Source organism: Carya illinoinensis, chromosome 3, assembly GCF_018687715.1.
Source record: "Carya illinoinensis cultivar Pawnee chromosome 3, C.illinoinensisPawnee_v1, whole genome shotgun sequence".
In the NCBI taxonomy this organism is placed as follows: Eukaryota; Viridiplantae; Streptophyta; class Magnoliopsida; order Fagales; family Juglandaceae; genus Carya; species Carya illinoinensis.
Genome location: NC_056754.1, coordinates 36248099 through 36320187, shown reverse-complemented (window position 1 = coordinate 36320187; position 72089 = coordinate 36248099). Strand labels below are relative to the sequence as shown.

The window sequence follows — 72089 nt, the reverse complement described above, 5'->3', positions numbered from 1 at the left end:
AGGATATGTTGGAGATAGACCCATCTATCATACAAAATCACTTAAGCATAGATCCTAGAACTAGGGGGTAAGCCAGAAGCGTAGGAACTTCAGCTTGAAGAAGAATGTTGCCATTATTCCAAACTACTTGCGGCGGGATTTATACGGGAAGTGTGCTACCCAAATTGGTTGTCCAATGTGGTGTTTGTAAAAAATCCTAACGGTAAGTGGAGAATGTGCGTAGACTTCATATACCTAAACAAAGCATGCCCGAAGGACAGCTTCCCACTGCCCCTCATTGACCTCATTGTGGATTCAATGGCCGGACATCACATGTTGAGCTTCATGAATGCTTACTAGGGATTTAATCAAATCCGCATGAATCCCAGCGACGAGAAGAAGATATCTCTCATCACTGATCGAGGGCTGTATTGTTATTCCGTCATGCCGTTTGCTCTAAAAAATGCGGGGGCCACCTACCAATGGCTAGTCAACTGAATGTTCAAAACCCAAATTGAGAGGAATATAGAGGTATATGAGGATGATTTCTTGGTCAAAAGCAAGGACCCAAAGCAACACTTAAACAACCTCTGAGAAGCCTTTGCAGTACTGAGATGGTACAAAATGAAGCTGAACCCTGCCAAATGTGCTTTTAGAGTGAGGTCAGGAATGTTTCTTGGGTTTGTGGTATCTGAGAGAGGAATGGAAGCCAACTTGGAAAAAGTGAACATTGTTTTAGACATGCCCCCTCCCTGTAGCATTAACGACGTATAGAAGCTCACCGATCGACTGGCGGCTGTTAACTGCTTCGTATCACGGTCGAAGGACAAGTGTTTACCTTTCTTTAGAATGCTATGGAAGGCTCAAGACTAGAATGAAGAGTGTGATGTTGCATTCACTGTGCTCAAGAAGTATCGAACCAACCCTTCACTACTCAGTCAGCCCCAATGTCGGGAAACGCTGATTTTGTATCTATCCGTCTCCCTGGAAGCAGTCTCTTCAGCCTTAGTGCGAGATGACGGCGGGGTACAAAGACCAATCTACTATGTCAGTCGGGCATACAGAGGAGCAGAAGTCAGATACCCCCGTATTGAGTAGCTCGCCTTTGCACTAATAATAACTACCCGTAAGCTTCGACCATATTTCTAGGCGCACCCAATTAAGGTCCTCACAGAAGCCCCCCCTAACAAAGCCCTTGCAACACCCAGATGCCTCAGGTCGCCACACTAACTGGGCCTTGGAACTGAGCAAGCTCGACATCAAATACACCCCACATACCTCCTTAAAAGGATAGGTCCTGGTAGATTTCATCGCAGAGTTCACCGGCTTTGCTAGCGAGGAAAGATATGCACTAGAGGGGGAGTGAGGGTGCATATCATTGATGGACAATGGCAAGTTTTCATTGATGGCTCCTCTTACTAGGCTAGAGGGGGAGTGGGGGTGCATATCATCATGGACAATGGCAAAGAACACGACTATGCCATCAAGCTGGTGTTCAAAACTACGAACAATGAGGCAGAATATGAGGCACTCTTCTTCGGCATGACCATAGCAAAGTTCTTGGGCGTTGAGAAAGTGGTGGTCCGAGCAGATTGCTAGGTAGTAGTCAGTCAAGTGCGAGGGGAGTTCGCAGCAAAGGGTGAAAATTTGAAAAACTATCTGGCATTAGTACAGGCCGAGTGCGCTCGTTTTCAACACTTTAAGATACAACAAATCCTGAGAGCCGAGAACAATAAGGAAGATAGGTTGGCAAAGACGACATCTGAGAAGGAAGCTGCCCCAATACCAGAATCAGTTGTCCTTAGAACCATCGAAGTACTAGCCGTGGGGATCGAGCTGTTGGAAGTAGGACCGACACTGAAGTGGGTACAGGATATCCTACGGTATTTGAATGACAACGAAGTTTATGACAGTTAGGAGGGAGCGAAGAAGGTTAGATACCAGGCGGCAAGGTACACCGTGGTTGATGGAGTGTTGTACCATAGGGGATACAGTACTCCCCTACTAAGATGCATCTCAAGAGAGTATGCCCAACAAGTATTGGCTGAAATACATGAGGGAATATGTGGTGACCATGCCGGGGGAAGAATACTAGCAGGGAAGGCAATGTGAGTAGGATACTACTGGTTGCATGCCCTAAAAGATGCCAAGGAATATGTGCGAAAGTGTAAGAAGTGCCAAGAGTATGCCAGAATCATTCACCTCCCGCCAGGGGAGTTGACACCTATAGCCTCTCCCTGGCTGTTCGCCCAATGGGGGGTCAACCTGGTGGGCTCCCTTCCCCTAGGGAAATGCAAGCTAAAGTTTGTAGTGATGGCAGTGGACTACTTCACCAAGTGGGTCGAGGCTGAAGTGCTAGTGACAATCACAACTAATAACATTACCCACTTCCTATGGAAGAGCGTCGCTTGCAGGTTTGGTGTGCCCTGTAGCATAGTGTCAGAGAACGGGAGACAATTTGACTCTGACCATTACAAAGATTGGTGTCGAGATCTGGGGATCAAGTTTCGATGCTCCTCCTTGGGCACCCCATGTCAAATGGTCAAGTGGAAGTGACCAACAAAATCTTGCTACAAATACTAAAGAAAAAACTAAACGACCGGAAAGGAGCTTGTGCGGAAGAACTTCCGACCTTCCTATGGGCATATAGGACAACCATGAGGACACCAACAGGGGAAACCCCATTCACTCTCGTGTATGGTCATGAGGCCATGCCACCAGTTGAGGTTGATGTCCTGACTTACCGAGTACATCACTACGAGCAGCACTCCAATGACCGGTGCCTCAAAAAACAACTTGACCTAATAGGAGAGATCCGAGAAGAGGTAGAAGTGACAATGGTGGCATACAGAAAGAGGGTAGAGCGTTGCTTCAACTGAACAGTGTGTCCAAGGTTGTTCAAGATTGGAGATCTTGTATTGAAGCAGACAGGAACCACCACGAGGGATGAAGGCAAGCTCGGACCATAGTGGGAAGGCATGGCACCACACCTCATCCTGAACTTGCCACACATGTGACCATTTGTGTCACAACTGCTGGGAAGTAGATCTCAGTTCCTCCCGATCAGCTCTCACAGCCTTAGGGATTCCCGCCTCTTCGAAAGAGCTCGGAGACCTACAGGAACTTCTCCTCAGCGAACCAGTGAGAGGAATCCGCGGAATCGCACATCCTGCTCAATGAGGCATTTTCAGTCTAGAGCCTTTCTTTCAAGCTCCCTCGATTGATGATCGAACATCTCCTGAAGAGTTTCCTGTAGATCTGACTTACGTCCCAGATCTTGATAGCATAGGATGACATCATCCTAAGACTTTTGTAGCTTGGATTCCAAATAGCATAAGTGCTCGTGCAAGTCTGCAAGAGAGCCTTCCGGCTCCTCCAGAGGCTCCCTCACGCTCATGACTTCACCCAAGGCCACACAGACTGTGGAATGAGGCTCTTCGATCCTGGAGCCCAACCCAGCTTGATCGTCTGTCATCGAGACCGACGACTGGTCGTCACCCTACTACAAAAAATCCATTGAAACCATAAGGGAAATGTTAGGGAGTGCAAGGACAAAGGGACCCATACCTGAAGACAAACTTGAACGGAGGCACCTGAGGAACCCGTCGGTTAGGGCCCGGGTGCTTGTCGCCCAGTGACAGCCACTCCAGACTCTTGGCCCCATGGCGTCCAAAAAGAATAGCCTAGAGAGATGCTAGAGAACAAGGACGCTAAGCATCTCCCCTAGGGCGAAAGAATAAGGGCCAACGATAGATGGGGCTATAGGAGGGACATGCAACGCACACATGAAGGTCCAACAACCATTGGTGAAAGGCACGCCAAGGTTGCGAGGAGGAAGCTAATTCCCTGAGCCCCCATGAAGGACGGAATGACGCCCCTGGACTTAGAAGCATGGGAATTCCCCTCACCTCGACTGGGGGGCTAGAAGGCCGTTGGAAAGAAATCCCCACTAAAGACTGACCAAAAGGGGGAGGATTTGCCATCATCATCAAAATCTGACGCAACTGGCAAGATTCGCCATGACCTTTTTCCTTTTCCATCCATTGGTGGACTAGCGGACCATCTGCGTGTCTAACCACTAGTGGGCTCTAGTCGGATCAAAGACGCTTCTCAGAGCAACCCCACGTGGGTGAGAAGATACTATAGCAAACTGTCACTGCTCAATAGTACATTTGACCAAGCTTCCTCCGAATAAGTAACAATTCATTCCTACACAATCCCAATACGGTGAAGCTCAACATCGCCGATGCCTTCACAAGCTCCTCAAGCACGACTCCTCAGTTTTCTCGAATTGGAAAGTTTTGTCCCATTGACTACCCTGGGGGATACTCCCACCCGACCCCAAAAACAAAGAAAAAGTGCCTGAACCATGAGGTCCTTTTGTCATATTGCTGCTCTAAGCGAATGAGTGGCTAGGTCGGGGGGGGGGGGGGGGGACTGCAAGTGTTTCCCCTCTTCATCAGGACTCAGTGGGTATGGAAGAACTCCCGGCCAATGAGATCAGGCTAGGCATCTCGAGCTTCCTCCAAGGCTCACCACCAAATCATGCAACACTCCACAAGGATTCTCCAAACATTAGGGAGGAGTTGGGCAAGCGCCACCCCAGCCATGTCCAACACATTGCAAATTGGGCAACAAAATGGCAACCAAAGACCGTTGGAAAACATAGAGGGAAATAGTGTGACCTTGTAGGCAAATCCCTCAGGGTCTACAGCCCCTTCATCTAGCTGCGGGACCCTAAAAAATATGTGCTCAGATATGTTGTAGCCCTGCCTCAAAGCACGTAGGTCCGAGGTGGTTACCAAAGAGCGCCACAAGGATCTTGCGTATCTCTGACCCTCAATGGGAACTTTGGAGGGTCCAATCCCTAAGGACAGACTGGAGGGGCTAGGGGATCTTGTGGTCCTAAGGCCCTCCGAGCCCTTCGAGACTGTTCTAATAGATTTTTTAGGAGCCATTCAAGAGAAAAGAAGACGGTGACAAATACTCAGAGCAGGAACAACTTGGGTAAACTATGTTGTCGTAGAGCAATAAACGTCTCATCCGCTTCTCTATAGCTATATATAGGCTCTTGAGGGACGGTTCATATTTCGGGATTGTAGGAGCACTCTTGCAGCATTCACTACTATTAATTATTTTATCATTAGTTTTCACGTATTTTTTTACTATTTTGTACAACTATTCAATAATTTTTCATTACTTTTTCACTTCTATTCACAGAGTATCTGAGATCACCTCACTACCTAAATACAACCTTAATTCTGTACACTTAGTCCCTATTTATAGACCACAAGTACTAGTTGTCACAACTATTTGACTCAATCAAATAGTTGGCTTTCTTGACACTTCCTTAACCAACACTCCCATGGAAACCATCACTAGAGAGATGATGCAAATCTGTGGGGTACACTGTTTGGTGTGATTACACTTCACATCTACATCTCTCACTCGAATAGACAACAACGGTGATGAATATAGTTGTGAATTTTTACCTTGGTACCAACACAAATTTTCTACAACTCAACTGTTATATTCAACTCATGTAGATTGGCGTCAGAGCATGAAAAGACTTTATGTGCGCATGCTTTGGTCATTACCTTATCTGACCACACCTGATGAGTGTGCGAAAGTGCACTCTATATACTCTATTATTGGACTAAAATGCTATTATACCCGTGAGTTATGGAGTTGAACCTTTTGCTTAAGATGTTCTTGATGTTGCATGTGTCAAGGTTAGTGGTACGATGGTTATAGTTTGGAGAACACACACACACTCTGTGGATTGCTATAGGTGGATTGATCTTGATGGGTTATTGGATTCCTTAGATTGTTTTGATATGTGAATCTGGAAAGTGTGACTTGATGGCCTTTATGTGTGATTTTCTTTGATCTCTTTCATTGTTTTGACATGAAAATTGCTAGGGACTAGCAAAGAGTAAGTTGGGGGGTGTGATGAGTGTGCGAAAGTGCACTCTATATACCCTATTATTGGACTAAAATGCTAAAATGTGAATAGAAATCATAAGAATTAATGTGTATTCTTAAATTGAATTTCTATTTACGTTGGGATACTCCTAAGCAGTTTTTTTATGTCTAATTTCAGAGTTTATAAAAGAGCAAGTCAAGCCCAGTCAAATTTAAAGGAGGACATTCATGGGGTTTGAGAGCAATTTGGAAGAAAAGAAAAAGAAAAAAAATCACAAAATGAAACCACAATAAGTCCAAGTCTGAAATTCGCTAGGAGACAGTCTGGACATACTTTAGCCTTTTGACTGTATATTTTTACTCACATATTGGAAAGCTATCTTAAAGGGCTATAGCTTTGTCTCTAATAAGGATTTCCAAATTCGAACTCCTGAAGGTCGTATGTGGTTACCAAGATAAGTCCTAAAATTTAGGCGATTTTTTTATGCGGAAATTAAGAGGACATTAGGATTTCTTTCCTACCCTATATAAGCATATCATTAGCACGAAATGGAGGGGGAGGAAGAGGCATAAGAAGCAGATCTGAAGAGAGGAGAAAATCACTTCTATGGCCACCGCTCGCTTCAGTTTTCTCTTGAGATTTTTGTTATCCATTATATTTATGAGTAACTAAATTCTCAAGTAGGGTTAGGGATGAACTTGCACATTAGATGGTATTTCTAATTTATTGTTAATTCATCTATTTGATTTTTAATTGCTAAAATTCTTTTGTTTTATCATTCTCAATTCATCGTTGATGTTTTCTTCTCCGAATAATCATAGAATTTATTGTGTTTATGGATTCAGACATGCTTTTTCTATTGAATGGATTAGTTCTTTGATTATGTTTGGATTAATTATTTATCTATATTGATTTAGTTTTTTTGCTGCAATATCGCTTCCTGAGTATATTGTCGTCATTAGATTTTATCAATAGGGTAATAATTCACGTTTTTTAAAAGTGGTGAATGTTTTTTCAAAGGGTTACATTTTATTTAAATCTGGTTTATAAATCTATACCTTCCGATTGGGAATTGCGGGAATTGAGTTCCTAATTGCGTTATCCAATGAATTAAGAATAATTAAAATACCAGATTTGTGCAAGGGATTCCTGACGCTCTACTGTTTGTCAAATTTGAGTACTTTTTCTGTTAATCACTTTGCTTCACTTGAATTTACATTTAAAATTAATTTTTGTTCTTTATTACTTATTTAATATTTTTATTTAGTTTCTTTGTTCCTCTTGCTTTTCTTTTAACTTGTCTCCCTGTGGAATCGACATCCCAAAGCTGTGCTACAACTACCGCGTTATTCTTTGGGTGTAATCAAATTTTAGCGCCGTTGCCGGGGAGACGGTAGAAGAATTGTGAGAGAGTTTTTCTTTTCAACAGTTTGTAAAGGCGGTAACTTCGTTCCCTCTTTTAGCTTGCTGCATTTTTTTTTTCTATTTCTTTTTGTAGTTTTTTTTTTAGTGTTGCATTTTTCTCTACCTTGCATGCACAGGTATAGAGACGCCTTTGGTTGGTTTGCTTGTAGACCTGTGTTAGAGTCTGAGTTTAACTTTTCTGATCATTTGTTTGAAAATTTTTCTAATTCTGAGAAAATGAGTGAACATGAAGATCAACCCACTAGGACCCTTCAGGATTACCTCCACCCTACACCCACAGCCACACCATCATGCATCATGTTTCCAGCTAATATTCGCCAATTGGATTTTAAAACAGGGATGATACAGTTACTCCCTACTTTTCATGGCTTGGAAAATGAAAATCCATATGTGTACATTAGGGAGTTTGAGGAAGTAGTTGCGACTTGTCATAGTCAAAATGCAACTGATGACATTGTGAGACTTAAGTTCTTTCCTTTCTCTTTGAAGGATAGAGCTAAGAGTTGGCTATACTCTTTGAGACCACGATCTATTGGGTCATGGAATGAGATGACTCAGGTCTTCTTTAATAAATACTTTCCCCAATATAAGACCAATGCTTTAAAAAGGCAAATCTCCACCTTTTGTACAAAAGGACAGTGAGACTTTGTATCAGTCTTGGGAGAGATTTAAGGAGCTATTGAGTATGTGTCCTCACCATGGGTATGAGAATTGGCACTTAGTGAGCTATTTTTATAAGGGACTTACACCTAGAGAGCGTCAATTTGTGGAGATGATGTGTAATGGTGAGTTCTTACAGAAAGATCCTGATGAGACCATAGAATACCTCAATAAGCTTGCTGAAAAAGCTCACACTTGGACTGGACCTAGTGCTACTGAGAGCACAAATAGGTCACGACCTGCAGGAAACCTAAATGGTGGTGGAATTTACCATCTCAGGGAAGAAGATAACCTAAAGGCTAAGGTTGAGATGCTCACTAGGGAGCTAAAGGTGTTGAAGAATAAAGACTTAAAGCCAACACACGTGGCTAATTATGCAGAATCTTTTGGACGATGTTTTGTGTGTGGTGGGGTAGATCACCTTGCCCAAGAGTGTCCCACATTTGCTGAGATGAGAGGGATGTATGAGGAACAATGTAATGCCTTAGGTATGTACATGAAGCCTGTTGCACATTTCTCTGATACCTACAATCCTGGGTGGCGTAATCACCCCAATTTTAGCTGGAAGTCTGAAAACCAGCCGCCTGCACAACCCCTTAAATCATATCCTGCACCATATCATGCACCTTCATCTTCTAGGAATTCTTTAGAAGACATTTTGCATGCTTTTATTGAGGCACAGAGTAAAACTAATCAAAAGTTTGAATCTTTGATTATGCAGGTTGTTGAAGAAAACAAAGAGATAAAGAGTCATATATCCAAGATAATAAGCTCCTTGAGTGTGAATGATGGTGGCAAGTTTCCTTCTCAAACTCAATCCGCACCCCAAGGTCAACATATGGCACAAAAAAATTTAAAAGAAATCAATGCCATTATGACAAGAAGTGGTAAGTCCTTACACATCCCAACAACTGATAAGCAAGAGGATGTTGAAGAGGAACAAAGTAATGATAGCATCGAGTTCCCCAAGGCTATCGAGGTAATCAAGAGTCCAGTTAAGGTACCATTTCCTCAAGCTTTAAAATCTGGTATGCGAACTTTGGATCCTAGTAATGAAATCTTGGAGAACCTTAGGCAGGTAAAGATTAACCTTCCTCTTTTGCATGTTATTAAACAAGTTCCCACTTATGCAAAAGTTCTTAAAGATTTGTGTACAGTTAAGAGGAAGCACTATGTTAAGAAGACAACATTTCTGACAGAGCAAGTTAGTGCTCTAATTGAGCAACGAATTCCTCCTAAGTACAAGGATCCTGGTTGTCCAACCATTGCATGTAATATTGGGAATCATGAGTTTGGGCAAGCCTTGCTAGATCTAGGAGCTAGTGTTAATTTGATGCCTTATTCCATTTATTTGCAGCTTGGTTTGGGTGAAATTAAGCCTACTTCTGTCGTGCTTCAGTTGGCTGATCGTTCAGTTAAGAAACCGAGAGGGATAGTTGAGGATGTTTTAATCCAAATTGACAAATTTTATTATCCTGTTGATTTCTTAATTTTGGACACTCAATCAGTTGTTGAGTCTAACTCTAAAGTTCCTCTCATATTAGGTAGACCTTTCCTTGCTACGGCTAATGCACTTATAAATTGTAGGAATGGGTTGATGAAGTTATCTTTTAGAAACATGACCGTGGAGGTCAACATTTTCCACATTGAGAAGCAGCCAACAGATGACGAGTGCCACCAAACGTATATGATTGATGCACTCATTGACAAGGGAGTTCACACAACTCATGATTTTTATCCCCTTGAATATTCCCTTATGAATTCTGAGTTTAATACATCTGTTAGTGATTCATCTGATGTTATTGATATTTGTATTGTTTTTTTATGAAACTCAAGATTATGGCACACAGGTTTGGCAACAGAAATTTGAGGAGTTGCCTAAGAAATGTGGAAAACAGATTCCTGTAAGTATGAAAGCACCAAGAGTTAAATTGAAATCTTTGCCTAAGTCTAAAGTCTATAAGGTTAAAATGAAAACGTTTCATGATAAAAATATTCTTAGGAAGAGGTTTAAACCTAATGACCGAATATGCTTATATGATTTTGGATCTCACAAGCACAAAGGAAAACTTCGGTTTAGGTGGACTGACCCATTTCTAGTGAAAAATATTTTTGTAAATGGGGTGGTAGAACTAGAGGATCCTAAGGATGGTCGGATCTTTAAAGTAAATGGTCAACGCCTTAAAATATTAATTGATAGGTAAGTTCCGAAAGTGGAAGACATTCCACTTGTGGATCCAGTCTATCAACCTTGACCACACCACCAAGGTATGTGTTTCTTTATTTATTTTGTTTTGCTTTGTTTTGTTTTTATTTTTTCTTATTTTCTTTCTTTTCCTTTTTGTTTACTGTTGTTTTCTTTGTTTTTGATTGCAGCATAGTTTCATTTCGTCATTTCAGATTACCATCTTTGGTGTTTAGGGAGCTACCCATGTCACTCATCATGTGTATTCTACCATTTTCAGTTACTCCCCATTCAATTTTGATTCTTAAACATTGAGGACAATGTTTCATTTAAGTTGGGGGGTGGTGGTGCAAATTCAGTATTTAAAATGCTTGTTGGAACTCTGTGGCATATTTTCATGTGTCAATTTTTTTTTAATTTGCATCACACGTGCATCATTTTCACATGTGTACTCATTCTCATTCATAGCCATCTTCGTGAATTCACCAAACCCACCAAATCATTTTTTGCTGAAACATTCACAGAATCCTTAATGCACTTATCCAAGTTTTGTGGTAAGATGGTTGTTTGACACATGTAACTAGAGAACTCTTTTGCTTAAGTATTCATGTGAGTTTGGAGAGGATTGAGAGCATACAAATGCAGTAAATTGTAATAAGCGTTCATTGATCTGTTGAATTGGACACTTCTTTTGAGAATATCATTGCATGGTTTGCGGTACAATGGTGGATATACTTGGGATATGATGAAGGTCAACTTAGGATTAACGTTTGAGCCTTTCAAGCTATCCTTTCCATCATAGACCCCTAGTAGCCAACTTTGAGTCAATAAACACTTGTAGCTTTTTCTTTTCATATGCCCATATCATCCATGCCTCTCCACATTGGAGTATAACCTATATACAGATTTTCTTATCTTTTTTACTTCCAAGTGTATACTAGGTGTGGAATTTGTATTTTCTTTCTTTAATTTTATCATTTTCAATTAAGAAGAAGAAGATGACAGAAAAAAGAGAAGAGTACAAGTTGCAAAGTGTTCAATTGAGTGAGCTCCAAAAAAAAAAAGTTGGTAGAGATGAAAAGAATACAAAAGTGGCATGTGTTTGTCTATCAAATTGTTGAAAAAAAAAGAGAAAGAAGAAGGAAAATCATTATTATTTAATGATCTGAAAAGTTGGAGAGTATATCAAATGAGAAGTGTGGTCTATTGAGATATTTAATAAAATTCCCTTTGTATGTACTTAGAAGTTTTTGAATCCCTTTCATCTTTTTTTTTTTTTTTTTTATATAATCCCAAAACCAAGCCACATTACAACCTTTTTTGTTGACCATTCTGATCCTAAGTAAGCTGTTGGAAAGATTGATGGAAGTCTCATTTGTTAGTGTTCCTATCATAAGATCAATGTTTGCTTGTTGCTTATACATAATTGCCTAATTTTCCATGAGAGTGTGTATACACCCATTGTCAACTCCATAGAGAGAGCCTTTACACGAAATACTATTATACCTGTGAGTTATGGAGTTGAACCTTTTGCTTAAGATGTTCTTGATGTTGTATGTGTTAAGGTTAGTGGTACGATGGTTATGGTTTGGAGAATACACACACTCTGTGGATTGCTATAGGTGGATTGATCTTGATGGGTTATTGGATTCCTTAGATTTTTTTGATATGTGAATCTGGAAAGTGTGACTTGATGGCCTTTATGTGTGATTTTCTTTGATCTCTTTCGTTGTTTTGACATGAAAATTGCTAGGGACTAGCAAAGAGTAAGTTGGGGGGTGTGATGAGTGTGCGAAAGTGCACTCTATATACCCTATTATTGGACTAAAATGCTAAAATGTGAATAGAAATCATAAGAATTAATGTGTATTCTTAAATTGAATTTCTATTTACGTTGGTATACTCCTAAGCAGTTTTTTTATGTCTAATTTTAGAGTTTATAAAAGAGCAAGTCAAGTCCAGTCAAATTTAAAGGAGGACATTCATGGGGTTTGAGAGCAATTTGGAAGAAAAGAAAAAGAAAAAAATCACAAAATGAAACCACAAGAAGTTCAAGTCCGAAATTCGCTAGGAGACAGTCTGGACATACTTTAGTCTTTTGACTGTATGTTTTTACTCACATATCAGATTGATACGATTCTTGATGCATTGGAAAGCTATCTTAAAGGGCTATAGCTTTGTCTCTAATAAGAATTTTCAAATTCGAACTCTTGAAGGCCGTATGTAGCTGCCAAGATAAGTCCTAAAATTTAGGCGATTTTTTTATGCAGAAATTAAGAGGACATTAAGATTTCTTTCCTACCCTATATAAGCATATCATTAGCACGAAATGAAGGGGGAGGAAGAGGCAGATCTGAGGAGAGGAGAAAATCACTTCCATGGCCACCGTTTGCTTCAGTTTTTTCTGGAGATTTTTGTTGTCCATTATATTTATGGGTAACTAAATTCTCAAGTAGGGTTAGAGATGAACTTGCACATTAGATGGTATTTCTAATTTATTGTTAATTCATGTATTTGATTTTCAATTGCTAAAACTCTTTTATTTTATCATTCTCAATTCATCGTTGATGTTTTCTTCTCCGAATAATCATAGAATTTATTGTGTTTATGGATTCAGTCATGCTTTTTCTATTGAATGGATTAGTTCTTTGATTATGCTTGGATCAATTATTTATCTATATTGATTTAGTTTTTTTGCTGCAATATCGCTTCCTGAATATATTGTCGTCATTAGATTTTATCAATAGGGGTAGTAATTCACGTTTTTTAAAAGTGGTGAATGTTTTTTCAAAGGGTTACATTTTATTTAAATCTAGTTTATAAATCTATACCTTCCGATTGGGAATTGCGGGAATTGAGTTTCTAATTGAGTTATCCAATGAATTAAGAATAATTAAAATACCAGATTTGTGCAAGGGATTCTCGACGCTCTAATGTTTGTCAAATTTAGTACTTTTTCTGTTAATCACTTTGCTTCACTTGAATTTATATTTAAAATTAATCTTTGTTCTCTATTACTTATTTAATATTTTTCTTTAGTTTCTTTGTTCCTCTTGCTATTCTTTTAATTTGTCTCCCTGTAGAATCGATATCCCAAAACTGTGCTACAACTACTGCATTATTCTTTGGGCATAATCAACATCTTTAACCATATGTTTTCCCACTGATCACATATAATGGGTGACTTTTATTGACGATATCCTAAGTGAACCACATCAATTATCCATGACAAAACAAATATTTTTGCTAGAACTGATGACTTGAACTGAATAAATAAAGCATGAATCGACCTGCACTGAACTTTTATTAAGTACTTAGTATAAAGGTCATTCCTAAGACTTTTTTTTAATTACTTTATTAGTGACTTTACAACTAACCAACCATTCATTCCATAACTCCATTAATCTAGGCATCCCCAGAACTTCCTGAGTTATGTATGTTAACCATGTGGTTACTTTACTCAGGTATTTTCAACCCCATTCTAGCCACATGGTCACTGAATTTCTCCAGAGACAATCATTTGGTTATTGGATCTATCGCCATCTAAGTTGAGGAAACAAAATTAACTTTGACCTCACATTTTTCACTATTTCTATAATATAGTGATAATGCACATCAATGTGCTTTCCCAATATATCGAACTATCCCTTCTAATTACAACACTTAGAATACCAAATTCAAAGTTGTGAGGGACCGCTAGGTGCAAAAGAGGAAAGACCATTCTTGGAGTTGAGTGGAAAGAAAAGATGAGAAAAATTCCAGCGGTCTAAAGAATTAGCAGTAGGAGCTATAAGTGCAGCCATTTTAGCATATGGGCGAGTAAGCATCTTGCAAATGCCTAGTTGACAAGTCCTAGAACAAAGTGGAGATAAGTGTGCCTTTTCAGGAAAGGCAAGCACGGAAAGGCCAATTACTAAGAAGGCGAGAACAAGGAGCCGCAGAAGCCAGTAACTCAGACAAGACAAAGAGTTACCCACCAAGGAAGAGACTAGGTAAGTGAGAGAGCTTTCTGGAAGTACACATAAGTGCTATGAAAAAGTGGCATTACTGCACGGTGAAGTCGCACTTCATCCAAAGAGTCACATTCTGAGTGGTTCTGCATTGAAAGGTGAAGGCTTGACAATTCCACCTATTTGAAGGAAATCCTTACCACAGATCTGGAATCAGAAAAGACATCTAAAAATCATACCCTATTTAAAAGGACCTGGACGTGGGAGGAGATCTCACTTTTTAGACTTTATTCATCAAAGAGCTCTTGAAGTCAGCTACTTTGGGAAGCTTGGAGCAAAGCGACAACAAGAGAACTTCCGACATAGAATGGTAGGTTAGCTTCAAAGAGAGTGTGACAACCTAATCTAAGCTAGGTCCTTACTCTTATTTATTTTCATTTTTCTATTTTGATCTAGATGGACTTAAGTCTAATGGTTGGAGAAAGTTAAGAATGTGAGATTGACTTATTTTGGTGCAATAAGCACCCAAGCCAAAGGAAAGGTCCAACACCTAGCTAATTTTTGGCCTTAGAGGAATTTATGGTTTTGGAAGCCCAAACTAGGGTTTTGGAAAGAGTGAGAGGCATCCCTTGGATAGAAGGCTCTTGAGTTTTCCTAAGCCATAATCATTAGGCTCCTAGGGGAAGGGAGTTTTGCCTTTCTAGGAGACACACGCCACTTGTCTCTCATGCACTAAAGCTCCAAGCTTCTAGAAGAAGTCATGTGAAGGAGGAAAGCCAAGGGATTTCGGATTATTTAGGGCACACGCCAACCCTAGCACCCACAATACCACTTGATAGTAATGTAACTTCATCCTATAGATTCATTGTACCTGAACCGAAAAGGGAAGAAGGAAGGAGAAGAAGGGTGTTTCAAAAATACTAAGGGACACATGCCACCTTCACTGATTTTGCCATTTGGTATTCATGCACAAGCACCTTAGAATTTATAGAAGATGCAATCATGAGGAGAGGTTCGGTTTTCTAGGGACCACGCCATTTGGCAACCATGCATGTCTCTTTCCATAGGTTCATTGTACCTAGACCATAAGGACGATGATGGGAGACACTTAAGGATTTGGCTGTGACAGAAGGCACCACTTGTCCCTCATGCATGCAGAGTCCCTTATGTTCTTAAGAGAAGCAATGATGAGCGGAAGAAGAGGGGACTTTCGACCATAGCAAGTATGGGACACCACTTGGCGCCCATGCATTAGAAAACTTTCATATTCTACAACACAGAGAGAGAGAGAGAGAGAGAGAGAGAGAGAGAGAGAGAGAGAGAGAGAGAGAGAGAGAGAGAGAGAGAGAGAGAGAGAGAGAGAGAGAGAGAGAGAAGAATAAATATGGGGAATTTTTGGCCAGCGCCCATATAGTCTTTTGAAGGAGCTCAAATGACATTTTTTGTTTGAAATTTGTGTTGTAACCTTGTTATAAGCCCCTTTTATGTACTCAAGTCATGATAAAATTAGGAACATCCATGATTTTACATGAAGAGTTATGCATTAAAATAGTTTGTGAAACGCCATGATTTTATGTGACAGTTATGCATTAAAATATTTTGTAGAAATTCATGATTTTATGTGAAAAGCTATGCATCAAAAGACTTATTAAAAATCATGATTTTAGGTGAAGAAACATATATCACCACATTTTATGAAAAATGCAATTTCATTTAAAATCTATGGGATGATAAGGCACGATTTCATTTCAAATTTATGATATGATATGACAAGTATAATTATGATTAAGTATAAATGATAAGATACATAATGACCTATATTATGGTATGAAGATGGTACATGCTGGTAATGCACCTAGTGTCTTTATTATGTATGGATTACAAAACCTGCGGCCACGGGCAAAATCAGAATCTACTTAGATTCTCTAACCCTAACTCACGGGGGTCAACATTAGGTACCAGCCCATGACAAGTGAAAGACAAGATGTTATTTACGTATGTATTAATGAGTCTGCATATTTTTTAAGAAATCTTATATTTATTATGTTTACTATATGATGTGTTGCTTGTTGTGTATTCAATTCATTTTTGTATATTTTTATGTCTTAACCACCTCAAGTGATGATTTTTATAAGGACAGGACTTAGCCCAAGGAGGCGAGGCAGAGGCCTAGACAATTTATGTTATGCTTAGTTTTATTATTTTGGTTTAATAAGTTATTTTGATAAGCACGTGAGACTTTATTAATTTTAAATAAGTGCTTCCATATACTCTCTGTTGGATTTTAAGTATTTAATAAAGATTGACTTAGTTATTTATGGAATATTTCGTATCTGGCACTTCGTTTAAAGAAATTTATTTATTTTTTTAGTTCAAATTTAGTAACACGCCAGTTCGCAAAAAATTCTGACTTTATTGGGAAGTAGGGTTGATATGAACTCGTAGAAATTGAATCCCTTGAATCCACAATTAATTTAAAGACTCATCCAAGAAAATCAAAATCAATTCAATGGAAAAATCTAGACCCATTGAGGAACTCGTTTCAAGAACTTAGATTATATGAAAATCTAGATCTATTGAAGAATATGTCTCAAGAACCCAGATTACAAGGAGGAACGCTACAAAGGTTATGATTTATTTTTGATAATTTCAAAAGTTCATTTAAGAATAAGAGGAGATAAACTCAACTCACAATAAAAATAATTCATCAAATTTCATAAACTTTTTAAAATGTGGCTATAAGAGGTTTAAATATGCATTTCCAAAACAAAACCCTAGTATAACAAAAATGAGAGTCTTCCAAAAATGCCCTAGGTGTGGCCTGCGCATCCCTCCTTGTCTTCTTGTTGCCCTAGTGTTATAATTTCTTTCCATAAATAAGTCTTGGCTGAAAATACAAAGCATCCAAAACTCTAGCTAAAAATTAAAAGACTCTCTCTAAAAAATACCCTTAAGTGGTTGCCCCCTTCTAATTCTTCTAATGATAAACCCAATTATTCTAAACTAATAAAATAAGTCTCTTAAATGAATTAAACAAGTTGAAAACTTTCAATAACAATAGGCCCAAACAATAACTCTAGCTTATGTCTTCCATAACTTGTATTAAGTGGATCAAAGCTAGATCTCATTTGCTCAAGCTTATCTTGAGTGTCGAGCTCTTGCTAGTTTCATCTCAAGTAGATTGCATCAATCCTTACATAACTTCCTTGATTTTCTTGGCTCTTATCAATCCTTACATAACTTCCTTGATTTTCTTGGCTCGACCTTATAATTTGCTCATATGAAATTTGTAAAGAATTTTTAAAACATGGTCCACCTTAGTACCCCATTAGGGGTGTTACATAGGTGCATGGCTACTTAACTATCATGAATAAGGGTATGTGACATTGTGTTGCATGTCCCGATATTTCAAACTTCGTCAAATCCCAAGTAGAGTTTGGGAGTATCACAGTACGATTCTCTATCGTAATCTCTGCTCATTCCAAACTCTTATTGGTCTCTCCTCATAGGTGAGATTTGATTGTAGTGGAACTAAATTAGGGTTAATCAATAGGGATTATTGGCTCCTGAAACTTTTCCTTAATGAGGAAACATGGAACAAGTTGTGGATCCATTCATATTCCATGGTTAACACAACGCAAGACACCCTTGGGGTGCGAGCACTTGCCTATTTGCCCCAGTTTGAACATCCTTTGCTTGGCTCGAGGTTTGAGCACTCTTTGTTGGCCGCTAGTTCGAAAACTCTTTGTTGGCCTTTGGGTTCGAGCACTTGCCATCGAGGTTGTTTGTCTTAAAAAATCACTTTATTTATTTCTTCAAATTTGAAATAATCTCTATAGGAGAACAGGGCACGTCCCTTGCACATGTCCTACTATAAGAAGAAAAAAACAAGAATTAGAAGACTTTCATTAATAAGAAAACACAGCAAATATATAAACAAGATTCCATTACTAAGGAAAAAAAACTGTGATGACCCGCTTTTGAGTGTATTTTCGCTGAAATAATTGTTTTTATTTTAATTAATATTTTAGTTATTTATTTTAATTTATTTGCGTTTTAAAATTGTTTTTAATTTAATTGATGTTGTGTTTTATTGCCTTTAGTTGTTTTGTGGTTTTTAATCTCTTTTTGGCGGTTTAGTTTTGTTTCCCGGAATGAGGATTAGACCTCATCTTTTTCCCTACATCTCTTTTCCTTTTTCTTTTTCTTTTTCCTTTTTCTCTTTTTTCCTTCTTTCTTTTTCCCTTCTTTTCTTTTTTTTTTCTTTCTTTTCTTTTTCCCTCTCTCTTTCTCGCTCGACCCTTCCCCCCCGGTCTCTCTCTCTCTCTTCTCTCTCCCTCACGTTGGAACACCTCTCACCCCCGATCTACCGCCGTCCGGCCACTGTGCGGCTCACCGCCGGTACCGTTCGGTTCGTCTCCCTCCGGCGCACCTCCCCACCAAAAACCACCCCCATCCGGCCGGCCGTTTGGCCGGAAAAGCTCTCCAAAGGCTGCACGGATTTTGCCCCGATCCGCCGCCGTCGCTCCACCTCCGGCCACCATTTCTTCACCACTTCATCACCGGTCCCTTGCCGTCCTAACCCACCCATTTCCGGCCTCCAACGACCACCGGAACAGCTCCCACGAGCTAGCTTTCCTTTTTGGGAAATCCGGTCTCTTTCCGGCGATTCCGCCGCCACCCACGGCCAACCACCACTTCCAATAGCTTCACAACCATCCCTAGACCATTCCCTATCAATCCCAAGCTCTAGTTTGTCCCCGTTCAAAAGTGGATTTTTCACAACCCACGGCCACAGTGAATTTTCACTGTGACGTTGCTTTTTCGGCGCCGTTTGCAACGCCGCGTGTTTTCTAAAATTGCCATATAGCGCTGTAAGTATTTTCCAAACCCTATTTTCAGATTTAAATATATATTGCTCTTTCATTAATTTATCTGCTGTTGGTTGGTTGATTCTGGACTGAGTCCGAGGAGTTCGGGGGTCGGATGGATGGAGGACGGAGTTGCTTGATTTATTGTTTTATGGTTGGTTGTTTGTTTTGGAGCATTGATAATTGCATTTGCATGGCGCATGCTTGTGTATTTATTTTATTTGAGAAACCCTGTTTTGCTGACGTGAATGGATTTTCGGGTGCGTGTGTCTCACGAGCCCAAGCCGGGATGGGTTATTATCTCGGTGGAGCTCCTCTGGTCACTCGGGAGTGGATAATACTGAGTGACGTCCCCTGAGTTGTCGTTGGGCGACGACGGGAGCGGGGCTAGAGGATGGCCCGGCCAGGTACGCGCGGGGCGCGAGTCTGGGCATCGCTCTACTCACCGACTCCGTGGCCTTTCGCTGGCGAGGGCTAGAGGATGGCCTGGCCAGGTACGCGCAGGGCGCGATTCTGGGCATCGCTCGTTTAGGTGTCACATGCGTAGTCGTTACCTGCGGTGTGGCACAGAGCCAGGGTGTGCGGATGATCCCTAGGGGAGATCATGGTGCATGCATAACCGGTTTGTTTTTATGGTTTTCGGATGCGGGCCATTTTCTGGGAAAATGACGAGTTTTGGTTTTGAGGCTTTTGATCCATTTTCTGGGAAAATGGTGGTTTGGGCCATTATCTGGGATAATGGCGAGGCGTGGTTTTTAAGAATATGTTTTTATTGGGCCAAATGGGTTTTTGGCGTGCGTGGAAAAAAAATGTGGTTTTGCGGGGCATGTGCATCGGTTTTTCTTGCATCCATGTTGTTTGAGTTCTATGTATTTTTATCTGGTGGTGTTTGGGTTTACTTACCTGTGGTACCATTTTTGGTTCCGTAGCTTTTGATGCAGAGTTCGAGGAGGAGGAGGAGGAGGCTGAGCCCGAGGATGCGGCTCCGCCGGGTTGCTGATGCTTTGCTTTATATTTGGTTTAAAACCGTATTTGTGTTTTTGTAATATTTTATTTATGTATGTTTTGAACAGCTTGTATTATGTTAAGAAAAATTCTGGTACTTAGTTATGACTTTCGTTATCCGCTGCGTGTTCTTTCGTGCACATTTGTTGCCTCTGCACACACTTGGCACACGTCGTTAGGGTGGTGACCCGTGATGTCATCATCTGGACGTCTCGATTTCCCCGTGTCCGTGCGTGGGGATTTGGGGGCGTCACAGGTGGTATCAGAGCAGTTTGGGCTCTGGGTAAAACCACATGTCCCGTAGGCAGTACCAGAATGCTTTTTAAAGTTGTGTTTTAAAAATTATGTTAAGTACAGTTGTTTTATTTGTTTGAGTTTGTTTATTTGTTTTTATTTGTTTAGTTATGTTTTTACAAGTTGGTTCTTTTGTTTTGGTGTGATGTGGTGTTGGTTTTTGGTTCTGTTTTGTTGGTTGGTTTTATTTGTTTTTGTTTTTCTGAAAAGGGGTCAAAGGTTGTGGTGGCAGGAAGATGGGAAGGCCAAAGAAATCTACTCAGGAGCCACGGGACAATACATCAAGAGATGACTCCATAGCTCAAGCCATACGGCAGATGACGGAGTTTATGCAGCAAACTTATAGGCCTCAACAGACAGGGCCTTGGCCACAACCAGGGGGACCTTGGCCACAACAAGGGGGTCCCTGGCCGCCACAAGGAGGGCCTTGTCCGCAACAAGAAGGATTTTGGCTGCAACCAGGAGGTCCTTGGCCATATCAGGGAGGGCCTTGGCCTTACCCGGGAGGATCTAGCAGCATGGTGCAAGCTGGGTGCACCTATGAGCGCTTCATGGCGCATAGGACTCCACACTTCACTGGAGAAGAGGATCCGCTTCGAGCTGGAAAATGGATCAAGGACCTGGAGAGAACTTTTGAGGTGTGTGGATGCACCGAGGCGCAACAAGTACTCTACGCCAGCTATCTCTTGCAAGGCATGGCGTTTGATTGGTGGGATACCAAAAGAGTGATGCTAGAATCAGAATTGGGATCTTTCGCTGCGGTGACCTGGCAACGTTTCAAGAAGGAGTTTAATGACCGCTTCTTTCCCGCATCAGTAAGGAAGCAAAAGGCGAGAGAGTTCTCATATTTGGTCCAAGGGGGCGCGACAGTGGAACAGTATGCCCGGAGATTCATAGAACTTGAGCGATTTGCTCCTTACCTTATCGCCACAGAGGAGATGCGAGCTGATCATTTTCAGGAGGGACTGCGCCCTGATATACACCGTATGGTGGTCAGCCATCGGATATCCACTTTTCAGGAATTAGTGGATGTGGCCACCCTGGTGGAACGAGAAAACAATCTGAGTATGGGCTCCCCTCCAGGGCATAAGAGACGGAGTTTTTCTGGTGAAGGAAGCAGCTCGGGTTCGCCTCAGAAATTTGTTCAGCGGACCGGGACTCGACCGCAAGCATCCTCAAGTGTTCGCATGGGAGGATGTGTGCCTGTATGCGGAGTTTGTAATAGAGCCCATGTGGGTGAGTGCCCTTTTGGTGGGGCTCGATGTTATAATTGTGGCCAGCAGGGTCACTTTGCCCGAGAATGTCCAAGAGCAGCTCAAGGAAGCCGTGGAGGTAGACGCGGTGGAAGAACAAACCCGAGACAAACAGTGCAAGCCCGGGTTTATGCTGTCACACCCGGAGAGGTGGATGATGAGGCACCAGCGACCCATGATGCTGGAGTAATCACAGGTATGGATTAATTTAATTTTAAGTTGGATTTATTTCTTTTGGTGTTTTTGGTTTATTCTTTGCTTTTTGGATTTCATGGGTTGTGTGTTTGGTTCAGGAAGAGTCCGTTTGTATGAGTTTTATGCTTGTACTTTGTTTGATTCCGGTGCTTCACAATCGTTTGTGTCTTCCACGTTTGCACGGATGTGTAATTTGGTTACGGAACCGTTGCCGAAGGCTATGGTAGTGGCTCTATCCGATGGTGAGATGGTGTGGTGTTCCAAGGTTGCCTTGGGATGCCCGTTAAATTTTGAGGGAAGATTCCTAGATGCTGATTTGGTGGTGTTCAAGCTGTTGGGTTTTGATATCATCCTCGGGATGGATTGGTTATACCGATATTCTGCGAGTATTAATTGCAGAAGTCAGATAATTAGCTTTCAGCTTCCAGATGGTGATTGTCTGGAATTTGCGGGGAGTAGATTAAAAGAAAAGCCGATGATTATATCGGCGATTCAGGCAAGGAGAGATATTGCATGGGGAGCGGATGCATTCTTGGTTCAGATGGTGTCCACGCCGTCTGAAAAGAAGTCCTTGGCAGACATTCCAGTTGTGGAAGAATTCCCCGATGTGTTTGTGGATGACTTGCCCGGACTACCCCCTGTGCGAGAGATGGAGTTTGTTATAGACTTGGAACCTGGAGCGGCTCCTGTGCATAAAGCTCCTTATCGCATGGCACCGGCTGAATTAAAAGAGTTGAAGACTCAGTTGCAAGAGTTGGTAGAGAAGGGATTTATTCAGCCTAGTACGTCGCCGTGGGGTGCACCAGTTTTATTTGTTAAAAAGAAAGATGGAACCCTCCGTATGTGCATTGACTATCGGGAATTGAACAAGGTGACCATCAAAAATAAATATCCTCTCCCGCGGATTGATGATTTATTTGACCAGCTTCAAGGAGCAGCCGTGTTCTCTAAAATTGATTTGAGGTCGGGATACTACCAGCTGAGAATCAGAGACCAGGATGTGCCTAAAACTACTTTCAGGTCGAGGTATGGACACTATGAATTTAAGGTGATGCCGTTTGGGTTAGCTAATGCCCCTGCAGCTTTCATGGATTTGATGAACCGAGTGTTTCGACCTTATCTGGATTCCTTTGTGGTAGTGTTCATTGATGATATACTGATTTATTCCCGAGATGTTGAAGAGCATGTGTATCATCTTAGTCTAGTACTTGAGAGATTGAGAGAACACTAGCTATACGCCAAGCTCAGCAAGTGTGAATTCTGGTTGGAAGAAGTTAAATTTCTTGGGCATGTAATTTCCCGAGGCAGAGTGGCTGTTGATCCTAGTAAGGTAGAAGCCATTTTGTCATGGCAGCGCCCGACTACAGTGCGCGAGATTCGGAGTTTCTTGGGGCTGGCGGGGTATTACCAAAGATTTGTAGAGGGTTTTGCTCGCCTATCCGGACCTCTCACAGCTTTGACTCGGAAGAATACAAAATTTGTTTGGTCAGAGAAATGTGAGAGAAGCTTCCAGGAATTAAAGAACAGGTTGACGACGGCACCAGTGTTAGCGCTCCCAGAACCGCATAAGCCATTCGTAGTCTTCAGTGATGCGTCTAAGTTTGGTTTGGGTTGTGTCCTTATGCAGGAAGGACGGGTTGTAGCCTATGCATCTCGTCAGCTAAAGGACCATGAGAAGAATTATCCGACGCACGACCTAGAATTGGCTGCGATTGTTTTTGCCCTCAAGATCTAGCGGCACTTCTTGTATGGGGAAGCTTGCGAGGTATTTACTGATCACAAAAGCTTGAAGCATTTGTTTTCCTAGAAAAATCTGAACATGAGGCAGAGGCGATGGCTGGAGCTAATCAGTGACTATCAGTGTGAGATCAAGTACCATCCGGGGAAGGCTAATATAGTTGCTGATGCCTTGAGCCGGAAGTCACATTTGGACGATGAAGCCGAGCCGTCAGAAATGGATTCGTTGCTTTGTGGGATGAGAAGGCTCCTTATAGAGAGTTTGCAGCAAGAAGAGGTTTTATCTTCAATTCTTGATATTCAGGTAACTAATTTTGAAGAATTGAAGACTCTCTAAAGAAAGGATCCGAAGCTGCTGAACATCAGAAAAAGAGTCAGAAAATCTCGAGGGCCGTTGCATTATAGCATGGATAACGATGGGATACTTCGGTTCCGAGATCGCAGAGTGGTCCCCAAGGACTCAGATTTCAAAGAAAGGATCATGGCGGAAGCTCATGCGGCCCCTTATTCAGTTCATCCCGGCAGTACAAAGATGTATCGGGACTTGAAGAAAAGTTATTGGTGGGATGGAATGAAGAAGGACATCGCCTTATATGTTGAGAAATACCACACATGCCGTCAGGTAAAGGCCGAGCATCAGAGACCTGCAGGTATGCTCCAACCCCTCCCTATTCCTGAGTGGAAATGGGATGACATCACGATGGACTTTGTAGTGGGTTTGTCGAGAACGCCTAGTGGGAAGAATTCTGTTTGGGTGATTGTGGACCGGTTAACGAAGAGTGCTCATTTTCTGCCTGTTAATAACACCGACTCTTTAGGTAAGTTGACCCGCTTGTATGTCAAGGAGATAGTGCGGCTGCACGGCATACCAAAGAGTATAGTGTCGGATCGAGACCCGAGGTTCACATCGCAGTTCTGGAAGAGTTTGCAGGCAGCTTTGGGTACTAAGTTGAAGTTCAGTACTGCTTATCACCCGCAAACAGACGGCCAGTCAGAACGCACAATACAGACCCTAGAAGACATGCTGCGAGCATGTGTCATGGAATTCCAAGGAAGTTGAGAAAACCATTTGCCGCTCATCGAGTTTGCATACAATAACAGCTTCCATGCGACCATTCAGATGGCTCCCTATGAAGCTCTTTATGGGAGAAAGTGCAGGTCGCCCTTGTGTTGGGATGAAGTTGGGGAGAGTAGGATAATTGGACCCGAAATAATTCAAGAAATGCAAAGCCAAGTCCGGGTCATCAGAGACAAAATGGCGGCAGCTCAGAGTCGCCAGAAAAGCTACGCTGACACCAGGAGGAGAGAGTTGTCTTTTGAAGTTGGTGATTGGGTTTACCTTAAAGTCTCTCCCATGAGAGGTGTTAAGCGTTTTGGTAAGAAGAGGAAGTTGGATCTGAGGTATGTCGGCCCTTTTCAGATTCTGGAAAAGGTAGGATCCGTCGCCTATAGAGTTGCTTTGCCAGATTATTTTGGGGATGTTCATGATGTCTTCCACATATCATCCCTGAAGAAGAGCTTTGGACAGCAAGAGCCACGTTTCGTCGACCCAGCGGGTATTCAGTTGCAACCGGATCTCACTTATGAAGTTGTTCCGTCGCAGATTTTGGATTGGAAGGAGCAACAGTTGAGGTCCAAGACGATACCTTTGGTTAAAGTGGCTTGGGAAGATCCGTTAGCTTAAGACTTCTCTTGGGAGCGAGCAGCGGACATGAGGGAGCAGTACCCGTATTTGTTCGAATAGAGAAGGTATGTGTCTTAATCTTGATCACAGTTGGTTTAGGGGCTTTCTTGTGGCTTGCTTTAAGTTGGTGGTTGATCTGCAAATTTCGAGGATGAAATTTGTTTTTAAGGAGGGGAGGATGTGATGACCCGCTTTTGAGTGTATTTTCACTGAAACAATTGTTTTTATTTTAATTAATATTTTAGTTATTTATTTTAATTTATTTGCATTTTAAAATTATTTTTAATTTAATTGATGTTGTGTTTTATTGCCTTTAGTTGTTTTGTGATTTTTAATCTCTTTTTGGCGGTTTAGTTTTGTTTCCCGGAATGAGGATTAGACCTCATCTTTTTCCCTACATCTCTTTTCCTTTTTCCTTTTCTTTTTCCTTTTTCTCTTTTTTCCTTCTTTCTTTTTCCCTTCTTTTTTTTTTCTTTCTTTTCTTTTTCCCTCTCTCTTTCCCGCTCGACCCTTCCCCCCCCCCGGTCTCTCTCTCTCTTCTCTCTCCCTCACGCCGGAACACCTCTCACCCCCGATCTACCGCCGTCCGGCCACTGTGCGGCTCACTGCCGGTACCGTTCGGTTCGTCTCCCTCCGGCGCACCTCTCCACCGAAAACCACCCCCATCCGGCCGGCCGTTTGGCCGGAAAAGCTCTCCAAAGGCTGCACGGATTTTGCCCCGATCCGCCTCCGTCGCTCCACCTCCGGTCACCATTTCTTGACCACTTCATCACCGGTCCTTTGCTGTCCTAACCCACCCATTTCCGGCCTCCAACGACCACCGGAACAGCTCCCACGAGCTAGCTTTCCTTTTCGGGAAATCCGGCCTCTTTCCGGCGATTCCGCCGCCACCCACGGCCAACCACCACTTCCAATAGCTTCACAACCATCCCTAGACCATTCCCTATCAATCCCAAGCTCTAGTTTGTCCCCATTCAAAAGTGGGTTTTTCACAACCCACGGCCACAGTGAATTTTCACTGTGACGTTGCTTTTTCGGCGCCGTTTGCAATGCCGCGTGTTTTCTAAAATTGCCATATAGCGCTGTAAGTATTTTCCAAACCCTATTTTCAGATTTAAATATATATATTGCTCTTTCATTAATTTATCTGCTGTTGGTTGGTTGATTCCGGACTGAATCCGAGGAGTTCGGGGGTCGGATGGATGGAAGACGGAGTTGCTTGATTTATTGTTTTATGGTTGGTTGTTTGTTTTGGAGCATTGATAATTGCATTTGCATGGCGCATGCTTGTGTATTTATTTTATTTGAGAAACCCTGTTTTGCTGACGTGAATGGATTTTCGGGTGCGTGTGTCTCACGAGCCCAAGCCGAGATGGGTTATTATCTCGGTGGAGCTCCTCTGGTCACTCGGGAGTGGATAATACTAAGTGACGTCCCCTGAGTTGTCGCTGGGCGACGACGGGAGCGGGGCTAGAGGATGGCCCGGCCAGGTACGCGCGGGGCGCGAGTCTGGGCATCGCTCTACTCACCGACTCCGTGGCCTTCACTGGCGAGGGCTAGAGGATGGCCTGGCCAGGTACGCGTAGGGCGCGAGTCTGGGCATCGCTCGTTTAGGTGTCACATGCGTAGTCGTTACCTGCGGTGTGGCACAGAGCCAGGGTGTGCGGATGATCCCTAGGGGAGATCATGGTGCATGCATAACCGGTTTGTTTTTATGGTTTTCGGATGCGGGCCATTTTCTGGGAAAATGACGAGTTTTGGTTTTGAGGCTTTTGATCCATTTTCTGGGAAAATGGTGGTTTGGGCCATTATCTGAGATAATGGCGAGGCGTGGTTTTTAAGAATATGTTTTTATTGGGCCAAATGGGTTTTTGGCGTGCGTGGAAAAAAATGTGGTTTTGCGGGGCATGTGCATCGGTTTTTCTTGCATCCATGTTGTTTGAGTTCTATGTGTTTTTATCTGGTGGTGTTTGGGTTTACTTACTTGCGGTACCATTTTTGGTTCCGTAGCTTTTGGTGCAGAGTTCGAGGAGGAGGAGGAGGAGGCTGAGCCCGAGGATGCGGCTCCGCCGGGTTGCTGATGCTTTGCTTTATATTTGGTTTAAAACCGTATTTGTGTTTTTGTAATATTTTATTTATGTATGTTTTGAACAGCTTGTATTATGTTAAGAAAAATTCTGGGACTTAGTTATGACTTTCGTTATCCGCTGCGTGTTCTTTCGTGCACATTTGTTGCCTCTGCACACACTTGGCACACGTCGTTATGATGGTGACCCGTGATGTCATCATCCGGACGTCTCGATTTCCCCGTGTCCGTGCGTGGGGATTTGGGGGCGTCACAAAAACAGCAAGTAAATGTAAGTTTGCCAAATATAAAAAAATCCATTAATAATAAAAAATAGCAAGTAAATGAAGTTTTGCTAAATATAAAACAAAAACTGTCATTAGTAAGAAAAAAACAGAGTATAAAACAGCAACTGCCATAAATATGTAAAAAGGGACACAAAAAAAGAAAAAAAGAAAAAAAAACTTCAATTAATAATTATAAATAGGAAGTAAATGAGTCTTTGCGACCTATAACTAAAAACTGCCATTAATAAGAAAAAAGGAGCAAATATAATACAAAAAATGCCATCAGTAAGGAAAAAAACTACGGGTGCTACCCGCACCATACGGTGCGGGGTAGCCCCCCCCCCCCCCCGGCATGGGGCGGATGGGGAAAATCCACCCCGTCCCCCGCCTCCAGTGTGCGGGGGCGGGGTACCCCGTCCCGCATGACGGGGTACGGGGTGGGGGGCCAGTCCGTCCGGCCCCCCGCACCCCCCTTCTGGGCCTTGGGCCCAGAGGCAATTTCTGGGCCATTTTGGGCCCAGAAGCAATTTTTGGGCCATTTTGGGCCCAGAAATCTCAGCAATGGGCCATTTTGGGCCCATAAAATTATAAGTAAAAAAGAAAAAATTTTTTTTTCCGAAATTTAAAAGAAAAAAAAAGTGTTATGTCTAAGAGTCTAATACGTAATAAACTAATAATAATAACTAAGCTATTACAAAATTGAAAGGCTAAACAATTACAAAATTACAAACATAAAAGTGTCCAAAGGACATTGTATCAACATTACAAATTATTGAATACAAAATTTTTACAAATCATTAAAAATTGATCATTCTAAAGAGGCTTGTCAGCTGTGGCTTGTCTTTGAGTCAAGAGGTGTGACAGTTGGGGCGGCCCGGGCTTGAACACATTTTTATGTTGCAGAGGTGCTAGACGTCTCATGTGTTACTACAAAAATTAATATTAAAATTAATAACGATGAAATGGAAATGAATATAAAAAAATTAAAATAATAAAATAAAAAATAATTACCAGGTGGTCCAAATCCAGACTGATCACCACCCTCATCGGTCTCCTTAAAATCTAAAATATCCGGAACATGAATATCTTTTCCTATCGTCCAACTCTGTGTGCATATCAATGCCTCTACAGTTGTAGGAGACAATGAACTACGGAAAGGATCCAATATACGACCTCCGGTACTAAAGGCTGACTCTGAGGCAACGGTACTAATAGGGATGGCCAAAATACAGCGGGCAATCTCAGAAATGATGGGATATTTCTTTGAGGAATTCTTCCACCATCCTAATATATCGAAATGATCATCATCATCTTGGACCATATCCGCTGACAAATAGTTGTCTAACTCAGAAACGACCTCCGTAGATTGATGGACTAGTGTAGGATTCTGTGCGAGGGTCTTAGTCCACGGCATTCTGCGCTTCTTTGTAGGAGGCCCGGTCACGATGTCTGTAGAAGGAGTTGGGGTCGGTGTATGTGTCTTCGATGTAGTACCACCCTTAATTGCCATAAACTCGTCATACAATTTTTTCAGGGTATCTCGGGCCAATTCACCAATAATGTCAGTCCATACCTGATCGTGAACAAGTCCCAACCCATATAACAAGCCTGAAACTTTCAGACGGGGATCAAGAATAACAGCCACATATAAGAAAATATTCATTCTAGTCAAATCTCCCCAATACTTGTCATATTTTAGCATCATGGAACTTGCCATCCCCCTCATCCTTTCATTGGAACTCCTACGCATATCTTCTAATTCTTCTTTTACCCTACATATTTGTTGACAAAACCCATGGGATGTAGGGTACAAAGAACCAGATATATTCAACATGACATCATAAAATAATCCAAGAAAATTAACGAAAGTAGAAACTACCACCCAATCATCATCATTAGGCTTTCGTGATCCCCCGTGCTCATCAAAGTATTTGACATATTGGATGTCTTCATCACCCAATAATTGAAAGGCTGCCTTATATTCCTGGGCCGCCTCCAACATCAAGAAGGTTGAGTTCCATTTGGTAGGAACATCAGTACAAAGACCCTTCTTCGATGTTATGCCCGCAGCCTTTGCAGCAACTTTGAATTTCTCCAATCTTGAAGGAGAAGACCTCACCCATTTCACAGCCATTCTAAGTCGGGCAACCGAGTCATCAACATCTTTTAACCCCTCAGTCACAATTAAATTCAAAATATGTGCAGCACATCTAACATGCAAGTATTCACCACCCAAGAATGTCTTATTTGCATCTTTAAGATAATTCTTTAGATATCCCAATGCGACATCATTAGATGACGCATTATCAACTGACACAGACAAAACCTTTTCCAACCCCCACTCCTTTATTGCGGCCTCCAATGCCTTCCCAATCGTCTCACCCTTATGATCAGTTATTTGACAAAATTTAATAATCTTTTTGTGCAGAACCCAATCAGCATCAACAAAATGCACAGTCAACGACATGTAATTCAAATTTTGGATAGAAGTCCAAGTATCGGTAGTGAGGCAAACTACCAAACCCGCGAGTTGGCCCCTCAAAACATCTTTATCACGAAGGTACATCTTCTTAATATCCTTTGCCACGGTGTGACGAGAAGGAAGTACAAATCTGGGTTCCAACTCTTGGACAAATTCTTGGAACCCTTTACCCTCCACAAACTGAAAAGACAGCTCGTCCATGATAATCATACGAGCTAACTTCCTTCTACACTCATCGGGGTTATACTTCGTATACCCCTTCAATGTTGGCCCCCCGGCCCCACTACTCCCATCAGCCATTTTAATATCTAGTCTAGATTGGCCCTTCTCTACTAAGGATTTTAATATTGGACTCTTCTTGCATTGTTCCTCTAGATGGACCTTCAACTAGGATGTACCATGTTTCCTATAGTGACATCCATACATTTTCCCACAGTGATTACATTTAGCTTGTGGTTGTTGGGGTCCCCACCCTCTAGTTTGGTAAAGTGTTGCCAAACTATAGATACAGGTTTTTTGCCCTGTGTGGGCTTCGGAGCAGGGCAAGGTGTATTCGTTATAGGGGTAGGAGTAGGGTTAGTTTCTGGGGTAGGGGTGTTGGCTGGGGAAGGCGAGCTATCACTGAAATCCGAAGACATTCCTGATTTTCCAACAAAAAAAAAAAAAATTCAAAGTACAATCCAACACAATCAGCAAAAACTACATTCATAACTATTATTGATGTATTAAGTACTTTTTATATATAATGATGATAATATGAATGGCTACACTATAATAAGTTTTTACACCTCATATAAGCAATTCCAAATAATTTGATTAGGAAGAGTCGAAGAGAGATGCTTCATATTTTTAATAGGCATTATTTTAATAGGCCACTTTAATAGGCATTATTTTAATAGGCCACTTTAAAATAGGCATTATTTTAATAGGCCACTTTAAAATACATTTTTTAATAGGCATTATATTCTTCTCTCTTTTCTCTTTTTGATTTTATATAATTTTCAAATTGATTTTTTTTGAAACAATTTTAATTATCTAATAGTTATAATTATTTAAAACTTTTAAATAAAACAAAAAGTGCTTGATAATATGCTTCATAGTTTTGTTCTCTCATTTTTACTTTTCATATATTTAATTTTATAAAATTCATTTCTTAATAGTTACTGACATTAATATTAGTATATTGGTATATTTTTTAATTTTTTAAAATCTTGAAAGATGTTTAAAAAATATGAAAATGAGATATATGTTAAAAAAATAGTTTATTTACCACATGACAAAAGAAATAATAATTTATGACAGAAAAATATATATTTTTCCGAAATTTACTATCTTACTAAAAAAACTATCTTATTAAATTTTCACTTTAATAAGAAAATTTATTTTAAATATTATAATATTTTCATCTCTTAATTTTTGTCCAATCATTTATCTCTATTCCAACGTCTAAAAAATATAAAAATAAAAGCAACATTCATAACAAGTAACAACTCAAAAAATGCAACTCTGATAAAAATACATTTAAAACTTTTCAATTAGAATATATAAACTTCGTGACTTTTTTTTTAATGAAAATTTAATTTTGATTTAGGGGTTTCAACCCCTAAATCAAATTAGGGTTTCGGATTGGAACCCCAATCCGAAACCCAAAATTGATAGGGGTTTCAACCCCTAATTCAAAATTAGGGTTTCGGATTGGAACCCCAATCCGAAACCCTAACCCCTAAATTGATTTAGGGGTTTCAATCATGAAACCCCTAAATCAATTTAGGGGTCCAAATCACAAGGAAATTAACAAAAAAGAAAAAAAACAATCCATTCAATCGAGAATCCAAACAATCACACAATCCGAAGACATCCACAGCACACAATCCAAACAATCCCATCCTCCATCTCCGATTCAACCCCATCCTACCTCCAATCTCTGATCAAAACTAAAAAAAAAATAAAAAATAATAACCAAACGGAGAAAATCAAAAGGGGAGGAGAAATGTTACCGTGCGGCGTGCGTCCGGCCTCGTGCGTCGTGCGAGAGAGAGGGATGATGGAATACGTGCGGCGGCCGGACTGGTTGCCGGTGGGAGGAGGGAACACCGAATGGATTAGGCCGAAGGGGGTGAAGCCGTGAAGGGACTCGGGAGGGGAGGGGAGGGGAATCAGGGGATCGGGGGGGGGGGGGGGGGGGGGGGTTTGGGTTATGGGTTAGGGTATTTAATGAAACGGCGCCGTTTTGTGGTGGACAAAACGGCGCCGTTTTGTCCACCACAAAACGGCACCGTTTCTCTTATATAACTTATATATATATAATATATATAATATATTATATATTTATATTATATATATAGGTGCGGGGCGGGGGAAACACGGATCGAGGGGGTCCGTTTCCGTCCCCCGCCTCCGCTGGGGGTTGGGATACGAGTCGGGGCCCCCCGCCCCGGCCCTAACGGTGCGGGGCGCCCCGCCCCGCCCTATGCGGGGGCGGGGCGAACGGGGCGGGGCAGCGGGTTCCGGGGCCCCGCTGCCCACCCCTAAAAAAAACAGCAAGTAAATGAGTTTTTGGCACGTACAAAACGGAAGTTGCCTTTAATGAAGAAAAGAAGTAACGATGACATCCACGACACATTTTATAATATATTTTATAATTATGTTTTTAAATAAGGATAATTTTATAAAATGAGGTTATTTTTATAAATTATTTTATAAAAATACTCTTCATTTTAAAATATAATTATATAAAATATTGTAAAAGTTATTGTATATTTATCATTTTTCCAGAGTCATGTATACAAGTGTTTAGCCGCTTTAGCTTTAGCCATTAGACTACTCCATTATCATTCATTTAATACTCAATATTTAAAATATGGGTTTTTCTATTCATCATTCTTATACCTTGTTAAGCTAAAGAAATAAAAAGATAAAAATAAAAACAAATTTCTGATATAGAAATAACGAGTAAAATTTTTATTAAGTTTGGATTATTAAGAATTTCAATCACATTTTACTTAAAAACATTTTATTTGAAAAATTGTCAGAAAATGATTAAAATTATTTTTATATAACATTTTATATTAAAATTTAAGGGAGATTAATAACGAATTAAGATAAAATAAGTTAAAATAAATATTTAAAATTAAATAAATTGTTATTAAAATATTATTATTATTACCCAATTTCTTATTTTTAAGTTTAAATGTTGATATAAGAATTTTTAATTTGAAATGAAAATTAAAAGTTGAATAAAATATTATTTTTTAATATTATTATTGTTTTAAAATTAAAAAAATTAAATTATTTATTATATTTTATATAAAAATTATAATAATAAAATGAAATCAAAATTTTTAATTTAAAAATACATCCTAACTTAACCTTAATAATTATTAGAGTTTTGTTATATACAAATACAGTCGTATACTAATCTGTGTATCAATATTAATTTATTCATACTTAAAATTTAAATTAACATTATTTTTAATAAAATTTACTTTTTAATCAATCACATCATATTAATACACAATTATACTTACAATTATATTTTCCCTAAGAGGAAGACTACGCATCCGCAACTGTACAGCTGCACACTCTGCACACCGTATGTGGCGTCATTTTTAAATCTTTTTTTTTTTTTTTCAAACGTGCGTTTTAGAAATGTAAAAACGTGATATTTCGGTTGGCTGAAATGAAACAGAAAATTTCGAATTCCTCCCGCGAAACCCCTCCTCCCTCGGCCCAGCTTCACCTTCCTCCGCCCAGCGCCACCGGCGACGCCGTCTCTCTCCCCAGCGACACCGAGCGACGCTACTTCATACACGAAAGAGGCACCACTGCGTGGAAATCATTGAAAGGAGCAAACAGTTGGAGTGCGAAGACCCCCGTCCCTCGCCGCCGTCGTTGATCATACGGAGGTAAAACATTTTCAGACCAGTGAACTTCCATATGGTTACGTTCATTTTGTGTACTGGGAGAGGTGAGTTTTGGGTTTTTTCAGATGGATATTTTGGATTAGGGCATGGAAAAAAAATCATTTTTGCATGGTGTTTGACCTCTGGTTTCGACCTCTGTTTTCAAGCATCTCATTCATACATTGTTTGATTAAAGATGATTATTTGTATTTCGAATCAATTTTTTGCATGTTTTTCACACATTCTTAATCGTGTGTTGTGCCTTTTACAAGGTTAGTACTGCTAGCTGGGTCTTCTGATAGTGCAGAGTTTTTGCATTGTAAGGGAAATGCATGCATCATTCGTTAAAATAATGGGTAAGCTGTTCTTACTTTATCTTCAAAAATTTTATTGGAGTTTAAGCGAAGTGGTGGGCTAAGCTTGAACGTGGTATACTTGTGGAATTGATTATCCTTTCAACTAAAAAAAAAAAAAAAATTAATGTGCCTAGACCAGATTAGTGTGTTTGTAGTCTATGAAATGCTGCGGGTTCCTTAGACTGTGAAGTTTTAACTGTTTTATAGCGGGCACGATATAAACTTGAATGTGATAAAATTAGTGTCTGGTCTAGTTTGAATTTTAGAGAAAGCTAATGAAGACTCCCAATACATGTTATATTTCCACCACTCTTTGCTTTAAGCTCTTCCGTAGGGAAAGGATTACTTACACTTCTTTTGATCAGCATTATATCCAGATTCTTGAGTTCATGTTGGAGCATGAAACTGATGCATCTGATATTTTTGTTCATGATTTTTCGTTCAAGTCTCATAATTGACCCATTCTAGTCTATATATAATAAATTAGGGAATGCGAATATCACTTATTGCTAACAAAAATGTTTTGTTTACACAGAGCTGATTCCCACTCTTAGTTTCATTTGTAGTCTCTAATAGATTCTACATAATTCTAGCAATTCTACAAATGCTGTTTAGGCATCTATATGGTTATGAATACGACTGTCTACATGGATCTTGGTAATTTATTACTTATTGCATTGAGTCATTCTACTAAAACAAAGACCAACAAAACTGCCACTAGTACAATAGAGCTTTTGGTTCTTTAGAACTCTTATAAATCCTTTTCTTGATAGGTAAGTTCTATTTGGACATTCTGATGCAAAGTGCAATCGTTCCCTAAATACTTTCAATTAATTTATATATTGAGTGATGAAGCCATTTTCTACACTACTTGAAAGAGCCTTATTTCCTGATTTTCTTTGGAAGAAGAATGGAATATATGTGCTTTCAATTTTTGGTTTATTGGGTGAGTAACTTTGTCATTCTAGGCCACTTGCTTTTTGAAATCTTTTTTCAAATTTTTTTGCCATCTCCCAATTGCTCTATTGTTCTTGTTGTCTTCAAGTCCACTGAAAGGGCTTTATCCTCTTTAACTTGCCCTTTCTGTGTGCATGTTGTGAGGCATAAGCTCAATCTTTGATTTCTTCTATTGAACTGAAAAACCTGATTTAGAAATTGTGAAATTATTTCTTTCTTTTTGATAGGTCAGATGGATAACCTTAGAAAATGTGAATAACATCCAAATAAACAGTGTTGGATATTTGCAGGAATTTATAGGTTGCTTTAATAACTATCTTATAAAAAAATCAGAAGTGACAATAATTTGAAACAGTTTATTAAGTGTCAGATTCTATTGTCAGACTTTAATGGGAATAAAACTTCTTTTCTGCTTCGCCTTTAAAGCCTCAGAAGACTGACTTAAATTTAGTGTGATGGGGGAAGAGGAAGATGGAATGGCACGCAGACCTTCGACGTCGACTTCACAAGCCTTTTACATGCATCAGAATGTATTTGGAAATCCAAATGTCGACCATGTGAGTAGCCAGGTTGATGTTTTATTTTCTATTAAAGTGTGTTTGACGTGCTCATTCATCTAAGTAATTGCATAATGGCAGCATCCTCACGATATGAACTACCCTCCGCCGAGTAGTTTGGAGGATTTCATTAGAGTTGAAGATTCATTCGGGGTATATTTGAGTTTGTTACCCTAAATTCAAAAATTTACATGTTAATTCATGTGTTTATAGTGATTCAAAATTTTGTATGTTGTGCTGCTATTGAATTGCAGATGCGACCTTATACTTAATACCAATCGTCGAGTAATTGGGAAGACTTGAGGCAAGAAACGCCTCCTGCGTCGATGACACCAAAGAGTGTAGAATCTGAAAATGAAGCAAATGTTGGAAGTTGTCATGATGCTGATGGTATTACACTATTCGATGCTATATATTTATTTCTCTGAGTATTTCATTGATGCTAATTCATCATTATGTTTCCATTGATAGAAATGTTCTTCGACATAAATGAAGATTTAGAGGGTACCACTGTTGTCCCGGATGATGAGGTACAAGTTGAACCACCAAGATCCGGTATGGAGTTTGGTAGTGAAAAAGAGCTTATTGCCTACTATAAGCAGTATGCCAAGCAAGAGGGATTTGGGGTAAGGACACAGAGGACTAAAAGAGATGATGAGGGGAGGCCTGTGTATGTGACCATTGGTTGTGCCCGTGGCGGAATGTACTATCCTAAGCCAAACACTAATATGTCGAAACCACGGGCAACAACTAAAACGGGTTGTAAAGCGAAGGTAAATGCAACGTTGAATAACAATGAGAAATGGGTTTTCACCACTGTTGAAAATTCTCACAACCATATTACTGTGAGCCCCAAGAAAAGTAGACTATTGCGATCGCACAAGCATCTAGATGAATACAGTCAAAGAATCCTCGAGCTGAACGATAGAGCCGGTATACGAATGAATAAGAATTTTTATTCGCTTGTCGTTGACGCTGGGGGTTATGATAATTTGGCTTTTCAAGAAAAAGATTGTAGGAATTTCATAGACAAAGCTAGATATTTAAGGTTGGGTAAAGGAGGTAGCGAGGCACTTAATGAGTATTTCAAAAGAATGAGAGATCAGAATGATGGTTTCGTTTCCTACATGGACGTGGATGATGATGGAAGACTACGGAATGTGTTTTGGGCTGATGCACGGAGTAGAGCCGCCTATGAGTATTTTGGAGACGTTGTATCCTTCGATACAACGTATCTAACAAATAGGTATGGTATGCCGTTTGCTCCATTCGTTGGTGTTAACCATCATGGCCAGTCCATACTATTTGGGGCGGGATTGCTATCAAGCGAGGACACACATAGTTTTGTTTGGTTATTCCGAATGTGGTTGGATTGCATGAAGGGTAGGGCGCCGAAAGCTATCATAACTGACCAAGATCGAGCGATGAAGAATGCGATTGCTACTGTATTCCCTGAAACTCGCCATAGATATTGTTTATGGCATATAATGCGCAAACTTCCAGAGAAGTTAGGATCGCACGCCAAATTCAACCTGGGGTTGAAGAATGACATTCAGTCTTCATTATATGATTCACAGACCACCACAGAATTTGAGGAGAGCTGGGGTGAACTACTTGTAAAATATGATCTGCAAGGCAACCATTGGCTCCAGTCCTTATATGAGGAAAGGTCCTTTTGGGTTCCAGTTTTCCTCAAGAGTGTATTTTGGGCTGGTATGAGCACAACGCAGAGGTCCGAAAGTATGAACGTATTTTTTGACGGGTATGTCCATGCTGGGACGACATTGAAGGAATTTGTCGACCAATTCGATAATGCTCTTAGAAAGAAAGTGGAGGTCGAGACAACGACTGATTTCAATTCTAGCAACCAAACTATCCCCTGCGTCTCCCCTTTCAACATTGAGAAGCAGTTTCAAAAAGTCTACACGAATGCCAAGTTTAAAGAGGTCCAAAGAGAGTTGATGGGCCTAATGTGTTGTAATTGTTGGTTGGTAAGCACACAAGGGTGCATTTTAACATTTGATGTGTTGGATGAAATTTCGTTTGATGAGCAAAGCAAAAGAGTTCATTACTCAGTTTACTATAACGAAGATGAGTGTGAGGTAAAATGCACTTGTGGATTGTTTGAGATGAGGGGGATTATATGTAGGCATGCACTTAGAGTTTGTCAGTTGAGAAATATTAATCTTCTGCCAGGAGTATATTTCCTAGATCGATGGAGAAAGGACTTAAAGAGGCATTACACATTAATCAGAAGTAGTTATGATGACCTCCGGGGTAGATCAGACACGCGTAACTACGAGCTTATGATCCAAAGATGTTCCAAATTAGCAGCAAAAATATCCTCAAACAATGACAAAGTCCATGCATTTCTGCACTATGTTGACGAGTTTGATAAAACATGTGAAGGTTCAACGTGTGACTCGACATTCCAATCAACTCAGGCCAACCCAACGGTGGTATTGGATAAGGGTAAAAAGATTTTAAGCCCGAACGTTGTTCGAGGGAAAGGGAGACCTCCAAATAAGAGAAAGGTTCCACCCGTGGAGAAGATGGCAACAAAGAGGAAAAAACAGGTATGCAAGTCTAAACTGAGTTGCCTACTTGATATTTAGTAGTTCTAATGCTAATATATGAACATTTTCCCTTGTAATTAGACTTGCAGGAAACTCCAAATAGATGAAAGTCAGCCCCAAGAGAGCCCGGGATGTCAACCTTAACCAACTTCATTTATTGACCTGGGTGGTAGTAACGAGTGTCTAATTAAATTTTCTTCATTTATATCTTTATTATATTTAACAATTTTTATATAATACTTGATGGGTTGGTCAATCTCCTGCAAGTTGTTCATAATGATTTTGTGAGAGTCTCCTATTTTTGTGAAATGGGTGTTGGTGTAGATGAGGGAGGAGGTTTTGTCAAAATAATTGGCCTTTGGACAAGTGAGAGTGCCATTAAGCAAAACAATGTGTTTTGGTATCTGCATAAGGTAAATGTATTGTTGGGTTTCTATCAACAATATTTGCATGTGTAAAAATGGCATATAACAGCTACCTTTTATTTTTAGGAACTGCTGAAAGATCACAAGATGGTTTTATTGATGTTGCTGGGAGTTGTCACAACCCTGACTCAGTCCAAAACTAGCACATATGGCACTTGAGAATTTAAGACAAGAAAATATGAGGTATGCCAAAGGTTAGAACATGATTTGTCAAAATATTGGAGTTACTGCAATAGAAGCCCGTCTACTTGTTTTAAATCTATATTTGGGCACTACAAGATTGATTTACATTTGTATAGTAGTAGAGGCACTTAAGGAGTGGTGTCATTTTCCTAATCTAAACAAATAGGTGTGGTAGTCGGGCTTTTCTGCTGATGCTCCACAGCAACCAAGTTTCAAGGAAAACAACTTATGATACTTATGTTCATCTGTTAAATGTCAACCTTATTTAACAGCTGATGAGGTTTATTTATGGTTTCAGGATGGTGTTGGTTAAACAGTGAGAAAGGTTAAGGAAAGAAGGAATAACACAAAGGAGGTTAACTGGTGACAAGCAGAATACTGCCATGCTGATTGCACAATACTGCAATTTTGTACCCCCAGGTAGTTCTTGTCATATATGAAAATTTTAATTATCCCTTATTGTTAGCAATGTAAGAAATGGCTTGACCTGGAATTTTGAGATATATGCCTTCGAATGGGAGAAGCTTAGATGGAGAAAGTATGTATGGTGTATGCATTTTAGCATTTCATGGCTTGACCTGCTGACTTTAATTCTTTGGATGTCAAATTCTTGGGTCCATCCATCTACCTATTTGACAAATGCCCAGATTGTATGTTAGTTTTGATGCTAGGGATTCTATTGAACTGCTGCATTTAATTGATGTTAGTTTAATGGCTTCACCTGCTGTCAGATTGTATGTTAGCTTTTGGAGCAATTTGTGTAGCCATTAGGTTGAAATAAATCCAGCTGTGCTACTTAATCTTATTTTTTAAATTTACATATAATTTATATGTCTAGGAGGTATAGCATCTATGGTGTATCAGTCACTAAATAGGGAAAGCCTACTTGTCTCTATATTCTAGCAGTATTGTTAAGAAGTTATAACACAAATAAAGTACCCTTTTTATTTCAGGAACAATAAAAAGGGTGGTATTCTATTTCTATTGAAAGCTGAATATAAATATAATGCAATACTTGTGCACTTAATGATTTTTAGAGATTTAGCTTCTACGTAATTACGGCTGCGAGTTTAATGCCAACATTTTTTATGCTACATTTAACCAAGAATACCACTAATTTATTCCTATTTTTGTAGCTGGTGAATATGTGAGAAGTTGGATTGCAGAGGAACGTGGGCTTGCTTCATGGTTGAAGATTTAAAAAATAGTTTTAAATATTTTGAATGCTTGATATAATGTCCATCAAGTGCGATGTGCCTGGCTCAGTCCATTTGTATATCTTTCATTTTAAGACACGATGAGGGGAATTTATTGTACAGTCCAATGGATATGTATGCAAAGCTTTCTTGTATGGCACTTGAAAATGGAGCCACACATATTACCTATTTGTACGGGGTAATATGTTGAATGACTTATAGATTTAAAGGTGAATCTGAATGTACATTTTCTTCATTTGATTTAATGATATCTTTTTGTGAAAGTGGGACCGGATCTCACCTAATGATGAGGTAAATATTGAAGTGCCATCAGGATGTTAGAACTACCAAAATAATGGGTAAGTTTTGCCATTGAACGTCGAAACACGTAGCTAAGCAATAATCATTCAAAAATCCACCTTGCCCTTCAACTCAGACTAGGATCAGTTATAGCCAACACCAATACGTGAATTGCATAAGAACTGAATGTTATAAAATATCTTGCATCTTTTGAGCAATGTCACTAAATAACACCTGGACCAAGTCTACAAGGACAAGATAATTGGACTAAAGTTCTTTACACAGTTAATGTCTTAACACCATACAATTTAAATACATGGTCTTGGTCCACCAACCATGTGCACTTCAAAAGGAGCATGCAAAACACACATTCTATCATACACAGTACTTTACATATAATTTATGCAAACCAAATAAACACTATTACAAATGTCAGAATCCAATACAAAATCAGAAGTTTTCGCTTTTGCTTTTTCAGATTCTTTGCCATCTCTCTCACTTTATCTTCCCGTTTCCGAACAGCATACTCGCGCTGCAATACATCATTCGACAAAATACTTGTCGCCTTATTCTCACGGGCACGAAAATTTTCCTCTAGCAAATGAAGTATATCGGCCCATACAAAAAATTCACACCTTGCATCTCCCTACACAGTATTAATTCCCAATTAGTACTGTCTTAATACACCTCAAGCAGCAAACCATTGGAAGTACACAACAAAACAAACCATAACATCAAATTGCTTTTACCGTTTTATAGTTTGGGCAAGCGAAAAATCTCCTTCCGGGATTTTTTGACGTGTGAGATGTCTTTAGTGGTGTTTTCAAACCACACCAACAAGTTGGAGATTCCATGCGAAAATCATTAACAACAGATGATGATTGAGATGCTGACATGGCTGATTCTGAAAAAGCAAATAAAATTTGTGCGTGCGTGTGAGAAGTAAATAAACGGGTTCTATAGCAATAAATAAAAATTATGAAATAGCAAAATAATACCCATGTTACCAATAAAGTGTACTGGTCAGAATGATGGTTTTCAGACCAATGAATGTGCAGTCACTAAGAACTTACATTCAAGTGTTTTAAATCATCAAGACATCATTACGTTAGCGCGAGGGGACCTGCAGCAAGGTTTAAAACTCGAGCCAATTGAATAAAATGATAACAATTACAAAATCCAGAATTCCTTTCCAGCTATAGTGACGGTTAATCCAAATAAAGTATATAAGATCTGGAGAAAATGGCATAAAACTTTCAGCTCCTTTGTAGAGTTCACTAAAATTTTCCCCAACTTCGTCTTATATATTGTCTTAACCGGTACTTAACGAAACCAAAATATATATTGTCTGAAGCTATTTCATACACACAAAATAGGAAAAATATAACTAGTTGTGAAGTAAAAGAAATTACTTGTCACAGCTAGTTCTGTAAAAGGGGTAGGAAAGAGCCTAATTATTTTTGCCCAAACAGGATTAATGATGAAACTTTAATCGGGAGCCACCTCCTTGTTAACACAAACACAAATCTGAAAAATTCTGGATATAAAATGCCAACCAATATTCTAGCAAAACTTAATATGCTCTATTTGTATGAATAAGATTTGTTTTTAATAGGAATTACACATTAATTAAAACACTTATTAATTAAAACCTTAAATCTGTTGAGCTTAAGCAACCAACATTGGTGATAAAGGAAAAATCTTGAGCACACCCATGTCCACAAAGACACCTAAAGGTCTGATAGAGCCAGAGGCGCACTCATTTGCAGTGGAAGCATGACAAAATATGCATTCAATATCTAATGGTTGAGGAATAAATTTTAATGGCATGGCCGTAGGAGGCTTTCTTGCCTCTAATGTACCTACTTAGGTGGGGCATCAGAGTTGTAATTCAGGCTGTGCCTTTCGGGATGTCAATAAAATTTGTTTATATATCAAAATATATATATATATATATATATATCATGGTTGAGGAAAAGAACATACCCAATTGACTGAAATAAAAAAAACTCACACCTTGATAAATCTAAAGAATCGGTGTGGCTTTGGGGCTTATGAAGAACTTCATGGACAAGAAACTATAGAACACAGAAAGTCTAATGCACAATAACCTAAACACCAGTAGAAAGAATATGAAAAAAAAAAGTTGGAATAGCTATTGTTTTCCATCTTAAGAATTTCATGAAAAACTAGCTTAGCATAAAAAGCTATCCAGAAGTTACTCCACACCAGATGAAGCACAAACAGAACAGAAAGAGAGACTTCTTGCTAAAATGGTAAGGAGGTACCTGAAAGTTTAAATCAATTGCAAATTAATAGCAGAGAACATTATTTGAGGATTTTAAAGTTAAAAAAAAAAATTAATAAAAAAAAATTAAAATAGGAAGACAAAAAAAAAACAAGTAAATCTGAAATAACAGCAAGCATTAAACTACAATCAAGCTTTTTAAACAAGAACTTGCCGAGGAACAAAATCTCATGCAACAATTGAAACAAACAAGCATCAAAAGTCCTCAAAAACTCGTCCAGTTTATGAAATGAAATGAAATGTTGCAAGTCAAGCAGTTCTGTTTGGATCAAATTGTGAATCATTGAATGCTAGCTTACAATTACCCAAGCAACAATGTTGTTTTTTCATATCATATCACAGTATTCATCACAATAAAATTGTGATGTCAAAAGTAGTTTTTGTCCACGAGAATGTGCAAACTAATAACCTTCAAATATTTAAAACATACAATTACCATAATTTAGGTCTAAGACGTAATCTAAAAGAACAGTCAGAAATTAGACAAAATAAACGATACATTGTAATGAAGGAGCTTGAACTTATAACCTGGATAGCGAGTAATAAATTCTTCCTGAAGCATTTCCAGTTCCTGAAAAGAAAATGACAGAAGAACCGAATTTCACCATTAGTTTCTAGCAAATACAGGGAGCAAAAAATAATGAAGCAAATAGACCAAAAAAAAAATTAATTTTGCCCAAGCCCTAGAATCACAGATTATTTACCTTCCCAAATAATCTGTGGACTTAGGGACCTAGGGCATGGGGACTAATCTCCTCGGGAGGGCTGAGGGTCCTGGTGGGGAGGGTTGAGGTCGGTGGTTGCTTGGCTTCTAGGGCTGAGGAGCTTTCGGGAGGGGGAGCTTTAGCGAGACGAGGGGGAGAGTGCTGTTATGAAACCTTCGACAATCGAGAACACACGTTTCGGGAGAGATCAGCTAACTCGAGTGCTCAATTATGAAACCTTCTCAAAAATCAAAAGGATGAGGAGATTCGGGAGGGAGAGAGGGATTTCGACTTCTTACTTTTGGGAGGGAGGAGGGAACACGAGCTCTGTTTCTTCTCTTTCTCAAAAATCAAATGTACCAGAATGCTGAGGGAGGGAACGGAAAGCAGGGCATTTTCATCATTAGACTACGCCACTTATTGTGTGCGCCCGGCTGCTCTCAAACTGGGGCTGCTCCCAATATTTTTCCTTTCCCTAATTATTATTCGCATGAACGTCACACGGTTCCGTTTCGGAAACCGAGATTATCATATACGCTGACTCGGATGACGTGGCCATATTTAATTCGTGAACGACCTGCTGCTTCACACACTTCAAGGCCGCCGTCACATACCAGAAAACCTGAGGGGTAACCTGGTATTTTCTCATTGCCAGCTCTAATTTAGCATGGCTTCACGTCACGTCACCGCCATGTAGTCGAAGCAGAAGGCTCTTATAAATTTAGCTCCATTGCCACACTTCACCTCACTACGGTTTCCGCTCACTCCGTGCGCGCATACACGTAGAGAAAAATGGCGTTTAGGGCGGTGATGTCAGGTCGGGTCCCGAGGTGGAGCTCAGATTCTGGAGCGAGATCGATGTCGTCTTGGTGGCGGAGCGTGGATCCGGCACCGAAGGATCCTATACTCGGTGTTACGGAGGCTTTCCTTGCCGATTCCAGCCCGAATAAAGTCAATGTCGGAGTTGTGAGTTCTCTTTTCCATTTCCGGAAGTTTCTCTTCAATTTTTCTGAATTCTACATTCGGTTGCCGGGAAAATAAAATGGAGAGAAAGAAAAAACGGACGTACTGGAAATTTTGAATGGCATGTTTACACTGCTTTTTTTTCTTATTTGAAAATAGTAGGAAAACTATTTTACAAGGCTCAAAATCCGAAGAGTTGAGACTGGAGATTGCAGGTTTTATTATTTGAGGGATGTTTATAATGTAAAAGCTGAGATCTTCGCTTGTGTTTGTTAATTGCTCTGTACGCTCTCTTTTGAATAGATTATAAAACTCGGATTCACAAAAAGAAATAAAGAAAACTGAGGGTTAATTTTCAGTTTTCAGTTGTTATCTTCCCAACATTTTCCTTTGTTTTGTTTTTCTTTTGCTTGGATTATGCTATTTCGTTTTTCCTACTGAGAATTCCGAAGAAACAAGATAGATTCAAATGTTCTTGAGAACCTTTTCTAAAAGAGTTGGGTTATCTCAGGATTGGTGCGTCATACAGTACTCGTTGTCGGACTGAGTATGGTTATATAAGAGTTAAATCATGATTATTTTTCATTATCGTGCGGCTCATCTCAATTGTGTATTGATTACAAATAGATTTTCATTTCTACAAGAAACACCTTTTGTTAAGCCAAAGAATATTTTTTGAATTTGATATATTAAATTCCTTTTCTGTTTTTTGAAGATATTTGATTTCTGGGTTCCTAGAGATTAAATTTCAAACCGAATAATTTTAAATTCTCTTATATTCTCTCATTTATTTGAAACAGAGTTGAGAGCATTCATCATTTTGATCAAGTTGTGTTCTTTTATCGATTATCTTTGTAACTCTCTTTTTTTCTTTGTTTTCTTTATATTTATATTAAAAGGGTGCTTACCGTGATGATAATGGAAAACCGGTTGTTTTGGAATGCGTTCGAGAAGCAGAGCGGAGGATTGCAGGAAACTTAAACATGTGAGTTCACTAGATTCAATTACGTCGTGTAATTGAGTGATATTTCCTTGGTGTATTACACGTTTCCCAATGCCGTTCCTTGTGATAGCTATGTCCCTTTCAACTTTCACAATTTATGGTGGTCCCTGGGGTTTACCTTTTTATCCTCCGCTAACCAACTTGATTGTATTTTTGTGGTTTTGGATTCTCTGATTTTTTATTTTTTATTTTTAGTTGCATTTTCGTCGGGGACTTCATTCTGCATTCCATTTAATACGTCTAAAATTTGCAATCCTTTGGAATCGGGACAACTTTTTATTACATTTAGCATTTGGAAAGGAATTTGGTAGATTTTTGGTTGTTAAATTTGTTAGGGTTTAATAATGTTAAGAGTTGAAAGCATATTCTACCGTAAGCAATCTTTATTCACCACGGGTTCGGCTTGGATCCGGTGGCAAAATAACTGGATACTTCTGGTTAGTCTAACCGACACCGTGTAGTGTTGTTTTGAAGTTTTAGGATTTTTTTTTTTAAATAAATAGATAAATAAATTTCTACAACATGGTTCCGAGCAAAGAAATCTTAATATTGAATTCTCAAGTCTCAACAACGTGGTACTGAATATTATTTAGTCTAAGCTAACGAATAACAATATTATTCATAAATTTTAAGGAAAAAAAGTAGCGCTTAAGTTATTGCTCACCGTAATGATTTGTTAGCCCATTTAAACCGAATTTTTTTTGGAAGTACTATCTTTATTTACAATTTTACTTATATAAAATATGTCAACTATTAAAAATAGTAAAAATATTAAAATTCAAAATCAAATTAAAAAAAAAAGGCAAATAGAATTAGTACCACTTTATAATATTGTTCATATGTCTAGCACTATTTTTTTATTGAGTAATTATAGATATAGAGCGTGTAAGTGTCGCATATTCTTATTGAAAAAAAGAAAAGAGATTCACCAATAAAAATAGAATTTGTTATATGAATAAAAAGTTTACTTACCTTTTTTCAAATAAAATGCGTGAAATTTAAATGTTTTAGAAAGACATTTAAAATTGTTGTGAGGCAAGGTCCATGAATAGCATTAAATTTGAATTAAATTTAAATTTTCTTATTTCTTATTCTCTCCGTTATTGTTATTATTGTTGTTGTTAATGTTGTTGTTGTTGTTGTTGTTATTACTTTAATCATCTGCAGGATTCCAAAATCCAATAGTATTAAACTCCCGAATTCTTAACTTCTTAATTAGAATGACCATCAGCATAATTTTTTTCCTTAACCAACGTGACACGACGTTATTTTGCCACTGGACCCAAGCCGGACCCATTGACCACAATATATCATAGTATACATATTTTTTTTTTTTTTTTTTGAGAAGAAGAAACTATATTCATTAATCATTGGTGAATACAATTGATGTCACTTTCTACAGTTTTCTTAATGCAGTCAGGTATACTATCGATCCATACCAAACCAGTCTGTAAAGAAAGACTTTCCTTAGCTAATAAATGGGCCACTTCATTGTTTGACCTGTGTGTATACTGGACTAACCAATTAGACCTTTGTTTTAGCAAAATTTTCATATCCTCAATTAAGCTGCCATGAAAGGAGAGGTCCTCTGTAGTCGAGTTAACTGCTTTAACAACAACTAAAGCATCCCCTTCAAATTGCACCTTTTCCAACCTTAGTTCTCTGCAGATTTCCATGGCCCTCCACAGTGCATGAGCTTCTGCTATCACTGGCTGATCAATGTGCTGCTTCTGTTCTTCCACTGCCACTAGAAAATCCCCATCTTCATCTCTCATCACAACCCCTATCCCCACCTTCTTTTCCGAAATTCTAACTGCTGCATCCCAGTTAACTTTCACATAACCCGAACTTGGTTTTTCCCACCCTTTATCTCTTCTGCACTCACTCCCAATACTACTGCTCTGGACTGTGACCATCTGTTGTGCCTGCTGAAATTCGAGTATGTCATTCTTTGCTGTTCTTAAAACTTGGCTTGGGGTTTTGAATTTCCCTTCAAAGAAGCTTTCATTCCTCCTCAACCATAACCCTCTCATAATAGCAATAGTCACTTCTAACTCAGATTCATTCAGTAAAACCCTTAGCTTGTCCCATAACGCCAGAAGCTCTACTTCATTGGTCTTCATTTTCTGCACCTTCTTCATCGATTCTGACCATACATCACAGGCTGCTGGGCAATGCCATACAACGTGCATCATGGTTTCCTCTTCCCTATTACAGATGTGGCACAGTGGATTGTTAATGATCTTTCTCACAAAAAGATTCCTTTTAGTAGCCAAACATTCATTAGCAGCTTTCCAGAAGAAAATTTTTAACTTTCCTGGAACATTCAGCCTCCACATGCTATCCCACACCCTTTTCCTCTCTACTTGCCTTGAGAAACCACCCTGTGCAGCTTGCCTCCTTTCAATCTCCAGGTGATAAGCACTTTTTATAGAAAACAGACCCTTGGAAGTGGGCCCCCAAATCATCCTGTCCTCCACCCCTAGTTTACTTAGAGGCATTTTACAGATATGATCTGCTTCCACCTCATTGAAGATACTCCTGACCAGAGGTACATTCCAAGTGCCTGGCTCAATCATCAGTTCACTCACATAGGCTTCCTTGTCTAGAATTGAAACAGGTGACTGCACCATGCCAGATGATGGCAAGGCAAGCCACTTTTGCCCCCAAATTTTAATTTTTTCCCCATTCCCTACCCTCCATCTCAGTCCCTCTTTCAGCAATCTCAATGCATTCCACATACTCCTCCATATGTAGGATGGTCTATCTCCCAACTTTGCTGTCAATAGAGTTCTTTTCTTGAAATATTTCTCTTGCATGATCTTTGCAGCCATACTATTATTATTATGAATTAACCTCCAGCTCTGCTTCGCCAGTAGAGCCAAATTGAAGCTCTCTAAATCCCTATAGCCCAGTCCCCCATCCCCCTTCTGTTTCCCCATTTTTTCCCAACTACTCCATTGCATCCCTTTTCCTGTTTGGTGATTACCCCACCAGAACTTGCCCAACATAACATTGAGCTCCTTACACAGTTGTTTTGGGAGTTGAAAAACACTCATTGTGTACGTGGGCACTGCCTGGAGAACAGCTTTGATCAACACCTCTTTCCCTGCTGCAGACAAGAAAGAGTTCTTCCAGTTATTAATCTTTCTCCACACTCTTTCTTTAATACATCTGAAAGCATTATACTTTGAACTTCCTACTACTGGTGGTAACCCCAAATAGGATTCATATGATCCTCTCATAACAGCACCCCCACTTTGCATGATTTTCCTCTTCTCTTCTTCCTTGGAATTGGAGCTGAATAGAACTGCAGTTTTTTCTTTGTTCAAGAATTGACCTGAAGCTTTTTCATACTGCCCTAGTAAATCTTTGATCTTCTCCCATTCCTCAAGTCTTGCTCTTCCAAACAGGATACAGTCATCAGCAAAGAGGAGGTGATTAATTCTAGTTCCTCCCCTTGAGACAGTTACTCCCCTTGTCTCTCCTTTCAGATCTGAGTTGTTTAGCAGTGAACTAAGGCCCTCAGCACACAAAATAAACAAATAAGGTGAGAGGGGATCACCTTGCCTCAACCCTCTTGATGGCTTAATCTTCTCTCCTGGTTTGCCATTTACAAGAACTGAATATGACACTGTAGAGATACACCTCATGACCAGCCCAACCCACCTCGTGCAGAATCCCATTTTTTCCATAACAGCTTTCAGAAAATGCCACTCAATCCTGTCATAAGCTTTTGACATATCAAGCTTAATGGCCATATACCCTTCTCTTCCCTTCTTCCTCACTTTCATGGTGTGCAAAACCTCAAAAGCTACGAGTATATTATCAGAGATTAATCTCCCAGGTATGAATGCACTCTGGTTAAGGGAAATGATGGTGTCTAGGACCTTTTTCAATCTGTTAGCCATTGTTTTTGCCATAATTTTATAAGCCACATTACATAGGCTTATTGGTCTGAAATCACTAGCCAACTTAGGTTCTTTTTTCTTGGGAATAAGAGTAATGAAAGTGTGATTTACAAGAGGGGATAGAGAGTTACCATTCAACCATTCCAGCACTGAAGAACAGACTTCATCTCCTATAAGATGCCAGTATTTCTGATAAAAACAAGCCCCAAAGCCATCGGGTCCAGGTGACTTGTATGGTGCCATGTGTCTGACAGCTACCTCAACTTCTTCTCGGGTGAATGCTTTTGACAACTGTTCATTCATTCTACTGGTAACTGAAGGTTCCAGATTTTTTAAGCAACCCTCAACCTCACCAAATCCAGGATTTGATGAAGAAAACAGTCTCTCAAAATAGGCTTTGAAGAACCCTGCCAGCTCTTCTGGTTTTTTATAAGAATTGTGCTCTTCATCAAAAAACTGCTTGAATCCTATTCACCTTCCTTCTTTGATTGGCACAACAGTGGAAAAACTTTGTGTTCTTGTCCCCATGTTGATACCAGTTCACCTTGGCTCTCTGCCTCCACCTCAAGTCCTCCTTGGTCAACAATATCCCCATCTCCCTTTGAAGGTTTTTGATAGCTGCAGAGTTATGACTTCCTTCCTTTTTTTGTAACTCTCTCAATTGTTCAGTTTTCTCTGTTAGGAGTTTTTTCTGATCATAAGCCATTTGTGTGCTCCACCTCCTAAGAGCACCTTCTGTCTTTGACAACTTATAAGAGAGTTCCATTGTAGAGATCCCTGCCTCAGGAGACTCATTCCAAGCTGTTTTAATGATGTCTTCACAATTACCATCTATAGCCCAACTTGCCTCAAATCTAAACAGCCTCTTCTTCCTACCCCCCAAATCTCCTTCCGGACTCTTATTCAGTAGAATGGGTCTATGGTCTGAGGACCTAGCCACCAGCACCTCCACCCACCCCTCGGCATGAGTGTCCATCCATTTTGAGTTGGCTACTGCCCTATCTAACCTCTCTTTTGTAAAAGTCTCATCCTCGTGCTTATTACTCCATGTGAATTTGTCCCCTTTCCAGCCCAAATCATACAAACCTCCCAGTTCCAGCACCCTTCTAAAGCTATCCATCTGTTTCTCAGATCTTTGTTTGCCTCCATACTTCTCATCATTTGCTAAGATTTCATTGAAATCACCTATTACACACCAACCTTCATCCCTCTGAGGCTTTAAAGAACTTAAGAGACTCCATGTTTCTTCTCTCAAACTAACATCAGGTTGGCCATAAAAGCCAGTTAGCAGCCATTTCTCTGAACTGACTGGTTCTTTGATCCATGCACTAATATGCCATGCTGAGTAATTCATCACCTCTACTTCATACAGATTATCCCACATCAAGATCAGACCTCCCTTTGCTCCAACTGATTCAACTACCATACACCCTTCAAACTTAAGCCTCCTTCTTAAACTTTCAGCTTTAACTTTCCTCAATTTTGTTTCCATTAGAAATACTATACTGGGCTTCTTATCCTCCACCAAATAGCAGAGGTCTTGAACTGTCCGAGGGTTCCCAAGCCCTCGGCAGTTCCAACTTAAGATTTTCATGGGGATAGGTGGGGCTGCGTGACAGCCACCACCAATTCTGTTGTGTTACACTCCTTCTGTTCAAGAACCACCAGATCATTAACCCCACCCCTGCCACCTTCCATCATTTTAGTTTTTTTCCCAACTCTCCCATCCTCATCATTGTCTACCCCTGACCTCAGCTTCCTAGTTGAAGGTGATAGAGAAACAACAAAACCCTCCCCCTTCCTCCCTATCTCCCTTGCTCTTTTCTTCCAAACCCCCCTCCCCTTACCTCTTTTCTCCACACCTGCCACAAATGTACTCTCATAGACCCCTTTTTTTTCCTCTAGTCTTTCTTTCAAGATCCTCTCCTTGCCTCCTTCCACCTTCCCTTTCTCACTAACATCACCCTCAACTCTTTCACTCATTCCACTTTCCTTCTCATTTGCACCCTCTCCCTTTTTTTCTTTCACCTTTATGTTTGACAAGTCAAATACCCGAGTGCTAGTCACCTCCTCCACACCAAAACCCCCTCCCCCTTCAATCCCTTTTTCATACCCTTCTCCCCCCCCCCCCTTACATCTTCACTTCCTTCCTCACCCATTACCCCCCTCATAGGAACATTCAGAGACTGCTCCTTGTACCTCCTTCCCTCATTTTTTATTGATCTGCCCCCTGCCCTTAACCAAGCCCCAAATTGAGCCTCTCCTTCCTTCTCCCCCTTACAGCCTGACTCATCGTGCACAATGCAGCCACATCTAAAGCAGAAATGAGGCAATTTCTCATACCTCAGAGGGATCCAGAAACTCCTCCCCATTAGAGTGATAGTTCTACCTCTGGCTAGTGGTTTTTCAATGTTGATCTCAATAAGAACCCTTAGAAATAGCCCCCATCCGCATCCATCCTCTCCTGTCTCAACCTCGATTACTTTGCCAATTGTACCTCCCACCAGTTCCCCCTTAGATTTATTCATACACTTGATGGGCATCCCAGACATTTGTATCCAGAATCTCTCTACATTAAATTGCATCCTGTGTGGAGGTATGCAACCATCATAGTTCAGCAGAACAAACAGATGATCATCAAAGAGCCAAGGCCTCCCGTCCATAACTCTCAGCTTATCCGTAATACACCCAAATTCTACCACAAAGATGTTCGACCCCACCACATGAAACTTTGCTCTTCTACTGATCTTCCATATCTTTGCCATAACCGATTCAATCACACCCCTATTTAACTTCCTCTCGATCCAGACCTTCCCTACCAAACAAACTTCTTCCTTAAATTTTGTTTCTCCCGGACCTTCATCATCCACCTCAATGTTCAGAGCTTCCTCCTCTGTCAACTTCAACTTCTTCCACCGGTCTTCTAACTCATTCATCTCCCTGCTACTTCTGGTTCCTTCGCAACTCCAACCTCCCTCAATCGCTCCACTGCAGAGGCGAACCTCGCCATGTAACAACCAGAACCACCACTCTCTGCCTCTAGTCTGCAGCAGTGAAACCGTTATTCTCCCCACTCTCTGCCACCCCTGATTCTGTTAGAATCCTAGTGGACCCCACTTCACCTGCTTTCCTTGAGAGAAAACAGAGAAGACTTTATTGTTTCTTTTCTTTAAGAAATTCTATCATAGTATACATATTGAGTTTCCTGTTGGTGGGTTTGGGTTGGGGTTAGAATTGTCCATATTGCAGAATTTAATTAGTATCCACCATACCAAGGGGCCACCCCCTTGGTGGGCCATGGCCCTGCATGCACTCCCTTGTGGCTTAAACTAGTGAGGCTGCCGAACTAGTTCGACCTCCGGAGGAGCATGGCCCACTAGGGTTGATCCTGGGCACCACGATACAAACTTGATCAGTTTAATGATCCTTGAAAGTGATTTTTTTTCACCCTACCCCATTTGTAAGCGATGAGAATTTTGTAATGTCTCCTCTATAGTTTACTAAACTAACCGACCTAAAAGTTGCTCTTTTAGTTTAGTTCTGAATGAAAGGAGGCTGCTATGTTTGGTTTAAAAAAATAAGAGTTGTCTTGATTCTTCTTTTTTAATCAATGCAATGATAATTCAGACATTTGCTTAACTTTATGTGAGAAAAGAAAACTCCTCTCAAAATCTTTATTTGAACAAGTTTCAATTCCACCTATCTATTTTCACAAGAAAAAATCTAGTTGCAAACACATTTGTGCATTAATATGTACCAATCTAATTTGGTTGAATCAAAAAGTAGATTTTATTGAAAATAGTATCAATTTAAATTTGAAATATGAAAGAATCAGTATTGGTATGCAGATTAATACGCAACTTTATTTGTATATAATACATGTGTAACTCTCGACATCTGGTAAATAAATGCTATAGACACTAAAATTTGCCATTACTCAGAATTTAACCTTCTAATTGTTGGAATCCCCAAAGTATGCATGTTTATGCGCAGCTACCTCTTCATGTATAGTCACCCACCCACCCAAAGTCCATTGTCCATATTAGGACAACCCAATTCTCTGATAGTAAATATTGACCATAAATTGCTGCATCAAAAGAAGCTATTGGAAATCTTTCTCTTGGTCAAGAATTGTGGGTGTTTGTTCCCTAGGACTTCTCATATAAAAATAGGTCATTATGCTGAAAATTAAAACTATCCTCATTGAGGTGAGCGATCAAGGCAAATGGTTGTGGGTGAAATATAGGTTCTGGAAAAACCCATAATAGGGGGCAAAAACAGAGAGAGTGGACGTGAGAAAATTTTGAGTGTTTGTAATCTCATATAAACATATTAAATTTGGCTCCAATGAATGTAGGCAAGTTGACGAACTATTTAAATATTCTCTCTATATTATCTTATGTAATTCTTGGACAAATCATAAGAGCAACACTAATCATATATGTGCAAATTTACGTACAAGTTATATTTGTACCCACACACCTGTGTCTTTACGAGGAGGAGGTTGTGATGGTTTCATCAATTATTGCCAGCTACAGAAGGATATTTATATGTTTTTTTGGATCCATATGAAAGGCATAATTTTTTTAAATGCTACGTGCGTAATATCAATTTTCATTTTAGACCACCAATTCTCACTCGTATACGTATACACACACACAACAGTGAAAGTGAACAGTGACTTTTTACTATTCACTTTTCAGAAAAGCATGCACTCGTCGAAAGTATTTTTGTCTCCTTTCGCCGAAAGTGAAATATTCTTTCTGCACTCAAAGCACCGAAAGCATTTCTGTCTCAATGTGCTGTCTGGTTGTGCCGAAAGTAAACTGAAATAATTAAAGCACCGAAAGCATTTCTGTCTTTAATGTGCTTGTCTGATTGTGATGATCAAACCACCTTTCCGCCCCCAAAAAGTTGAAACTCCGGGGTTGAGAAGAGGCCAAATGGTCGGGCATGATTCAATTATCTCCCAGTTGAGGGGGATAGTCTTCTGAGTCATGACCAAAAGCGCTGTCATACGGAGCAGAGGCCGTCGAGTCTGCTGAGGAAGCTTCTAACTCTGAATCCTCACTGTTGGAGGTCTCCAAAAAATGAGACCGTTTTGATGTATAGTTCAACTTCGAACTCTAACATCACAACACCCAAGATGCTCTTTTGGAAGGATGTAACTCTTCCAACTGAATGGGTACTTAAGCAGGAACTTCCTCCCAGGAAGATACCAGCTCAAAATTTGGACCCTAAGATCATCCAACAGTAAAAAGTCACTGTTCACTTTCACTGTTCACTCCGTAATTTATGGGTTCACTATTTGTAAAATGGCTTCCTTATTCTATAAAAGGGCTCTTCATTTCATTTGTTTGGCAGAACTTTCTGGCCGAACCAACCTTCAGCAAGAACTGCTTCCCCTACTTACTTGCAAGCTTCAATTCACCTTCCTTCTCTTCTTTTCTTTATTTCAAGCTTGTGTAAGTTTTGTTTAAATATTATTTATATTTACTTTCAATTAATAATATTTGAAAGTTTTGGTTCATTATTTCTTTAATTTTCATATCAAGCATTTCATGCATCGGAAGTCTACTACGACTCCAAAGATATCTGTTCATGTTTAATTCTTGCCATTAATCTTTGAGCTTTGTTTCATTTTCTCTCTATCTTCTGTATATATATCATTTTTCATCTTTGGCTTTGAACTAATTTAATTGTTGTATGGTCTTTTTTTATTTATTTATTTTGTGTAGGGAGTATCTTCCTATGGGAGGAAGTGTGAAGATGGTGGAAGAAACACTGAAGCTGTCCTACGGGGAGAAATCTGAGTTCATCAGAGACAAGAGGATTGCAGCAGTTCAGTCTCTCTCTGGGACTGGTGCATGCCGACTTTTTGCAGACTTTCAAAAGCGTTTTCATCCTGATTCACAAATTCACATACCGGTCCCAACCTGGGCGAAGTGAGTACCATGGCCCATATTTCCTTTAAATCTTTGATAATGCTTCCGCCTACCCTCCTTTCCCAACACCCAACAAACCCGTCCTTTTTCAGATTTAGTTTTCGAGTAAGATTATGTCGTGTTTTCTTTCTTTTTTTATTACTTGGACTCTAACATAAGAATATTTACAGCCACCATAACATCTGGAGAGATGCCCAGGTACCTCAAAGGACCTTCCATTACTATCACCCAGAGTCACGGGGTTTAGATTTCGCAGGACTGATGGATGATATAAAGGTAAGCAAGAAAAGTCTAGGTTCCCAGCTACGTTATTTAGGTATTTGTACCTCGTTTCTAAGAGTATTGGCATTGGATTGGCCATCTCAATTTTTAAAATTTGAAAAATATGTCATTTTTTAACTTTTAGCTAATCATTCAACACTTAAAATCTACATTGGATTAGCCATCATATTCTTTATAATAATAAAATATTATTATTTTTTATTATTTATATTTATTTAATTACTTTTTTTTAATACTTTTTTATTTTATTTTCATAATTTTCAATAACCTCTAACAATCATATTCATTTTTATTTTCACAATCCAACAATCTATAATATAATAATTTCATATGTACATAGATGGTGAAATCTCATATTATATAAATAAAAATTTCATATGTACAATCTATAAAAATTCCATATATATAATATAATAATATCAAATGTGGGATGAATGTGAGAAGAAATAATAAAATACTAGTTTGAAGAAGCTATAGTTGTTTTCATATATGAAATGTGGGATGAATTTACTGTAGCTAAAATTTCATATAAAAAGTGTTTAGCTAATTCAATGTGGATTCAATTTTATCAATATTCTTCAAAATATGAAAAGCATTGGCATTTGGCTAATCCAATGCCAATGCTCTAATACTTTCAAGTTTTACTCTGTTGGCCGTTGTTTTCATTCCTTCACTACTGACTAAAAGCTATTTTCCCTGCCCTTTGAACATGGATGTAGAATGCTCCAAATGGTTCATTCTTCCTTCTTCATGCTTGTGCTCACAATCCTACAGGAGTAGATCCTTCAGAGGAGCAATGGAGGGAGATCTCACACCAGTTCAAGGTAATATCATGTTCTTATTATTACTATGTTTTTCTTTTCCTTCATGATTTTTCAGTATTAATTGGTAAGTAGTGAGAACTATGATCATTTTCAGGCAAAAGGTCATTTTCCCTTCTTTGACATGGCGTACCAAGGTTTTGCTAGCGGTGATCCAGAGAGAGATGCAAAGTCCATCAGGATTTTTCTTGAGGATGGACATCTAGTTGGAATTGCTCAATCATATGCAAAAAATATGGGACTCTATGGCCAGAGAGTAGGATGCCTAAGGTAATAATCTAATTATCTTCTGAATGCAAATTTGTTTTGTTCTTGGGTTTGTCTCAATAGGAAATGACTGCATATCTCTTTTTAGATAATTAGAGAACACATTGATTGGGAATTGTCTTTAGCAATTTACCTGAGTTATCATAGCAATTTTCCTGCGTTATCAATATGATTGTGGTGTGTGAAGTCTGAAGATCTGCAGGTCAGTTACTGAGGTTTAAGCCAATTATTTTATTTTATGTTTTGATAAGGAGGTTTAAGCCAATTATATGTAGTCATCTTATGCCTAAATTTGATAATTGGTGTCAAGCCAGGATTCTTGGGGGCAAGCTTCATGGTAAAATAGGAATTTTATGATTACACTACACGAACTTGTAAAATCCACTTAGAAGTTCAAATTTTCTCGACAAAAATCAGCTCATTTGCTTTATTTAGATTTTATAGGCAATCTAGATTAGTTAATCTCAGTTTCCCCTTTTGAAAGTCTAAAATGTCATCTAAACTAACAGGGATGGTATGTGTGTAAACATATATATATATATATATATGATTATATGTGCTGGTTTGATTTTCTCTCTTCATGCACACCTTTTTTCAACTTTTTTTCAATTTTACTTATCCCACACTGCCTATCTGTCAATGAGATAAACTGCAAAAAAGAGAGGGGGGGAAAAAAAAAGGAGATAGGAAAAAAAGGTAGCACTCGGCATTTTGAGCATTTAATCCTTTAGATAGATGAATGAAGTTCGTAATTACCATTGTCTGTTAATCTGGCCCAAGCAGCAGTGCAAAACGAACGACCATATGTGAACTGTAGAAGAGTTTTTTCCCTCCCTCCCTTTGGGCTCCAAAACTGCAGTAATAATGGCATAAATTTATGGACTGCAGATTTCCTTCGTCACTTGGGAATTTAACAATTTTTGGTTTTTGCTCCCTATAATCTTCTTGTGAGCAAAATTGTTCAGAATTAGAGGTTTACCGAAGCAGGGAATATTAGTTTGAACATACGTGAAATTTTACCATGTCTAGCTTTCGATGGATTATACTTCATCACTCCTTTAAAGCTATGAATAAATAAAATATGAAAAAGGAAAATGTAACAAATTAAGAAAATATATGAGAAATAATTATATTGTTTATTGAAATTCATCTATTCTGCCATGTCAATGACGTTACTTCCTAATGTTCACTAGGTAATTTATGCAACAGATGCACATATATCTCTGGTGTTTGACAAGTGAATTTAGATAGGAAGATCTCTCTCATACTTCACTATGCTTTGCAGTGTGCTTTGTGAAGATGAAAAACAAGCCATGGCTGTGAAAAGTCAGTTGCAGCTGCTGGCCAGACCCATGTATAGTAACCCGCCTGTTCACGGTGCACTCATAGTTTCAACCATTCTTAGTGATCCAGGGTTGAAGAAGTTATGGCTCAAAGAAGTTAAGGTAATTTATCGTACTACAATTATGGCTTTTTTTTTTGACCTTTTGATATCTTCTTGTAGAATGTGCCATTGTTGCTGTCTACCTAACCCTTTGTGGATGACACAGGCTAGGCTTTAAGGCTAGCTTAGCTTTCATCATTTTGTGGAATTTAGGGCTTCTTTTTTTCAAGAGTTCCTTAAAACTTAATAAGCTCAGGAAAAAAATAAACATTTAATAAAATTTTATGGACCCAATTACCACAAGACCCTCTTGTTTGGTTGAAATTCAAGTCCATTTTATTGTGAGGTAATGCTACAACCTTCAGATAAGCATTCTGATCTTTATGATTTGATCATATTTGGCAGGAAATCCGTCATCGACGTATTTTTTTCTTCAGCTTATGTAGAGTGCATCAGCATTATTATTTCTTATATATATTTGAAGATTATCGTTATCTTCTCTAGGTTATGGCGGATCGCATCATTGGAATGCGAACAGCTCTACGAGAAAATCTTGAAAAGATGGGGTCACCCTTATCATGGGAGCACATAACTAATCAGGTACCTTAGCATTTGTCAGAAACATACTCAATTTAATTGGTTTGTCCATTTATCTATCTCCAATTTGCTCCATTTGCTGAAGTTGTCATTTCTAATTACTTGGGTCCTTGTAAATAGATTGGTATGTTCTGCTACAGTGGTTTGGCGCCTGAACAAGTTGATCGCTTGACGAGTGAATTTCACATCTACCTGACTCGAAATGGTCGTATCAGGTAATATGTCCTACCATCCTTTTTCTTATACATAATAGCTCAGAAATGGCACATTATTAACATGTGATATTTGCATACACAGTATGGCTGGAGTTACTACAGGCAACATTGGATATTTGGCTAATGCCATCCATGAGGTCACAAAATCTGCATAGACACTTTTTACAGAAGAAGAATCCTCCAGGTCGCCTTGGAAGTATGTACCGAGGCATTCAGATATTTGAAAACCTCCATTCCCATCCCTTTATAAGTAGGAAAGGATGCAATAAAATAGAGGTCATTACGGTCTCTTCCTAAATTTTCCTTCTTTTTAATTCAACAGTTGGTGTCGGATTTATTATCGATCTTGTAAGCATGAACCAAGAAATAAATAAAATTACATCCATATTTATCGTAAGATTTGTTGAGAAGCCCATCGGTTCGTGCTAAAAGGAATCTGAGCAAAGCACTTTGATATATCTTCCAGTTATTTGAGAAATATGGGCATACCCGAGCCAGAGTAATAGAAACTAAATAATTCAAGTCCCGCTGGTGCTTATCCGTGAACATTATTATTACTGAAATGGAATATGAGACTTCCAATGCAGTCTCTGATCTCAATGTGGGTCTCACGTGAAAAGAGATTTTGAGTTGAAATGAATTTAGTAATTTGAGTGTTGGGTGATTGGATGTTAGACTCAACTTAAAATTAGATTGAACTAAGTTGATTTTAGTTCAGTCTAAGTTCCAAACAAGGCCTAAGTGTAGTAAAAATGATCCTCTAGCTCAGGTATCAATAGCAGAGTATACAATATCTACTAGATTGAAAAGAGCCCAAGAGTCACATACCATTAGAATTGATGAGACTGCTAGTTTAATAGGAGAGCCCCTAGTAAGATTCAAGGGGGTTCATTGCACCTTTATGGCTAAAAAAAACCAAAACACCAGGATTACCCTACTGAGAGTAATCGCATAATCTCAAAGGTGGTAGCTACAATGCAGCCTCACCTATAGTCAAGATCTGCCTAAGTTGGAACTGTTGAGGGCTTGGGAACCCTCGAACACTTTGGGAACTTCACCATTTAGTGAATGATAAGGGCCTAGACTTTGTTTTCCTTATTGAAACTAAGTGCAATAGGAACAAGGTGGAGTTCATTAGGAATAAGATTGGTTTTAAGCACAACTTTGTAGTTGACAATAAGGGGTTAAGTGGTGGGATTGCTTTCCTGTGGAAAGATCAAATGGAAGTTGAATTAGCAACTTACACTAAAAGTCACATCTATCTCAAAGTGACTCTACCAAATTCAGGAAACAAGTTGTTTCTAACTAGATTTTATGGGAGTTCTGAAACTTCAAAAAGAGTTGGCAGTTGGAACCTCCTTAGAGGATTGAAGCTACAAGATGACAATGCTTGGTTATACATTGGTGACTTCAATGAGATCTTTCACTAACATGAAAAGCAAGGGGCTATGGTGAGACTCTATAGGCAGATGGAGAACTTTAGAGAAACAATTAAGGCTTGTGGCCTTAGTGAGGTACAATTTCAAGGAGACATTTTTACCTAGAGCAATAAAAGAGATGGGAGGAGCTTCTCAAAGGAAAAACTGGATAGAGCTCTCGGAAATCAGGCTTCGTTAAGCTTATTTGCAAACTCTAGTGTTGGTACTCTAGCTGGTCAAAGTTTAGACCACAACCCAATCCTTCTTATTGAGGGGAGAAGAAGGCACGACCATTCAGATATGAGACAAGTTGGGGTAAGAAAGAGGAATGTTAGGAGATGATCAATAGAGCTTGGGATAATGCACTTCATCAGTTGTCCAAAGTTCAAGAGGCTACAAATGGCCCGAGAAGATGTAGAGAGAAACTTTTGATATGGATCAAAACTTCTTTCAAGAACCAAAAGAGGCTTATTTAAGCAAAGCTCAATCAACTTAAGCTATTACAAGAGGCTAATGTTGGAGATGGTAATTCAAGTATCAACAACTTGAAGAAGGAGGTGGACAGTTTACTTGAAGATGAAGTTTTAAAATGGAAGCAAAGAGCCAAACAACAGTGGTTAAAAGATGGAGATAGGAATACAAGTTTCTACCACAAGTGCCCAATTTAAAGAAGAAAGACCAACTTGATTACAAAAATTTCATATGAGAATCGAAGGTCAACCAATACATCAAAAGAGGTGAGTTTTTTGTTTCAAAGCTTTTTTCAGCATCTTTTTACATCTTCTAATCAAGATAAGATAGAGGATTGTATTAAGCATATTAAGACCTCAGTTATTGTCGACATGAATTCCCAACTAACCAAAAATATTGCTGCCTTTGAAGTAAAAAATGCTATTTTTAAAATGAATGCTTTAAGCTCCCCAAGACTAGATGGTTTTCCATCAATTTTCTATCAAAACCACTAGTCTGTGGTGGGGTTTGATGTTTGTTGTGCAATTCATGAAGCATTTTAGTCAGGATTTTGGCCAAGTGTTTTTAATGCTACTCATATAGCTTTAATTCCTAGGTAAAAAATCCCACAAAAGTGACTAAGTTTAGACCAATTAGCCTTTGCAATTTCATCTATAAGATCCTCGCTAAAGTCTTGGCCAATAGATTGAATAAGATCCTCCCAACTATTATATCTCCTACTCATAGTGCATTTGTACCTAGAAGATTAATAACTGACAACATAAATGTGGCTTTTGAAGCAATGCACACTATGCAAAGTCAATTGAAGGGTGAGGAAGGCTATATCACTTTGAAACTAGATATGAGTAAGGCATATGACATGATTGAATAAACATTTTTTGAAGCAGTTTTGAGGAAAATGGGATTTGATCATAGATGGATTGAGGTTATCATGAGGTGTGTCTCAACAATTTCCTATTCTCTTCTCATTAATGGGATTCCTCAACAACCTTTTCTTCCCTCTCATGCTATTAGACAGGGTGATCCCTTATCACCTTATCTTTTTATTTTGTGTGTTGAGTCACTAAGTAGCCTCCTCTAATTAGCAGAAGCCTCAAGTGCTATCACAGGAGTGCCATTAGCTCAGAACTAGATGCACATTAGTCACCTCTTCTTTGCAGATGATAACCTTCTCTTCTACAAGGCCAATTCTCTGGAGTGGAGTAAGTTAATTCATGTACTAGACATTTATGAGCAAGCTTCAGGTCAAAGATTAAATAAAAAAAAACTTCCATTTTGTTCAGTAAAAATACAAGAGCAGATGCCAAAGAGATTACAGCACAAGTGGCTAGGATTCAATCTACACAACCTTATGAAAAGTATTTAGGCTTATCAGCCCTGGCTAGCAGATCTAGATCAAAAGGATTCAAGAATATTATGGATAAAGTGAGAGATAAAATCAGTAACTGGAAAATGAAATTATTATCCCAAGAAGGGAAAGAGATACTCCTCAAGGCAGTGATTTAGGCCATACCCACATATTGCATGGGAGTTTTCAAGATTCCCAAAAACATTTTGATGGAGATTAATAGAATTATACAGCAATATTGGTGGGTCAGAAAGTTGAAGAAAAAAAGATCCATTGGTGTTCATGGGAAAAAATGGGGAAGGCTAAAGTAGTTGATGGACTTGGTTTTCGAGACCTTGAACATTTTAACCTTGCCATGTTGGCTAAGCAAGATTAGAGACTAATTCAGAATCCACATTCTCTAGTTGCTAGTGTTTTGTCTACTAAATATTTTTCAAGTGGTGATTTTTTAAAAGCTGGTCGTGTAGATCCTTCCCTCATCTAGAGGAGTATTATGGTAGCTAAGCCCCTGCTTGAGGAAGGGCTTCTTTGGCGGATTGGGAATGGTGAATCCACTAAAATCTAGTATGACAAGTGGCTGCCACATCCTACATCTTATAGAATTCAAAGTGGAGTGAAAAGGCTTGATCCTGAGGCAAAGGTGGAAGCCCTCATTAATCCAGATACTAAGTCTTGACTCCACACATCTCTCACTGACTCACATTCCATATTGCATGTTCTATACTTTCTTCATGTTGTAAACATATAGGGTAGTTAGGGTCTTTGACAATCTTTTTCTTGCAAAGATTTTTCATTGTTGATAAGCCATCATTACAAGCCTTCCAAAGAAATAGTTTTTCAGCATTTGACAATCTGTCCATTGTAGGTGGCACAACTTAAGTCCCACATTTCTAGTTGAGATAGGCTCTGATACCATTTGTAATGCTCCAATGGAAGGGCCAAACCACATGGCCTATGCTCCAAAAGAACTAATCAATAATATAATTATAGTTCTATTGAAACCTTATAAAGAGCAAGAAATTCTCATTCCCAAGTAATGTGGGATCCCATATACCACCTACCCTTATCCTTGTCATATGGGGTATCACATAGTCCCTCCAAATGGTTGCTACAAGATCAATTGGGATGCTGCTATAGATAAACAGAAATACAAAGTTGCGTTGGCACAGTCATTTGCGACTGGGAAGGGAAAATCATGGCCACAATGAGAATGACCAAACCTCTCTTTCATGATCCACACCTTGCAAAGGCATATACAACTCTTCATTCTGTTTTATTGGGGATTGATATTGGTCTGAGGAAGATTTTCCTTGAGGGAGATGCTCTAAAGGTAGTTAAAGAGATCAATGGAGATGGTGATCATTGGGGTCAAGCTGGTTTGGTTATATCAGATGTGAAGAACATTATTAAAAAGTTTGAAAATTGGATTGTGATTTATACCAAAAGGTCTACTAATTAGGTGGCTCATTGTTTAGCTAAGAAGGCTCTTGAAATAGATGATGTACTAATTGAAGTTGAGGAAATCCTAAGTTGTATTGCTACTCTGGGTATAGAGTTTTTACGTTGAATAAAGATAATGATTCCTTTAAAAAGAAAAAAAAAAAAAAAAGAAGATTATGAATAGCCCAAAGAAAAAAGTTCCATACAATATACTTTCATTGATACATGGTCAAGTGACGATCCTTCAGCTAAGAAGAATAGGATTTTACGTTTTTTTGCCTCCAATACTAGTAGACATGAGTATTCTAATGATGCTTATGGGGATAAAAAAGACATTATGGAAGCTTATATAGTCTCTTTGAGAAATTAACTAAATTGAAGACGTTGAGTAAAATACCTTCAAATACTCAATGAGATTGAAGAACAAAAAGGAAAAAGGAAAATAAAATCCATTGTTGAATTGATTGATTCTCATGTTGTTTGTGATAATTTAAGATATAAATTGTTTGTTCTTATAAATTTGTCTGATTCATATGCCTAGATTGTAACATCTCGTGGATCCCCCACTTTTTTGTTTGAAGTAAATGTGGTATATTTCATTAACAAGAGATAAATCATTACAATATTTCTCACTCAACACAGAATTCTTGATCTGTGGAGGACCCTCCTCTATCCATACAAGTTCATCATTACAAGTAAGAGCCAATTTGGCCAGTGTATGAGCTACATTGTTAGCTTTCCTATGAGTAAACTTTACAATCCAATTCAAATTATTTTTGAGCATCTTTCTAGTGTCCTCAATTAAAACATCATAATCTGCCCAAATTTCATCCTCACCATTTGTATCTTTAACTATCACCATATCAAGTATAACATTCGACAAACCCAACTCTAAACAAAAGGTCATTGCCCTTCTCAAGGCATGTGCCTTAGCCATAACAGGCTTCAAGAGAGTAGACATCATTAAGCACAAACAGGCAAGAATCTCCCCCTCCGAATCTCTGATTATAACCCAAATTCCCACCTTATTTTTAGCATCAAGGGCAGCATCCCAATTAATTTTGTAGGCCACAGCATTGGGTTTCTTCCACCTAACCAGGATTCTGTTAGTTTGAGTAGGCTTAGAACAAGTGTTAGCAGCTCTAAAATCTTCATTATTCTGTTGAGTAGCAATGATTAAAGCTCTTGGGCTTTCAAACTTATTCTCAAAGATAAAAGAATTTCTCCTAAACCATATTCTCCTCAATGTATAGTCCACAAGACCAACCCCCTCTATAACAGCCCGCTAGAAATTCAGTTGTGAAATTTCTATTAACTTTAGGAATCTCGTGAAGACCCCATAAGTTTTCACGAATCCATTAATCGTATAAGTTTTAGTCTAACTACATAGTTAGTGTTATTATTTACTATGGTATCAGAAGTGTGTTTTTGATTATTGGAGATAGTTAGAAGTGTCAAAATGTATTATGGTTTGTGCCATTAGACTCGGTAGGTTATTTAAGGTCTTATGGCGCAATAACTCTTTTTCATATTTTCGGACGAAACGTCTGTTCAAAACTGTAGATATTATTGGATAAAAATATCTTGAGCTAATTTTTGTGGATATTATTGGATAAAAATATCTTAAACTAATTTTGTGGATATTATTGGATAAAAATATTTTAAGCTAATTTCATGGATATTATTGGGTAAAAAATATCTTGAGTTGATTTTTGTAAATATTATTAGGTAAGAGAGTCCTACACTTAACTCTCACTCCGGGTAGGAGAGACCTACACTTAACTCTCACTCCGGATAAGAGAGACCTACACTCAACTCTAACTCCAGCCTCATCTCTTCCATATCTCGTCCATAAGTATCTCTAGCCACCCACCCACGAAATTATCTTCATTTATACTTTCCATTGAAAGAATATCAAACACTCTCTCGGACAGCTTTTAGGTGTTATTTTGCACGCTCATTTCGAAGTTTTTATAAGTATTTTATCATAAAGTCTCCTTCATATAAGTTGTTCCTTTTTTAATCAAGTTTATGTGAATATCTTATTTGTCACATTTGAAGATCATTTGGTTAGTCCAATATTGTGTAAACTATAAAAAGGTCATTCTGGGAGATAAACTGGAGAATATGTTATAGTTTGGAGTTTTTGACCAAGCTAATGATAAATATTGGTCCGAAATTTTTATGGAGTATTGTTAACATGTGTATATGATTATTGGTTGAGTATTTTTGCATGATTAAAGGTTTTGATGAAAGATTTTCTTAGATTTAGAAACTTAGAAACTGGAAGAGGAAAAACAGTTTATGTTTTGAGAAAGTTTAACTCTTTGGTGGTCTAAACCTATTCCAATGATTTTGATAATTTTTTGGAGGATCCTAAGCCACTTATATACATGTTATAATATTATTTTGAAGATATTTGATATTAGTTTCAAATATATAAAATTTTATGCAAAGAGATATTCGGATAGGCTAAAGTATGAATGTTATTGGCTCAATTTATGTTTTGGTTAATGTTTAACCATGTGATCTTGAATTAGAAGCTTATATATGTTTTAGGACATCTTTTTAAATCATGTGATGGTTTGGTTTGAAGATCACATTTTTATAAGTCATAGATCAAAAGGTTAATCAAAACAAGTTAGAAACAAAAGTCAATGGAAATAGCATATGAGAATTTCAACCCTATGGAGTTTTAATAGTTGTGATTTAGTTTTAAATTTTTCTAAATTGATATTTGAGTTGATGATAAAATTTACATGAGGCATGTAAATTTTGGTGACTTTTGGAGTTAGTATGCAAAATCCTTAAGTTATGGGTAAAATGGTCATTTTCCTACATGTAGAGAGTAAAATGGAAATTTTACTCTTTAAGTTAGTATTTTCCATATTTCAAATTATTAGTGACTTAGTGATAACTTTTAAAATCACTAATTACAGTTCCTTGTGATTGCGCTTGTGGTTTTATAAGAAACGCGAAGATCGAGGTAAGTTAGCTTTTAACTTACTAGTAATCTACTGTGTATGTGACGTCGGACAGAATAGCAATTATCCTGCAGGCTAGTTCCAACAGATGATTCACAGGAGAAAAATCGCCCAAAACCAGAGAGAAAAGTCTCTAGGGTTTAACGGAATATTATAAAATCAAGCAATAATGCAAAATCAGTCCACAAGCCGGACTGTTATAGCCAAAAATCATGTTTATCCGAATTTTGCCAAAAATAGCAAAATTTCAAAAATCACTCTAAATTGAAATTCGAAATAAAATAAGCAATTTGCAAAAAATCCGGCCCAAATCGGGTTTAAAATGACTTCCTAACTGACAAACGAAATATTACCATAAATAGTAAAAAATAACTAAAACTAGTGATTCGGAGGGGAAAACAACAGAATTTGAGCTTTCCAAATTGGGGTCTTATGTGCGATTCTGACACCCGTAGCTAAAGTTATGGCCAAAAGACTGAAACGCACTCAAAACGGCCCCAATGAGGAACACATCACGATCAATTCCCGCCTTTGCGCTGATTTGCCAACTCATGGTATCTCAGCGCCATCAAAGTGCAATCTGACAGCTTAGCATCATCTGTCTCGGATCCCCCTGCATCAGTATGTGTGCTAAGTAAAAGAACTATAACATATGTATGTGTATTATCATATATGTCATGACATGCCAAGTTATCACGTAATTGTCTGTTATACATAATTTATTCCGTCATCAGTTTTTATCTGTTACATAATATATTCTGTCATGTATTATTGTACATTACAAGTACGTCATGCTAAGTATGCCATCTAATACATGTATGTCAAGTCATGTAATATTCACTGTTGCAAGTATGTCATGTTAAATATGTTGTCTATTATATGTTATGCCATGTTACGAAATGTTTCTATCTCAAGTTGGTCATGTATTTTAAATTATGTTCAAGTCACGTTATGTTATGTCAGGACTTCAGTCCTTTTATATTCCAGTCACGTTTCATCTTGAATTACATTTAATTTCGTGGGGTCCACAACAACTGTGGCACACGAAGTATGGGGTCATAGCAATTGTGACGCATACATTACGTGAGACACAGCAATTGTGACACGTAGAATACATGGGGTCACAACAACTATGGAGTATGTATTTAACTGCATTGTGATGTGTAGAATACATGGGGCCACAACAACTGTGGAGTATGTATTTTTCATGTTAAGTTAAGTTTCAGAACAAGTTCATGATAAGTCAAATTTTAGATCAAGTTCATGTCAAGTCAAGTTCGGTTCACGTTTCAATTTACGTTATGTCAGTTATACTATGTTGTACGTCAAGTTATGCTTTAATTACTTATGAATTTGATTATGCATTCATGCTTTTACTGTCATCCATGCATCATTAGCCTGTGTGGAAGTTTTTTGTTAACTTACTGAGATCTGTAATCAAATCTCACTATGGTAGTCCCAACTACCATTCCTCCTGAATGGTAGATCTTGTTACAGGACCTGAAGGAGAATCAGGAGCTGACCAACTAGACGCAGTTGACTGAGTGACAGTACGACGCCAATGTCAATATAGTAGTTAACGTAAATTACTACTTGTACGATAGAGTTGTTTCTCCAGTACTGTTTAGATCATAACCATTTTGGACCAGTGTTGTGATCTTAGTTATTCAATGGGTCTTTATATATGAAGTATGTTTTAAGCATTTGAGATATTTCAGTTTGGTGCATAGTATTGCTAAAGAAAAAATTTATCTACTGTGAATATTGCATAATGTTAGATGCATGTTAGGAACATTGCATCTTATATGTCATGAACGGGGGCAGGTAACCTTGTGTTGCATGTCTCGACGCTTCAAATGTCCGTCCTATTCCAAACGGAATTTGGGGGCGTCACACCCTCCTCCTCCAAGCAATGATTCAACTACTTCCATAACTCCATGAAGTCCCCTGCTGTACTAGGCCACTTATGGACTGGACTGTTATTCTCTGCCCATACATTTGAAGCAGCTGGTTGACACCACAAAGTATGAATGGTAGACTCCTCTTCCCTCTCACATATAGGACACATGCTATCATCAACTCTATTCTTTTTGGCTAAGTTCAATCTGGTAGGTAGTAAGTCATGACATGCTTTCCAAAGAAAATATTGTACTACTCCTTGCACTCTTACTTTCCAAATCAATTTCTATCCATATTCATTAGCTATCAAAATTGAAGTTTCACCCTTCTCAGTCATCAACCTTGAGTGCTCGAGATGGTAAGCACTCCTAATAGAAAAAAGTCAATATGTGAGACTCCATCTGATTTTATCCTCAAAACCCAACCTACTGAGAGGGATACTACATATGGCCTTAGCCTCTTCTTTACTGAAAATTTCAAAAATTAGCAATACATTCCAATGACCTATGTTCTCAGCAATAAGATGCTTAAGAGAGGAGTCTTCAAATAATATCTTCATAGGAGAATGCACCATGTGAGAGGAAGATGAAGAAATCCATCTATCCTTCCATATTTTGATCTTGTTGCCACTCCCAATCCTCCATATCAGTCTATTTTTAATCAAGTCAATAGAAGACCATAGACTTCTCCATATCAAAGAAGGACTATGGCCAAATCTAGCTTCCAGCGGGTTCCCCCTCTTGAAGTATTTCTCCTACATTACCCTTGCTACCAAAGAAGCATGATTATTCAAAATTCTCCAAGCTTGCTTAGCCAACATGGCTTTGTTGAAGCTCTCAAGCTCCCTAAACCCAACCCTCCTCTCCTATTTCAATCCTCCATCTTTGACCAACTTCTCTAATGAACTCTTTCATCATTTTGCATATGACCCACCAAAATCTAACCATAACAGGAGCAATTTCTTAACATAGTCTCCTTGGAAGCATATAAACACTCATTGAGTAAGTTGGTATTGCATGAATAATAGCTTTTAATAATATTTCCTTTCTTGCCTGTGAGAGGAAGGTATTCTTCCAGTTATTCACTTTGTGTCATACTCTCCTTTAAGCTCTTGAAGGTGTTATACCTTGATCTGCCCACAATGGAAGGGAGACCAAGATATTTTTCAAAAATGCCACAGATATCAAATCCTGCTTCTTGCTAGATTTGTCTTTTTACTGCCATAGGTGTATTAAAGCTAAAAAAGATAGTGTTTTTTTGTTTATTTTAGCACTAACCCAAGGCCTCTCATAAGTTCTTAGGAGCTCTTGTATCTTAAACCACTCTAACAACTTAGCCCTCCCAAAGATGATAGAATCATCAGTCAACAGTAAATGATTTACTCTTATGCCTCTTCTGGTTACAGCAACTCCCCTTATGTCACCTCTCCTTTCAGCCATATCAACAAGGGAGCTCAGACCCTCAGCATAGAGAATGAATAAATAGGGACAAATGGGGTCTCCCTGAAAAATTACCCTTGAAGGCTTAATGACACAACCTGGTTGCCCATTCACCCAGACAAAATATGTTACGAAAGTAACACACTCCATAACCAGTTTAATCCACATCTCACCCAAGCCAAGCTTTCTCATGATAGCCTCCAAGAAGCCCCGCTCGATTATGTTATAGGCTTTGGAGATATCTAGCTTCAATGCCATGCTTCCAACCCTTCCTTTTTGCCTTGTTTTCACGGTATGCAAAGTTTCATATGCAACCATGACATTGTTCGTAATTAGCATTCTTGGGAGGAATGCACTTTGGCTCTTTGAAATGATCTCTGGCAACACTTTTTTCAACCTGTTAGCTAGGACTTTTGACACTAATTTGTACAATACATTACAAAGGCTTATAGGCCAAAAATCACTAGCAACAGTAGGTTTTTCAACTTTAGGGATTAATTGTACAATCTAACCCACACCTTCCATTCAAAAAGGATAGGATAGCTTGACTTACCTCCTTCCCAACAACATTCTAGTAGGTCTAGTAGAAGCATGCTCCATAGCCATCAGGCACTAGAGATTTGAGAGGGCCCATATCTTTGAGAGTAGCTACAACCTTAGGCATTGTAAACTCCTTTTGCAATTCAGCATTCATAGCACTAGTGACCTTCCTCTCTACTCCCCATAATCCATCTGTCATCTCATCTGTTGATGGGTTTGAAGAACTAAATAGGTTGCTGAAGTACTAAGAGAACACCTCCTCAATACCCTTATGATCTTTCACACTTCTTTTATGTGCATTTAGGATCTCTCAAATACAATTCCTTCTTCTTCTCTGGCTAGTACATTCATGGAAGAACTTAGTATTTTTGTCACTGACTCGCTCAAAAATGAGTAGCACAAAGACTCTCCTAAGTACAGGAGGGTGTCACATAATAATTAGGAATAAAATTCCTAGATCGTCTCCTCAAGAAAAGTGTGCTTAAAATCAAACTCGCATAAAATTGAGAAAATATTCATAAATAAAAATGGTGATATATATAATGAATAGAAGAGTGCAACGGAAATGGAAAGGTACTGGTCGTAAACCAGATTCATATTGTTGGATTTTTTAGTGTAGTAAAGAAAAGTAAATGATATCAAATTAAATAAGCAAAAATTTAAATGCAATAAAAGTAAATGACATCAAATTAAACATGCAAGAATTTAAATGAAAGTTTAAAAGTGTAAGAAAAATAAATGACATCAAATTGAACAAACTGGAATTAAAATAAACTACAGAAAAAGGCTACAGGAGGAGGAAGAAGGATGGACAACAACAATTTGGCCAAGGGCTCTACAACTATGCTGCCATCTCTCTCTCACAAAATAAACTGGAGAAAAAGGCTACAGGTGAAGGAAGGATGGGCAGCAACAGTTGGGTCAAGGGCTCTACAACTATGCTACCATCTGTCTCTCACAAAATAAATTGGAGAAAAAGTTACAGGCAGAGAAGGAAGGATAGGTAGCAACAGTTGGGACAACGGCTCTACAATTGAGCTGCCGTCACTCTCTCCTCGTATGAATTCTCTCGAACACTGAAGGAAAAATAAGTCTGAGTGAAAAACCTAAGAACTAAAAGAAAACTTAGCAAAATTAAAATTACACCGTGCACCTATTCTCTTTTCTCTTATTTATAGCCATTTCGTGCGTGGAAAGAAACAAATTAAATCTACTAGTTGTGTGTGTGTCCGTCCAAAAGCAAGAGTATGCGTGAAAAAAGGACTGCTGCATCTCACTTAAACCAAGAAAAGAACAGCTGCAGCCTGCATTGCTTCCCTCCAAAACCCAAGAAAAGAATGGTCTCTAAAGCTGCTGTGTGTAGCATGTGTGTCAGAAAGTTGCTGGATGAGAAAATTGGACAATGTGTATAATGCTGATTTTCTTAATGGGTGCCAGCTGTAAATCATTTCCTCCGTAATGTATGTGCATTTACTTTCTCTTTTTGCTCTTTTCTCCTAAAACATTCGCACATGCCCAAGTGAGGCTTGTCTTTTTTTTTTTTTTTTAAACTATTCTTTTGGGTTGCATCAAACTGCTTTCTTTCCCACCATTTTCTTTAATTTCAAGCATGGGTTCTGTATATCTTTCCACTCACATGTACTTTCAAATTCATCTGTGCGTTTTGAATATTTAAAAGAAGTAAAAACAAAAAGAAATAA

General features: G+C 38.8%; 2 protein-coding genes across 2 annotated transcripts; both read left to right on the top strand.

Annotated features, from left to right (window-relative positions):
- Positions 1-36096: 36096 nt before the first annotated feature.
- Positions 36097-39267, top strand: LOC122304753 (protein FAR1-RELATED SEQUENCE 5-like). Its single transcript, XM_043117014.1, has 3 exons — positions 36097-36160; positions 36242-38346; positions 39253-39267. The coding sequence occupies exons 1-3, from the start codon at positions 36097-36099 to the stop codon at positions 39265-39267; spliced, it is 2184 nt and encodes a 727-aa protein (XP_042972948.1).
- Positions 39268-44181: 4914 nt separating this feature from the next.
- Positions 44182-59247, top strand: LOC122304151 (aspartate aminotransferase, mitochondrial-like). Its single transcript, XM_043116240.1, has 10 exons — positions 44182-44428; positions 45325-45410; positions 55078-55284; positions 55455-55560; positions 56286-56390; positions 56485-56657; positions 57940-58099; positions 58543-58638; positions 58756-58850; positions 58933-59247. The coding sequence occupies exons 1-10, from the start codon at positions 44255-44257 to the stop codon at positions 59003-59005; spliced, it is 1275 nt and encodes a 424-aa protein (XP_042972174.1). The 5' UTR covers positions 44182-44254; the 3' UTR covers positions 59006-59247.
- The last annotated feature ends 12842 nt before the right edge of the window (positions 59248-72089 follow it).

Coding starts and splice junctions, on each gene's coding strand:
- LOC122304753 (XM_043117014.1), top strand. CDS start 36,097: ATGACACCAAAGAGTGTAGAATCTGAAAATGAAGCAAATGTTGGAAGT. Junction 36,161..36,241: donor AAGTTGTCATGATGCTGATG/GTATTACACTAT, acceptor TTCCATTGATAG/AAATGTTCTTCGACATAAAT.
- LOC122304151 (XM_043116240.1), top strand. CDS start 44,255: ATGGCGTTTAGGGCGGTGATGTCAGGTCGGGTCCCGAGGTGGAGCTCA. Junction 55,285..55,454: donor CCGGTCCCAACCTGGGCGAA/GTGAGTACCATG, acceptor GAATATTTACAG/CCACCATAACATCTGGAGAG. Junction 55,561..56,285: donor GACTGATGGATGATATAAAG/GTAAGCAAGAAA, acceptor ACATGGATGTAG/AATGCTCCAAATGGTTCATT.